The sequence below is a fragment of the Quercus robur genome, chromosome 1, assembly GCF_932294415.1.
Source record: "Quercus robur chromosome 1, dhQueRobu3.1, whole genome shotgun sequence".
NCBI classification, from domain to species: Eukaryota; Viridiplantae; Streptophyta; class Magnoliopsida; order Fagales; family Fagaceae; genus Quercus; species Quercus robur.
The window spans coordinates 25,866,206-25,938,294 of NC_065534.1; the positions used below are offsets into that span (position 1 = coordinate 25,866,206).

Sequence of the window (72,089 nt, forward strand, 5' to 3'; positions counted from 1 at the left end):
ATTCTGTTGAAATTGTGAGTGTTGATATAAAAATCTTCTATTCCATGTAAATATAACAAATTTCCTAATACAAGGTCATAATATATCTTATTCTTGTAACTTGTGTTTTAGTTGGGAGGTCGTTCCTTTCGCTACAAAGTATTATTAGGCAGAAGAGACGCAAGAAATGCAAGCAGGAACGACGCAAATACCAATCTTCCACCCCCATTTTTCAGCTTCTCTCAGCTTATCTCTAACTTTCAAGCTCATGGGCTAGACTTGAAAGACCTTGTTGTCCTCTCAGGGGGCCACAGCATAGGACTTGCTAGGTGCACCACTTTCCGTGCTAGGATTTACAATGATACCAACATTGTCAAAAGCTTTGCAGCCTCCATGCAACAAGGGTGCCCTGTAAATGGAGGAGATAACAACACAGAGCCACTGGATGCAACTACAACGAAATTTGATACAGTGTACTACAAGGCTTTGCTGAAAAATAAGGGCCTCCTTCATTCTGATCAGGAGCTCTTCAAGAATAACGGTAGTGACAGTGATAAGCTAGTGCAGTACTACAGTAACCACCCTCGCGGCTTTGCTAAAGACTTTGGTGTTTCCATGATCAAGATGGGTAATATGAAACCTCTCACTGGCAATTTAGGAGAGATCAGGTTGAACTGCAGAAGAGCCAACTAAAACAGAAGAATGAACTTTATTCCAGCATATTCAATCCTCTTTGAATAAAGTGGCAACTATAAAATTTGCCCACCAGATTTTAACAATCATTTGCTGGTTTTTTTTTTTTTTTTTTTTAACTATCAATGTTAATGGCATATCAAGTGTGTACTATTTTTGTTATGTAATTGAAAAATAATGACTATTTATTTCTAAGTTGATGCTTACAAAGTTAAAATTAGCATACAGTTTGCAGACCTTTTGGTCAACTTTAGGTTTATATAAAATCATGAGAATACCGAAAGTTTTATACAAAATCATAATCATAAGAATACCATAACTTTCGGGAATCATAGTTTTGTATAAAATCTAATTGTGCTGTTATAATATCACAGTAGTTACAAAACATAGAACTTTTTAGAACTGACTATTGAAGATGTAACTATTTAAGTCTTTGATCGATTTTTCTCAAAAAAAAGTCTTTATACCATAGACATAGGTTATACTTTGGGCCTATGCTATCATGGTCTATTCACAAAACATAATAAATTTGATTGGTGCTATTTCAGTAAATTCAGTTTGAAACTATTGTTAATCTATATATATATATAGAAAAAATTTAAAGAAAATTCAATTAGATTCTATAATTGAAATCCAATTTTGCGTCATCTGTCCTAAATTATTTATTTTTAGAGAGAGTTTTACTTCTTAATTTTTGAGTAAAATGTGAGACCATATCATAAATATTTATCCAAGTGAATTATTGCGTACAAAACCAAAGAGTTTAGAATTAATGAGCATTAAAAAAAAAATTAAATGGACAATTTACATTTTCTACTTAATAATATTCTTACAAGAATTTTTAAAGAGTTAATATATATATATATATATATATATATAAATGAGTATCAATAATATGCATGGAGTTACAAGCTAATATATCTTAATGTAAAAATGATTATCTTAATGTAAAAATCCAATTAAATTTTAAATTGGAGTATAATTTTGCGCTACGTGTTTCTTCTAATTTTTAAATTTGTGTGTTAAGTGAATTATTAGGTATAAAAATCAAAGAGTCTAAATTTAATTAGATTCTAAATTGAATTTTAATTGAAGTTCAATTTTGTGCCATGTATCTCCTTTTTTTAAAAATTTTTGTGGCAAGTAAATTATTAGATGCAAAAATAAAAAAATCTAGATCCAATTAGATTCTAAATCTCATATATATGTGTGTGTGTGTGTAATTATGATTGTTTTTAAATGTACATGTAATTGTGCATATGCACGGGGTTATATATTAATTTTATTATAAAACTAAGAGCCTTGTAGCTCAATGATATTTCGAATTCTTGATGTCTCTAATTAAGGTGATAGTATCTCCTGTGTCAGTTTCATGAGATCGGGGCATACAAGATTTTCTCCTAATTAAGGCATTCAACATTCAAATCCCCCTACCCAATTATCCATTTATCAAGAAATAAATTATTACAAATAATTTATAAACCAAGATAAAAATAAATGTGATTGACATTATATCAGTAACATAATAAATTCCTGAAAAAAACAACATAATAATTTTTTTATATATATTTTGTTAAAAACTTTCACATCATTTTATAAGATATTACATATGTAGTAAAATTTAGAGTCCCTAAATCACCCTCAACAACGTTAATCCATTCATCTTCTTTCTTATAGTCTCTTTGACATGTAGAAGTACTAGAAGTTATTTGCCACCTACCATATTCTTGAAACCAGCATTATACAAGATCCTTTGGGAAAATAGTAGTTTAAAGAAAAGGGAAAGGATTAATTAGTCCCAACTAAGTTAAAGATCAGCAGGTTCAGCTCCTGTACATGTGGGCTTGTATTAGTTTTTTTTTTTTTTTTTTTTTTTTTTTTTTTTTTTTTTAATATTAAAATTTGTTAATTGTTGCAAGTGGATAAAATTACAATTATTCTTAATTTAAAAAAAATAATACTTAAATAAATAACCTATAAGTAGGTTTAAAAAGCTTATCCATACGCAAGTCTCCTGAATTAATTTGTAAGCAAACAATATTGGAACCTGGATTAATTTCTTCCGCGACATCTGAGTTTGTGCTGCCTATCGTGCCATAAACAATCCAAAAAAGTTCAGAAAACAAATTCTAGATATAATTGAAGAATGAATGAGTACTATAAGATGAACATAAAATAGCTTATCTTTTCGCACTACACGTTAGATATAATCATGTTTGGTACCTCTACCTTCACAACGTGCTTCCCTTTTCTTTGGTATTAAACTCTCCGTTTGAGAAGACGCCCACCGCCCGGGGGGGGAGGAGAATTTTATAAATTTATTTTGTATTATGTGTAAGTATTGACACTTTAAATATTTAGCTACAAAAATAGAAGTTGGCTCCCCAAATGTTTGAGTTAGTCCAATAATGCTCTTAAAAACTAATAGAATTTGTCAATTGGTCTAGTAGTTATAGAGATAATGTAGTTTTTTTTTTTCTTCTCTAATTCGTTTTTTGTACATGTTTAATATCAAACTAAACAACTTTTATATACTCATTGGAATTTAAAAGATGATAAGTTTTCTTAAAAATTATCTTGCAAATATATATATATATATTTTAAAGTTGTTAATTTTATATACAATATTTATAAATTATGATCTACTCTAATATCAAAAGTTAAAATATTAATGTTTATATTTGTGCACGTATGTTTACGCGTGTACGATAATTTATTTTGACTTGAAACTAATATATTAATATCAAAATTTAATCTCCGAAACAAAAAATCCTAGTCCTGCCCCAGTGTGAAGGCAGATGAAACGTCCAAGGTTCCCTTAATATTAGCTCTGCACTGCCGGAATTCGTTTTGCAAGTTCTGGGATGTGTGTGGTACATGCATGTTTTGAGTTGACCTTTCCACCGATTTAATGACTTTTGTTTGTCCCATAGCTCTGCAGTGTTTATTATACACATTGCGTGGATCTACATGCCGACTCAAAAAAAAAAAAAAAAAAGAGTCACAAAGATAGTTTATTTTGGACAATACGTGGATCCACACGTGTGTAACATGTATGAAACACGTTTCTCCCTTAATATTAGCTGTGACCTGCCTTTTCGATGAAGTTTGTGATTATTTTTTCAGGTTGGGTTTTTTAAATTAAATTAGGACTAGTTGGATAGATAGAGGTGGTGAAATCAAACCTTTGCTATATTTGAAAGGCTGTATACACTGCACACACTTTGACATAGCAGAAAATGTGAGATTTAATTTGGGTCTATGATCCGGCAAGTTCTTTTAGAATGCGTCAAACTAATAATATAATATAAAAGCTACTTGGAAAAGTAAACACTTTTTTTTTTATCATTTTGTGAAGTTGGGTTGGTAGAAAAAACCCGTTATAGAAATTGGATGGAGATAAGGATGGAATACTTAAAGTATTGCACCTGATACAAAAGTAATGAATGATTGAAATTGAAAGTTGAAAAAAATAACTTTCAATATTAATCTCGGGGATGGATAGAAACTCTAGGTGCAGTCGTGCAGGTATATTTGTTTATTTATGTTATTGCTTTGTCAAACAAAACTAGTCATTTGAATGAGATGGGTTCAAGTAATATTTAGTGTAATTTTATTGAATGTTATATCATCTAATGATTAGAAAATCCACTGTCAAATTACATGTTCTTAAAATGCATACCAAATTTCATGTCAATCGAATTTTACTTACTATTTAATCCATAAACTCATCCTTGAAACATAATTTTAAACCATAAAAAAATGTGAATTTTAAACATTTGATTAATGATATAGTTATTGATTTTTTATTGTCTTGAAATTTTGCGAGTATGAAGAATATATAACATAATGTAATTAAATAGTATATCATCTATTAAATGTTTAAATTTAAATTTTTTATATTTTAAAACAATGAATTAACGACAATTCATAGATCAAACGGTAAATAATATCTTATCGATACAAAATTTAACATGCATGTGAAGAACATAGAAACATGTAATCTAATTATGCAATTTTCAAAATATCAATTCAAAAAAAATTTATATTTAGTGTAACTTGATAGATAGATATATATATATATATATATATATATATATATATATATATATATATATATATATATCTTCCCGAGATTTGAGCGGTCGGTATGATAATAGAAATATCGTTACATCTAATTTGTACTAATATATTTGAGCTAGTCTAGGATCGATGAGGTGAAACCCGAAAACAGATTATTTTATCGGGTCAATGGAACTGATTTGATCTACATATTATACAAAAATGAGGCTTTCTCAGCAGTACCAACGGAATCAAATAACTTATTTGCAATGTAGATGGTTTATAGGGACGTGTGATTTTTTATATAGACAATGTTTAGTTACAAATTTAGTTGTAACTTTACACTGTAACCTTACTATATCAACAACATTATTACATATTTCAAAAATCTAATCGTTAGATTATATGTTTTGTACATTTTTAATATACATATCAAATTTTATGTTGATCAGATATTATTTACTATAAGATCTATAAGATTATATTTTATGCATAATTTTAAACTACAAAACCTTGCAATTTTGACAACTCCACTGGTGGAGTTGTCAAAATTCATCTCCAATAAAAAATATATTAACTAAGGTTGTAGACTTAGATTACAACTAATTTTGTAACTAAAATTTTTCATTTTTATATTTACTAGTATGTAACTTGTGCTTATACACGAGAATGATAAATTGTAGTGATGCTATTGATGTTAATTTGGGTTATTAAACATATAGGACATAGTATGACCATAATATTTGGAGGTATTAAAATAGTTTTTCCTTGTAATTTTCATGATATTGATTACGTTAAGTTTCTCATTACATTGCTATTACGTATATAATTTTAAAAATCACTATTAGATACTACATATACAATATCGATTTACAATTATTGTTTGTGAAATTCTACTAAATACAACAAAAAATAAAATAATAAATTGGTCAAACTAGATCTCTTAAATTAAATGGGGATACATGCATGGGATCGTTCAGTTCAATTATAGTTTATTACATTCAATATTTTCGCATACAAAATATCTGAATAGAAATAATATAAAAAAAGAAAAGAAAAAAATAACAGTAAAAATTTAAACAGTTTAATTTGTATGGAAAGCTAACAAAAGCAAAATCCAATTTTGATTCTAATTGAATTTTCTCTAAACTTTGGTTTTATATATATATATATATATATATATATATATATATATTACCTAGTTAATAATAAACCATACATAGTCATAGTATATTACATAAATGGCTTATAAATTTGAATTATTTTTAGCTATACCAAAAAAAAAAAAAAAAGGCTCATAAATATAAAATCATTTAAACTCTCTCTTTCTCTAATTTTCTATATAGAGTTATATATATGATTAGGTTTTTAATGGTTTATTTATATTGGACTCCTCTTGTTTACACTAAATTAATTCATTTGGCATAAAAATTTAAAAACTTAGATTAGATAGGATACATGGCGTAAAATTAAACTCTAATTAAAATCCAATTTTTACATTTAATTAACTCACTTAACACAAAAATTTAAAATTTAGATTAGATGGGATATGTGGCACAAAATTAGACTCTAATTGAATTCTAATTTGAAATCTAATTGAATTTTCTCTCAACTTTCCCTATATATATATATATATATTAGTAATGCTAAGGACACAACAAAATGTTACAACAATTTCATTGCATTCCTGCTTATTAGAAAAAATATATATTCATTACATTCCTAAACTAGTGTACTGGTATTCCCGCGTGGGCATGCAAACAAGGTTATGGCATGCACATATGCACACTGCCTAGGCCATGTCATGGCTTGTGGGTGGGTTACCGAGGCCATGACATGCCTTGGGGACCCCTCGAAGGCAATGACAGCACTTGGGGGGCACGCTGCTGCCAAGGCTAGATATCCTCTTTGGAGACTTTCTGCTCTACAACCCCCCCCCCCCCCCCCCCCTCCCTCTTCTCAAAGAACACTTAGGAACAAATCCTAAACATTGATTTGTTGAGAAAACATAAGACCCTCTTTTGAGGCAATTATTGGAAATCTTGTCTAGATTTTTTGCACACATGCTAAGAAAAACCAAACTTTGAACCTATAAAAATTTCAAGGCCAGATTCCACATATAATGTTTTTTTTATGATTTTCTGAAGCCAAAAAATAGGAAAAATCATAAAAATTTGAAAAATGATTGGAATGTTGAACCAATTGTTGGAAACCCTTTCTAAAATCATGGAATGAATTTAGAGAGGCAATACATGGACCCATCACAATCTCCAATTAAAATTTTTTTTTGATATACTAATTTCAGAATATCGTGAAATTATGGCTAATTTTTATTGTCCATGGCATTAGTTGAAAATTTATTCGTTTATCTAAATGGTTTTACATTATTAATTATTTTTTTGGGTTGAAATCACAAATGACGTTGGAGACGGATAAAAGGCCAATCTGGTTTGATAGGGAAAAAGAAAGAAAGAAAGTACTTAGTGGTAGGTGCATAAAACAGGGAGGAAGTCAAACGCTTTTGCCTAGGCGAATATATTTATAAAGGGTGCATACTACTTTGACGTAGAATGCGAGATGAATTAGAGGTCACACAATCTATATTCAATTTTTCTAGCAAGTTGCTTTCCAAATTTTGTCAGCTATGAATTAGAGGCATGTGTTCATTGTGTTGACTTCGAAATTATCAAGCATATCTTAGAACTAGAAATGAAATGACTAAAAGGATTCAAGTGTGCAAGGTAGCTTAACTCATTATTCTGTATGTAGTAGATGCCACATTAAGCAAGTTGATCTAGGAGATGGTCCTACCCTACAAACTCAATTTAATGGACAATCTTAGATTTCTAAGTAGTTGTCAATTTAAAATTTACATGTCACTTATAAAATGGTCCAATGGGATGTTGATTAGGCAAATGAAAATATGCAATGTGCTGTATGTTCTTTAAAATATGTCACAATAAGGAAAATCATATAATGCTTCATCTTAGAAATTTTTAAGTTGACACACATGGATTCGTTAAAAAATTTCTATAGGTCACGTGTCATTACCCTATTTTGACATTCCTGAGATTTTTCAAAATTATTTTTTTACAGCCTAGGGCACCCAAAAACCTAACCCAACTCACTTATATTTAATATATATTATGTTAAACTATGTGCAAGTCAAGAATGGAAGGGAACTGCCTAAGCTACAAGTAGTTTGGAATAGATATGCTTAAACTGCAAGTAGTTTGTATATAGAATTAGTTAGATTTCTGTTTTGACAGATGTCAGTTTTGTATTGGCTAGATTAGAAGTTAGTTACTACTGTTAGCGTTTTCCCACCTCTGATCCTAATATATAAAGGCAGAGCTTAGATATTTATCAATATATGCATATACAGTTTTCTCATCTCTCTCTCTTGGTTTGCTTGATTTCCTCCATTGATGAAGATTGTATGTGTGCTTGAATTCTAACATGGTATCAAAGTAGAGCTAGTTCGGAATCTTCATTGTTGGTACTCTTTGAAATTGATAGTTCAATTCTTTGTTTTTCCTGTGCTTAGTTTCAGATCAAGTAGAAAATTTTCCTTTACATTTTCTCTTGATTCTCGCACATTTTCTTTCCTCTCTGTTTTGCTTTCTTTTGCAATCCTTAGCAAATTGAATTCAAAACTTAGGGTTTTAGTAATTGAATTTCATTTGGATCTTAATTTAATCATTGAAAATTCAATTTTCATTTCTTGTGAAAGAACCGTAGGGTTTTTGCAGTTGAATTCATCATCTAAATCTTCACTTGTTCAGTGGATTTAGATTCAATTCCTGTTCTTATTGAATTCTGGTTTAATTCTCGTTCTGAGAATCTTGAAGCTTTTGTTGCTGTTCTTGTTGAATTTTGGTTTAGAGTTCATCAATCTTGGTTGTAGTATATCAGTTCTTGATCTCTGATTTGAAGAAATGAGTGACAGTACATCAAGTACCTTTGTTCCAACCATTCAACCATGGGAAAATTCTTCTAATCCATATTTCTTGTCTAACAGTGACAATCCTAGTGTGTCACTTGTTATTCAGCACCTCACTGAAGAGAACTACAACACTTGGAGTAGAGCTGTTCTCATTGGCTTGGATGCTAAATCCAAAATAGGCTTCATTGATGGTTCCTTACTGAAGCCTCAATCAGTTGATCATCCTCTCTACACTACTTGGTGCAAATATAACAGCACTGTCCTAGCTTGGTTGTTCAATTCCATCTCAAAGGATCTTCAACCTAGTGTGGTCTACTTCAAGACAACTAGGGAGGTTTGGTTGGATTTACAACATAGATTTTCTCAAGGCAATGGGCCACGTATTTTTGAGTTGAGGAAGGAAATTTGCTCTTTAGCACAAGAGGATCTGAGCATCAGTAGCTATTACACCAAATTTAATTCATTGTGGCAAGAACTTTTAGATTATAGGATTTGTTCTTGTGGTCATCAGGTAGAAGACTGTGTCATGTCTTTTCTGATGGGCCTCAATGAAACCTATACCACAATTAGGGGGCAAATTCTGTTAATGGACTTTATTCCTTCTTTGGGTAAGGTGTTTTCTCTTTTGCTTCAAGATGAGAAGCAAAGGAAGGTTGGAAAGAAGAATACCATTAAGCCTTTTACTCTGGCAGTCAAGACTAATGGTTTTGGTAAATCCTTCAACAAGGCCAAATTTGGGAGACCTCAATGTACTCATTGTGGAGTTTTGGGACATGTAGCTGATAAATGCTATAAGCTACATGGGTACCCTCCTAGTTATAAGTTCAAGACCAAGGGTTCACAAGCTGGTTCCGTTGCTAATAATGTTATGGCAACTAACAATTCTCCTGATGAAAGTGTGAACTTGACCAATTCAAAATATCAACAATTACTTAGTTTGTTGAATTCTCACAACCACTTTGGTACTCAAGCACCACAAGAAGGTGGTTCTGACACACACCAAGTTGTCAATATCATCACTTAGCCTACCATTGGTCTTCAAGAACATGAGGTTTCAGGTATTTGGTTAATTCCTTCCTTAGAATATTCTGTCTTCTCTTCTAGTGCTGTCACAACTCATATTAGTTCCACTGATTAGATTCTGGATAGTGGTGCCACATACCATATGGTACATTCAGTTCAATTCTTTACTTCTATAACTTCCATAGTTCAAATCTCTATTAGGTTGCCTAATGGTGATATGGCTAACATCACACATGTTGGGACTATGCAAGTTTCTCTTACATTGCTCTTAGAAAATGTGTTTTGCATTCCTAGTTTCTCCTTCAATTTGATCTCTATCAATAAACTAACTCAAACTTCATCTTGTTGTTGTATTTTTCTTTCACAATTTTGTCTCATTTAGGAATTATTGCTTTGGAAGATGATTGGGTTGGATAAGAAGAAAGTAGGCCTCTATACACTGCAAAGCAACTCTCCCATTTCACTGTGAGCATCTTTTTCTAATGTCCTTGCTAAGTTGTCTAGGTTTTCTTCTTTCTGTTTCAACTCTTGTATTTCTGAAGTTGATAAAACTAGCTTATGGCATTGTAGGTTAGGTCATCCTTCCCCACAAAGATTAGTCTTGTTGCAATCTCTTGTACCAAATGTCATTACATGCAATATTAATAAAAGTTTTTATTGTTCTGTTTGTCCTCTTGCCATTCAAAAAAGGTTGCCTTTTCCTTCTTCTATTTCTTCTTCATCTTCTTGTTTTGACTTGGTTCATGCTGATATTTGGGGGCCTTATTCTACTCCTTCATTGAATGGATCTAAGTACTTTCTTGCTTTAGTGGATGATTATAGTAGATGTACTTGGGTCTACCTAATGAAACACAAATTTGAAACTTCCTACTTAATTCAATCATTTTATAATTTGATTTTCACACAATTCCTATCAAGATCCTTAGATCTGATAATGGACCTGAGTTTGTCTTAAACTCCTTTTATGCTTTTAAAGGTATCATACATTAGCTTAGTTGTGTAGAAACGCCACAACAAAATTCAGTGGTTGAAAGGAAGCATCAACATCTTCTTGCTGTTGCTAGAGCATTGAGGTTTCAAGCCAATCTTCCTTTAAAGTTTTGGGGTGATTGTGTTCTCATTGCCACTTATCTCATTAATAGAATACCTAGTCCCCTTTTGCATGATATTACTCCTTTCCAAATGTTATTGGGTCATCCTCCTTCCTATAGTCATCTTAGATCATTTGGTTGCCTTTGTTATGCTTCAACCTTGGCAAGAGACAAGTCCAAATTTGATCCTAGGGCCAAGGCATGTATTTTCCTTGGTTATCCATTTGGTACAAAAGGTTACAAACTTTATAATTTAGCTTCTAAAACCTGTTTTGTTTCTAGGGATGTTATGTTTAAAGAGTCATGTTTCCCTTTTAAACACTGGACTGCAAAATCCACTTGCATTCCTTCTTTCCCAACTTCTCATTCAATGTTTCCAAACCAACTTGTTCTACTTGAGTCTTGTCCATCACCTGTTTCTACAAAGCTTCCTACACCTCCTACTTTTGCAAGATTCTACTTTGACTACAAATATTGTAGCCCCTCCTGATGAGTTTCCTGATCTTGTGCCTCTTCATTTTGAACTAGAGCAGTCTAAATCAGCTCCTACTGCTCTTATCCCTCCTGTTACTTCCACTCCTGTTTCTCCACCAATGCCTCAACCTCAAAGAAAATCCTCTACACCTCACAAGGCACCTTCTTATCTTCATGATTACCACTACAACCTTGCTTCTGCTCAGGTGTTAGCTTCAACTTCCCTTACTCAGCCACATGATTCCATTGCTTCCAATGATTTAGGTATTCTCTATCTCATATCATCTACCTTGTCTTATAATAACCTTTCCACTGATCATAGGGCTTTTGCTATTTCTCTTCTGGTTCTAAGGAGCCTGATTCTTATGCTAAAGCCATCTTGGATCCTAGATGGCAAGAAGCAATGCAAGCTGAGATTAATGCTCTTAAGACTAACAACACTTGGCTTATGTGTCCACTTCCTCCTAGCAAGGTTCCTATAGGGTGCAAGTGGGTATACAAAGTGAAATTGAAAGCTGATGGTTCTGTAGAAAGGTATAAAGCTTGTTTGGTGGCTAAGGGGTTTACACAAATTGAGGGAATTGACTTTTATTAAACATTTACTCCTGTGGTCAAGTTTGTAATAGTCAGGACTTTGCTTGCTCTTGCTGTTGTTTCTGGTTAGCATTTGACACAACTTGATGTCAATAATGCTTTTCTCCATGGTGATCTCCATGAAGAAGTCTACATGCTTCCACCTCCTGGGTTTGGCAGCAAGGGGGAGGTTTGTAGATTGCTCTTTGTATAGACCTAACAAGCTAGCAGACAATGGTTTACAAAACTGTCTTCCACAATTGTCAGTCATGGGTTTGTTCAATCCAAATCTGATTACTCAGTCTTCACCAAAATTAAAGGAGGTTCCATTATTATCATTTTGGTGTATGTTGATGACATATTAATTGCAAGCAATGATGTGGATGCAATGAACTCTTTCAAGCAATTTTTGGATAGTAAATTCAACTTAAGGACCTTAGCACATTGAACTACTTTCTTAAACATAAGGCAGTTAGAACTACAAAAGGTATCTCCTTATGTCAAAGGAAGTATACCTTGGATATTCTTGCTGATACAGGTTTGTTGGCTAGTAAACCTGCAAGCATACCTATGGAGCAATCTGCAAAATTCAGTAACTATATTGGTGAACCAGTTTCAGATTCTTCACAATATAAAAGACTAATTAGCAAGCTCCTTTACTTAACCTTGACCAGGACTGATATATGCTATTCAGTACATAAATTGAGCCAATTTATGATTTCCCCTAAAGTTCCTCGCTTACGAGCAGCTTATAGAATCATTAAGCACTTGAAGAAGACACCAGGATACACTACAAAAAAAACTAGACTATTGCGATGGGCCAAAACCATCGCAAAAGCCCAAAAAACTACTGCTAAAGGTCCATTTGGCCTATTGCGGCAGGGGCTATTGTGGCAATTATACCCGCTAGCATTGCAGTGCCGCAATAGCTCTATTGTGGTGGTAACAAAAAATGCCGCTATAAATGTACCATTTAGTGGCGTTTTTGGTTTTTTGCAGCGGGTAGAAAAATGCTACCGTATGAGACCAAAATTTGTGTCAATTGACTTTTAGCAACGGGTTATGCCCGCCTCTATTGGTGTCCACCTTTAGCGATGGGAAAAATGCGCCATTATAGGGAACTAATTAAAACGGACTCATTGCACTTTTAGCGGTAGGGAGAAACGCCGCTATATGTGTAAACCTTTTAGCGGCAGGCAAAAATGCCGCTATAGGCTTCATTTAAATCATAATATATGCACCTTTAGCGGCGCTTTTTGACCGCCACTATAGGTTCTTTTTTTTTTTTTTTTTAATTAGGTTTTAAAACCACTATATATATATATATATTTTTTTAACAGACCTGTTACAAAAAACCTGTAATAGTTTTAGCTCTACTAACACAATACCATAAATGTAACTAATTAACAACACCACAAATGTCTCCAAACTAACGTAATATTAATATAGAAATAAATTATCAAATACATAACAAAAGAAAAGATGTGGTCCTTTGTACACAACATTATATTAACTACATAACATTGTCTATATCCATCATTATAAAATTAACAAAAGAAAAGATGTGGTCCTTTGTACACAGAAAGTCCTTCAACACTTAAATTAAACTAATACCATAATCAAAGTTTCAAAATATTTTTCAACACTTGCAAAAAATGTGTTTGTTCAGATGTGGTTCTTTGTACACAAAATGTCCTCAAACACCAACATAAAATTTATAAGCTGCTTAGTTGATGGGATGTAGCTGGTGATTTTTAGAGAGTTGGGGATTGTAGGATCGGAGGAACGTCATACATACCAAAAAAAAAAAAAGGTGTTTATTAGGACACAACGATACCAAATATTGGAATCCAAAATTTCTTAATACATGAGCATTACAAGGGAAATTTGGGGTTTCAAAGGCTACAACTACAATATGGAAGTCACAATACAACTATCAAACACCTTAAAGTATAAACTCAATTTCTATAAGGAAGAAATGAATCTTGTTCATGTGGAATATTAATCAAGTTAAATTTAATTTAGGTTGTGAAAAACCACATCCCCTTGAACATGTGTTGATCACCTTAAAAATTCATATAGGAGTACCGCTATGTTCCCAATCAACATAAAACCCACTAACTGCGGTAACATCAATGGAAAATAAGGAAGCTGCACTTAGGCTTTGTCATACCAAACCATAGTCCAACAAAAACCACAAACTTAGAACATAAATAAGCAAAACTCAGATTTTGAAAATAGTATGCAACCTAAAGAACAAACCCTGCTTAAATTATAACCATGCATCCATAAACTGAATGCGAATGCAAGTGGATTGCATGATGTCCAAAGCTTGAAAGGTTGCCCTTGAGCAATGCCTTTAGAGAATTTGGGATCCTCCAATTCATATTGATCTATAACATATACTAGAACTTAAAAACGTTTGCAATGCAAGATTAATTCAAAATATCGGTAAGAATCTGCAAATCATGATGTCAAGATTATAAGCATTTATAGTGAAGCATACTATGAGTAAAAGACCATTCTTGGGTACAACCTTATTGAATTCTATGTTTATACTTTACTTAGGGATGTATATTTTATAAATTTATTTTTGGTAAATGAAAAATGAAACAACAAAATGTCTACAGTGGCAGATACTTAAATAAAGAAGAGAAGGCAAAAGCCAGAGGCCGACATTCCCATCATCTCATAAAAAAGGTTTTCTAAAACATAGGCCTAATACAATCAACTCATGTCCCAACAATTCAACAACTCGATCCTCTTAGTTTCAACTAGAAAAATTTTGCACTTGACAAAGCTAAGCTTCCTTTCCAGTTGATATGCTTCTTTAAATCAAAGTAAATGGTTGCCTAGCTAATGTAGATAAAGAACTAGCTGCTTATCAACCATTTAAGATGTTATTCAATATAATCCTTAATCCATAATCCAACAAAAGTGATTTTTTTATTGCCAATTACACAGCATCCCATTGGTTGACCTCATCCTCCACCTTTACTTAACTCAATTAACTCAACATTAGAATATAGAAGAATTTCAATACTAATGGCATATACAAGAACCCAATTGTATAAATTATTTGAGGGATGTAATTTCTACCAATGACATTAGAAACCAAGATCTGCTAGAAATGGTCTTGTATAGCAAGTATGCCAATAAAATCAACACTAGCAATGGCACAACCTCAGCTATAAATGCCCAAGAAGTAAGTCCTGAGGCAATACTAATGACTATCCAATATCTAATGCTAATCAAAGTGCTAATCAACCCAAGTGCTAATCAACATTATCAGACTCCAAGTGCAAATCAAAGTGCTAATCAGCCCAAAGGATCAAACCCCTTTAATTACACACTTTTGATATTTTTCAACAGCCCAAACTGCTAATCAATCCAAAATCTTCACTAAGTTATATATTACCTTAAAATTGGCAAGTATAAATCATGTAACTTAGAAAGAATGCTCAAAAAACACAACACAAATCTTATTACTATATGAATACAAATTAACCCAAAAACACAAATTAACCATTAGAAACCCCAAAATCAAAATCATTAATGCCAACCTAACTGCATTATGAAGTTATTTGTTGCACTTGTTGAAGCATGTGAGCCATTCTTTGCTCCATCTCTTCGAATTGGCTAAGTCTTTCCTTCATTTCATCAAAATAGGACAATTTCTCCTACATCTCAACCAAGGAAGCCTTCAATTGTGCAACTTCGTCGTCCCTTGATTGACTTGATCATATTTGAAGGTCCATGAGAGCACTCTTGCTACTTTGGCCACTTGGGCTAGGACCAAATCCTACCCCATGAATATGACCTTTGCGCTCCTTACCCATCACTTTGGCAAACACATCGTCCGATGCCCATGCAATACTACCACTTGTGTCAAATGATTGCAATTGATTCGAAGGCTAACAACTCCTTCATTTTATCTTGATATTTGGGTTTGAACAAAACAAAATAATTAGAAATTAGCAACATCATTTGATTGAAGACAACAAAAATTATATTGAGAAGCACACACAATATAATGAATACAATAAGATGCAACCAAAGTCTGACCTCTCTATAGCAATACAAGATACTAATAATAAAAATGAGAGAGGAACTAAATTAATACTTGATGTCCTCTCTATAGAATTTCATTTCATCTGTCATTGATGAAATGAAATTCTCTTATATACCATATATGGATTGAAAGAATACAGGAAGCTATGGTAAAGTTTGTGGAGATGAAAGCTTAGTTAAAACTATATGTGCTGATATTAGTGATAGAATCTGCTTATGTCTAGTCTTTAGTAATATTGTAAAGTTCTTAGAGTGTTTATAAAAGCTAATTGGGTTCATTATTTCACAATAACCAACTTCAGTAGTTTCTTTACATTTTGAAGCAACAATACATATCCTTAACTATGGTCATTCACAGGCATTTACTCCATAGAATTAGAACTACAACAAGCATGTTAAACAGTATGGTTATTGTGAAACCACTCTATTGAAGCAAATGCAATGATTGACAATGAAAATGAAACCACAAATGGATTACTCACCATTTTTGCTTGCACTACAAGATTAACTGCAGATCCATTTTTACAAGTATGTAGTATTGAATATAATGTTGCACGCTTTACAGGACATCCATCCACTTTTGCCTGCAATATAAATGGCATATTTATGTAGTGATTAATATTGGTTCTACATAAACTTAAAATAAGTCAAATCATTTAAAAATTAGTCATAATAGTTATTACCTTCTTTGCAGTGTGCACAGCAAAGCTGCATAAACCAACAGTATGTAAGTCCTCTTGTTTAGAACGACAGTCCCTATTCTTCTCTAACTCTATCTACAAAATTATGGAGGCGAAGAATTCCATCAGAAGAGCAAGAAAAAATCTTTGATAAGCCTAAAAAGGCAAGACAAAATTATCTTTCTGATTGGGAAAATAAAAACTAACATAAAAGGAAAAGGAAAACACTTGTTATATATGGGTAACTAGAACTCACACACCTACATGGGATTCAACCCATAAGCTATCCTCCACCTCTTATTTAGGTAGGAAGCATCAAAAGCAGCAACAACAACATAATAAATTAGAAAACACCAACAAAAAAAACACCTTAATTAGAAATTTCTAACTCCTTTGTGTCTTAGTTGGCAGAAATTTCTCTTCAAGACTGAATGGAATGGTAGATTGATCTAGGGGGTTCTTAGATTAAGGAAAGTCCTCCTTTTTTAGTTTCCACTTTTTGTTCTTTGCTTTATTTCTTTTGAGTGAAATCTATTTCATCATATATATGCTCACACTAACACACAACTAGTTGTATGAGGGCTTAGTTGGGTTGGAGTTTATTTTTCAAAACAAAACATAAAAGAAGGTAAAATTATAATCATGGACAGCTGAGAAACAAGAAAATATTCATGTATCAACAAAAAAAACATGACAATCAGTTCATAGATATAAGAATTTAAAGTCAAAAGATTTAATGAATTAATACATACACATCATGGATTTCAATTTTGAGGATTTTATTTTAACAAAAACACTTATCATGCACCTAATCATGTATCAAAAGAACTAAAAATCTACCCATAGCAAAAGCAATAGCAACAGCATTATATAAGACTATCTCAGCCATTGGTTAATACATGACTTAACTTAGATCACCAACTTTGTTGAGTCACAACTTTCAAGCAACAATTAGTAAAGTAAAACATGTTCTTTGGTCAGAAATAACCATTACATTTACAACATGGCAATAATGAAAACCAAAAACACAAATTAAGCACATCTTAAAAAAAAATTTAAAAATTAAAAAGAACATACCATTGCATCCTCAATATACCAATGGTTAACAAGAACATCACAATCTTCTGGTATGCATCCCTTGGGTCGGTTGCTCTTCATCCGTGCTTTGTTTCTTGGATGCGGTATGTAATGAGCCATTTTCAGCCTACACTTGTAATCCCTCCAACCCTTCCCAATTTTTTGTAAGGTAAATTTCTTCAAACCCGCATATGTTGTAGGATTAGTAGAGACGACATATTTTCGCTACAATCAAATAGTTGAGTTAGCAAATTACAATCAAATAGTTGAGTTAGAATTAGAACTGCAACAAGCATGCTAAAATGTCATAATTACAAATATTATAAGTTCCTGGTTTACCTCTATAAGACACCAACACTCTTCTTTAAGTTCTTCTGGCATGTCCCTCCAATTCAGATATCTTATTGGGCACATGTGGGGTTTCTGCGCAATCGTCCCCAAGAAACCAGTGAAAGCCCTCGCCCCTTCATCAACTGGCTGATGCACACTATTTAGCGGCAACTCAATTACTTGGTCATCGGGAAGATCCCAAACATCCAAGTACTTGCTTGGCCCACGAGTGGCACGTACAGGTGGCTGTACATCTAAAATTTAAAGGAGACTTTATCGTTAAAGTAAGTAAATATATATGAAATTAAATAAAAATTAAAAAAAAAAAAAAAGAAGAGGAAAGTGAGGTGGCAAACGAAATAATATATTATAAGTTGTATTTTGCTAAGAGATAGCATTTAATATTATGCTAGAATTTTTACTAGAAAAAGTAAGAGTGTTAAATGAATTTTTTTTTGGTTGTGTCACTAGTTTTTGGCATTAGCATGATAATTTATTTTTAAAATATTATACTGTAAATAATTTTAAGTAAAAAAGTTGCACACAAAATATACAATTTATGTAGATGATATAATTAGAAAATCAGATTATCTTAAAACTTAAAAGCTCAGATAATTAGATTTTAAAATGACTTTTTTTTTTCAAATAAAAAAAAACTATTTTTTAAAAATTAGCTTGTTTTTAATGAAATAATTCAATATTAAAAAAAAAAATGGGTAGCAACAATTTCTCTATACTTTTTTGCACATTTTAACCAACATTTCAACTGTTTCCCCAAATTCTATACAATTTTCCAAAATTTAATTTTTGGTTATGATGCATAGCTTGCAATGACAACCCATGCTTATATATATATATATTAATATAAAATTTAAGCAAATTAATAGCAAATTTGATATCAAGTTGTAAGCTCATACCTTGCGTAGAAGTTTCGTGCATTTCTTGGTTCATTTCTTGATCCACATGTTCTATAGAAGCTCCTTCCACGATTACGCTCTTGGAACACGTGCGCAAATTTGCTTTTTGCCATGCCATTTCAACTATCAAAGTGTAAAATAAAAACAAGTATCATCATAACTATTAACCAAGCTAATCAAATTCAAAACTCAAATCTCATTTTAGTCCTTTAAGATAAAACCAAAAGAATTTAATAATAATAAAATAAAATAAAAACTATCAAACACCAAATCTGTTTTGTAAAGAAAATATATAGTGAAACAAATAGTTCAAGGAAAAATATTTGTTACCTTGTAGTGGTGGGGGTAAGTCGAGCAACTGTGAGGAATTGGCTACCTGGTTAAAGCTGAAGAAAGTGAAGAAAAGGAAATGCAAAGAAATGAGGGTGAAAATTTTGGTGATATAGACAGATTAATAGAAATAAAGTATCCCTAATAAAATATGTATTATGAAGATGCTTAAGAATTGCCAGCAGTGAACATGATATCTCCAACAGAATATTATAAAATGGATGGATAGTTAGAAGTGCAGAGTTGAAAAAATCCTTTCCCAATAAGTGATGATTTTACTGAAATTAAATAGATTCAACCTAATTATACATAAAGAACTAAAGCAAGAGCCATACCTCCAATTAACAAGATATACACCCCAACCCAAGCACTCAAATCTTTCAAAAAAGGAGATAGAAGAACCATTATCCTTTTTGAAAACAATTTGAATTCCTTACAACTTGCACCACTTAACATAGGGTACTATCTTGTTAACAACTTTATTTAAAGAACTTTTCTTGCTTTAAAACATTGCAAATTCTGTCCTCCAAAGATTTGTTTAAAAGCAAACCCAAAAATACTTTAAGCTTCAATCTACTACCTATGCTGCTTCTATATTTCAGAAAATGGTTTAAACATGCTTACACCAATAGATTGCTAGGACCATAGTTATCAATGTTTGCTACAATCAATGAATCAATTTATTTTCCTTTCAGGAATAGCTTAAATATTTAGGGACCATGTTTTCTACTAATTGGATAGCCATCTCTATGAAAATAGACAACTAATGGTGAATATGTTAATGGCATAGATCTCTACAATAAATTTAAAACACAATGCCCAAGCCAGATTGTAGAATACTATAGAGCAGTAACAAGTGACCCATAATAGAATTTGCAGCTAAAAAAACCCCTATAATTTGATGATAAATTTGCTATAATGCTCTAAGTTGAAGGAGAGTGCTTCCACCTTTTGAATGTCATATCAGTTTGAGAAGATTATAAGCACATTCACTCCCAATTCATCTCAAATTATGTGATTGATTCAATATAGTCTAAACATTATGATAATCTCACAATTTCCCCAGAGAGAGAGAGAAATTGAACAGGTTTGGCTCAAATTGCATTTCCTTTTCTTCACACAATCAACCCAATAAACAAGCCCAACATCAATAACCCATTTCAAAAATTAAAGAATCAAAGAATTCAGAGGAATAATTTGGTTTTCGACTAGAAAACATCCTAATATATTACCAAACAAACAACAACAAAAACAAATAACACATCAGATAAAAAAAAAAAAAAAAAAAAAATACTCACAAGGTGGATTGAAATGAGGTGGCAGCGACGAGGTGGATTGGGGTTGCTAGGTGGCGGCCACTGAGTCAACGTGGTTTTGTGGTGGTGGTGGGGTTGTTGAGAAGGTGGTGGTGGTGGTGGTGGTGGGATTTTGGGTCTACAAGGGAGAGTGAGAGAAAGAAAGAGAGAGCTGGGATTTTGGGTCTCTGAAGTGAATGAGATAGAGAGATATAGTGTTTTTGGCAAAAATGAAAAGCCAAAAAAAACAAAGGGATGATTTGGGGAGAGGTGGGGACATAGAAGTTCTATAGCAGTGGGTTGGACCACCGCTATAACTAAGAAAAACCGCCGCGAAAAGGAGTCCCTATTGCGGTGGTCATACAAATGCCGTATAGCTCACATATTGCGGCGTTTTTCTCTACCATTGCTATAGTATCTATGCAAAATGATGTATTTATTGTGGTGGGTCTCAAAAGCGCCATTATATCTAAGTTACTGCAGCTAAAACATATATATTGCAGCGGTTTTATGTTTTGCCGATGTAGGATACCACAAAAGACTATACCTATAGCGATAGTCCCAAAAAACGCCGCAATAGACCCTATGTACAGCGGCGGTTTTTACACCCTCCGCAAAAAAACTACCACAATAGTACAAATTTCTTGTAGTGATAGGATTTGTTCCTTTCTGCAGATTCAAGTTTACAATTGAAAGCTTATTGTGATGCTAACTGGGCAGCTTGCATTGATACAAGGAGATCTGTTTCAGGTTTCTGTGTATTTCTAGGGGATTCTCTAATTGCCTGGAAATGTAAAAACCAGCAAGTTGTTTCAAGATCCTTAGCTAAATCTGAGTATAGGGCTATGGCCATAGTGACTAGTGAAATTGTGTGGTTAATTGCTTTGTTCAAGACTTTTGGGGTGCACCATACACAACCTACCTACTTGTATTGTGACAGTAAAGCTGCTTTGTACATTACTGCCAATCCTGTGTATAATGAAAGAACAAAACATGTTGAAGTGGATTGCCATTTCAATAGAGAGAAAATTCAAGATGGTGTTATCAAGACTTTCCACATTCCAACAAGGCATCAAATAACAGATTTCTTCACTAAAGCTCTTGGACAAAAGTAGTTCTTTGATCTTCTTTCCAAGATGAACTTGATAAATATATACAGTTCATCTTGAGAAGGAGTGTTAAACTGTGTACAAGTCAAGAATGGAAGAGAACTACCTAAGCTACAAGTAGTTTAGAATAGATATGCTTAAACTGCAAGTAGTTTGTATATAGAATTAGTTAGATTTCTGTTTTGACAGTTGTCAATTTTGTATTGGCTAGATTAGAAGTTAGTTACTATTGTTAGTGTTTTCCCACCTCTGATCCTAATATACAAAGGTAGAGCTCAGATATTTATCAATATATGCATATACAGTTTTCTCATCTCTCTCTCATGGTTTGCTTGATTTCCTCCATCGATGAAGATTGTATGTGTGCTTGAATTCTAACATATTATATAATTTTATTATTTACTCTTTTTTTTATTAACTGAGTTGAGATAGAACTATATGATATCCTAATAACTTTGAAGCACTAATAAAATAGTTTGTATTAGGTTGGTACTATGCTCAAGTTTATTAGATTACAAATTTGCTCTTATTTGTATTGGTGTTCTAATACTCAATTAAAAAAATTAAAATTATCCAACTCATGGGTCCAATGACTCCAACCTGATCCAACGCAATCCAAATGGGTTGGGTTGGGTTGGATTTTTTTCAAACCCAACCCATGCACACCCCTAATTCAAAGTAGCGTACACCTTCTATCAAAAAATAAAAATAAAAATAAATAGCGTACACCTAACTTATTAAGCATATGGTTTGTCATTGATTAGTATCTTGAATACAAGACTAGAGCTGTGCCTGTGAAGACTATATTTACTGAGTGCAAAACCAAGGCTAGTATGTCTTCCTTAGATCCATAAACACTTGAAGGACATTAAGTTTGAGCAACAATACAAAACTTTCTGTTTTGACTTGAATGTTGAATTTGCAATTGTACTTATGAGTTACTCTGTATCTAAAATAGATAAACAGGTACTATTTATTTATAACTTTCTTTTTTCAGAATTGAAAAAAAAACTTCATGTTTTACAATTCATACAAACTTTTTTCAAGAACAGAAACTATAAAATCAAATTACATTAACAGAATTCATTTAACATGTTTTGATCTCCACTTTATTATAGCGATTGGTTGAATCAAAACACGGAAAACCACATATTCTATATAAATTAACAACTTAGTTCAGTTGTAAGGTTCAATTGATTTTCCCGCAATTAGTACGAATTTCGCCATTGCTTCCTGTGAGAGGGCTAAGGTTCCCCATTTTCACCATGGCATTGGCGAAATCAGTGAAGAAAGTTGAAAAGCCTGAGCTATAGGTGGTGACCTGAGAGTCTGTGGAGCCGCCACTGAAGAGCTGTTGGTCCGAATGTAACAGGCCCTTGCTATTCACCAAATTCCTGAAATAAGCATTATCAAAGATAACAGGACTGGTGGCGTCTATTGGAGAAAGGCTGCTATCTCCCCCTGTGATTGGACAGTTTGATTGTGTTGATTTTGTAAATTCTGAATCTATGGTGGTCTCGTTATAGATACGTCCACGAAACATCAAGCACCTAGCTTGGCCTATTGTATGAGATCCTATTTGTGAACAATTCAAAGAAGGAAAACGTATAAGAATTAGTTGATTCAACTTCCAAGAAGCTCAGGACTAAATTTTTATTGATGTGACTCCACTGTTCTGTTATTTGATTCAAGAATGACTTAATGCTTATGATGACAAAATGCAAATTTCAGATATAGTTAGAAAATAGTCAAAGTAATATGCTTATTTTCAGCATATGTCACCATCCTAAAAGCACTCTAATTCAACTGGTAGGACTATGGACAGTACAGTACTATTTTCACAAGAAAACAAAGAGTCATTAAATTGTATGCAACAAACTAACTAGATGGTTAGGCTTCATAAACTCATTGCAATAAAAGAAATCTCATTAAAAAAATTTACTATGTTTTACCTGAGAGGGCTACCATTTCTTTTGTACTAAACCCTTTGTTCGAGAAGGTAGATATAAGGTCTTTCAGGTCCATTGCAGGAGATGGGAGGTCGCTATTTGCAGCTGATAAACTTGCTGTGGTCGAGTCTCTTCTGCCCAACTGAACTGTCCATGAAGGCCCAGCTAACTGTTTAAAGGGATAGTGAGATTATTACACTAACAATAAGATAAGTTTCTTAGTTTAAAAAGGTTGTATGCACTGGGATACCAATTGTATCAAAACGGTGTTAATCCTTAATTCTCACGATTAATAATCATCCCCCTATTTATTTTTAATACTATTACTTACGGCGGCAACAGAATCACGAGCTGCAACAGCTAGGATATCTGCACAAGAAACAACTCCAGGGCAAGCACTCTCCAGTGAAGTCTTAATGGTATCAATTACTTCAAAACCCCTCAAAGAATCGACGTTTGGGCCGGCTGTCTTCTCCCCAGTAAAACTTGAAGTGTCATCTAATAAAACTGATGCATCACATCCCTGCTTAATCCACAAAATTAATTCATCAATAGTAGTAAATAGTGAGACAAGATCAACTGAAAAAAAAAAATATATATATATATATATATATATATAAGCAGGAGTAGTGTTATTATTCCCTATTCCCCCAAGATTTTTTTTTTTTTAAATGCTATATGCATTTCTCCTTAATACGGTACATGCATTATGCATGCAAGCTTTGAATATGGTCCGCATATATATAAACTATCATGGAATATGATGTGTCCGATTATATAAGGTTGTATTTGTATGCACGCATTTATATCTTTAGTGCATGCATGATATATTAAGGTTGCTGCAGATAATATTTTCTTTTTCTTTTTCTTTCTTTTGTTAAGTAATTAGAGGAATGAGAGGAGTATAAGAGACTCATTTAGCTGCAGTCTTTTACTTGAATAACAAAAAGTATTTGATACATACCTAAACTAACCGTGGACGTTCCTCAATGTTATGACTGATAAGGTAATTAAGTTGCATGTATATTTGTTATTGATCATTAAGCTAATCATAAATTATGCTACGCCTTTTTCTTTTAACACTTAAAAACAATCTTAAGAGTATATAATTTCACATATGCTACTAGAGATGATGATAACTGCGTATGCTCATACAAATGTATGTTGTACTACGTACGTAGTGCTCGTGTGTGTGCATGTGCATGTATGGTCAGTGTGTATATTTTTGTAGATATAGAGAGATAGAGGGGAGAAAGAACATGCATTGACAAAGCAATCATGGAAATGGAGACGGAGCAAAGAGGCCCCCATGCGATGCTCCTTAACAACTGCGTTATTCACTGCAGTTTGAATGGTAGAGAGGGCTCTTGGGCAAGTCTTTGCATAGTAAAATGGGGATAATTGCGCAGAGGCATCTCCAAATATTAACAAAATTGCAAAGAAGCAGAACATGCTAGAGTGTGAGTATAAGGCCATGTTTCAAAGAAGAGAGACCACAAAGAAGTAGAGAATTGTGATTCGTCTTTCGTTGTGGGAAATGTATAATGCGTGTAGCTGTATTTATAGAGGAGCCAGCACTTTGTTACGTTGGACCTTGCAATTTGCTTGTGTCCTATGTCAAAGGTAAATAAAAAATTAGAAAATGAAAATTCTACAAAGGGGAAGAGGTATACTATCCTACGCAGCCATTCAAAGAAACAAGATTTTTTAAAATGTCATCCAAATTCCACTCCTGACATACATGCCTTGGCTTGATAATTATTTTATAATTGGTCAGCTAAAATCCGTTGGTCAAAATTCAAAGAGATAAAATGAAAGTTAAAAACAAAAACTATGCCTGCCCCTAACCCCACCTCAATCGGCCAACTCTCCACAAGCATTACATGGGTTAAGGCCTAACTAGGTACCTTTTTCTTTTTCTTTTTAATGAAAAAATAGGATCTCCAATGTATACTCATCGTAGGTCAAGTTTTGAAGCATATGAGGATTAAAAGTTAATAAAATGACTAGTCAAGTAAGTTATCATATTTCTATTACGTTAATTATTGTTATACATTCTGATTTATACATTGTCGAATAAACTTTAGCTAAAAACACGATTTCAATTATAATTGTAAAATGATAAAATCATGTTTTAAAATCACAAGTTTAACTGAAATTATGTTAAAAACACGATTTTAGTTATCTCATACACACAATTTTTAATTATCACCACTTTTTGCTATTCTTCCACAAGATTAACCAAGTTGTAATTAAGACTCTTTGTAATCGATAGCTCACATTGACCAAATAAACACCCAATATTAGACTAAACTCTACAAGATTAATCTAAGTTATAATTAAGACTCTTTGTGATCTGTTGAATAGCTCACATCGACCAAATAAACACTTAGGATTTGTTTGGAATCTGCTTATTTTGCTGAAACTGAAAATTTTTTGCTAAAAATATTGTAGATAAAGGTAAAAGTCAGCTAAAATAGTACAGTGGGACTTATGAATAGTATCAAAAAGTACAGTGGAACTCATGAATAATAGCAAAAATAAGTTAAATAGTAAAATAAGCTGGCTTTTTAATTTGGAGTCAAACACACACTTAATATTAGACTGAACTTAGTACACATCTGCGCAACAATTCACAATCCAAATCCATACTCAAATTTTGATCATCCAAACAACCCAATGTATCATAGTTTAGCAATAGTGTGTTATCATAAATAAGGTGAACAAGGTCTTTTTTCTTTTTTTGAGAGAAACAAGGTCTTATTTTGGGATGGTGGCAAAATGAATTTGTAATGATTTTTCTACATGAATCTCATAATTAATACACATATAGTTAAATTCGAAATATAATATATATATATATATATATATATATATATATATATCACATAATTCCATTATATATAAATAATTAATACATCACATTTTAATAATTGAGACAAAGAAATAAATTCATGTATCCCATTAAATACATGGCAATTAATTAATACACTAGTATAAATGCTCTTGAGTGGAATGCTAAATGAAAATGGGAAAATTTTAGGTACAGTTCTATAGGTGTTATACATTAGGTTTCTTAATTAGGTACAATTCATCTTTTTATTTTATTTTATTAAGATTTCATCTAATAATGACACATAAGCTTTTGAAAACTTGCAGTTTTTCAAGTCATTAGTCTAATATATATATATATATATATATATATATATAATTGACTTTAAATTCTATCAAGATTCCTTATATAATGCCAAGAGTCTTATATTTTAATTGATAGTTTGATATTTTCTAGTATTTTTAATAGAAATGCCTATAGTTCAAATTCCTCTTCTTGTTGTTATAACTATCAAATTATCAACAACAAAAATAATCTTTAAATTTACTTCTTTTTTATCCTCTATTAGAATATTGCAAGTTTGCAACATCATACTTATTTAAGAGTAATGCTACAGATACAAATTATTTTATAATATTTTTACAAATTGCTAATGTGATTTTAGTATTTTCCAAATAGTTATTGCAAGTAAAAATATGAGATTAGTGATGGACCCATATTAGAACTAGTAAAAATTTGTCACATTAGCAGTTTGTAAAAATTTTATAAAATAGTTTGTGTCTGTAGTATTACTCCTTATTTAAATAGTAGAATAAATAATTTCATATACACACAATTATAATAAATGCCTATTGATAACTACTTCAAATTCTTTTTTTTAATAAAAAAAATATTGATGTTTTCTTATTAAAAAAAAAGGAATATCACATTTTAAATAACTATTCCATTCATGGTACAAGTTACTTTATATATATATATATATATATAAAAGCCTAAAATTAGATATTAACTTTATATATATATATATATATATATAAAAGCCTAAAATTAGATATTGATATAGATGGGATATGAGAAATTTTATTATCTATACTACTATTTAAGGAAATTCCTTATTTGGATTCCTCATATATATATATATATATATATATATATATTTTTTTTTTTTTTTTTTGTTCAAAAATACTCATACACCCCTATGTTTAAGTAGACACAAAACTAAAGGACAATCCGGTAAAAATATACTTCTAACTCCCACTAAAATATTGCCTAAAAAATAGGGTCATTCTTCTATTGTTTTTTTTTTTTTTTGAAAACTTCTCTTATTGATTTTCAAATTGTTTTATCCACTTACAAATTAGATTCTTAAAATAAAAATTATATATATAAAATAAAAACACTTTTTTTTCTATGAAAAAAGCATCATTATACAGACAAAGTGCGTGTGATGAGGTTATAACAATAACGAACATTTTCGTCTTTTATATATATTTTTATATATATAAAAGCCTAAAAGTAGATATTGATATAGATGAAATGTGAGAATTTTAATAAAATAATGATGAATGTTAAATTCATGAGACTTCGAGAGAAAGGAATACTACTTTTGAAGTGCGGAATAATTACTCTCTATTCTGATGTTATCAAGGGGGAACTAGAAAAATAGAAATGAAAAAACCAAGGCATAGAGCAGCTGCTTTCACAAATCTTGGGGTAGTTGTGAAGAGTGTGAACATATTTTCCTTAGGAATCTAATTAGTCAACTAAACCAAAGGTTTATACCCTTTCATTGCTTTAACCTTTGCAACATTCTGTATTTGGAATCCATATTTTGCAAATCCGCCAAACTTAAGAACTTTCCAACTACCCATAGGATTAAAATATTCAATAGCTTCAAAATTCTGCTTAAACAAATAATAACGTCTGGAAAAGTAAACGTTTACAAAGTCTAAAAGGTTCATATTAGCCTTTGCTTGAATGGATTTGTTAAAGCTTTTTCTTCCTTTGAGAGCTCATGTTTGACAATTGGGCATTATCAAAAGTAAAATTAAGAAACATAAGCGTGATTAGTATAAGTTCGATCTTGGACGTCATGCTCGATCAACTATGAGAAATAAAATCCGAGTTGTCCTTTATCCATTATATATGCCTCTCTCTCTCTCTGATGTGACTGATTGCTAACTTCTCTTTACTTTCAAATGCTGAATGGCATCTTTTTATTTTTACTTTTTGGGTATGTTAACACCAACTCTTAAAGTGGTGTTTGGTTTGGTCATGTGTAAACATGTTAAATGCATGTCCATCAACATACAGATATCAATAAAATTGTAATGCGGGAAAATCTAAATGATTGAAATTAAATATAATGAAATTATAGTTATATTTTTTTTATTAGAAATTTGGCCAAATTCCATAAATGAATAGTTTTATGTTTGTTTTATTCTTATTTTATGAAAAATCTAATTAAAGTAATTTGGGAATTTGGATGCCTATTTATTTTTCAGATTATAAAATAGGAATATTCAAAAATCCTGCTGCCTACATTAATTCACGAGGAGGCCACTTTATATATATATATATATATATATATGGTAAATGACAATATTTGAAAGTTATTTCTGGGAAATAGCCTGTTTTGAATCAAGTCATCCTATAAAGAGACGAGATAAATGTTTTTGTGAAATTCGCCTCTTCAAGAAACGAGTTTGAACTTATCTCTTCAAGAATTGGAAAAGTTATACCCCATATACCGTTAAAACAGATAAAAACATATATAATTTGTAAAAATATTGCCATTAAGAAAAATTGGCCTTCCCAAGCATCTTGAACCTAGACTCAAATAAAACATACAACGATGTCCAAATACGTATTGTCAACACTGCCACATCAATAAAATTCGTTATTAACAAAGGGTCTGGTTAATGTATGCTCTTAAGGCACACATTAATCATCTATTTTAGAAAAAAAAATTATGAAAAATTGAAAAAGTTGTCAAACAAGTTAGTAATTTTTTTATCATTCCATGAAAAATTTCCTAAAATGGTTTACTAATGTAAACCTTAAGGGTATACATTAGTAAAACCAATTAGCAAAACCCTATTCATGCCTTGGTTTCATAAGATGGTTTTGTCGTTCATCACTTCATCGGTTCATCCTGTCAATCTACATGCAATCATGACATTGACACTAAACAAGAAAAAAAGAAGGAAGAAAAGGAAAGGATAAGTCTGATTGATCCAACCCATAGTATATTTTTGACACTTAAAGTTATGATTGTTTTCATTTTAATCATTTGCGTTTCACTATTTTCATTTTGACCATTTATATTTAATTTTGTTATCATATTGTCATATTGAAATTGCTATTTATTTTCGCAATTAATCTGATGAAGCTTGGTTTTATATAGGTGACGTGACTAGATTGGACGTCACTTATTTGGCACTTAACATTCAAGCCACTAACAGAAGAAAAAAAAAAGAAAAAAGAAAAAAAAAAAAAGACATAGCTTATATAAAATCAAAATCAAATTATGAATAGCCAAAATGAAATTTTAAAATATAAAGGCCTAAAATAAAAATAACTTCAAATTTTACGTATTAAAAGTATATTTTAATCTAAGAGAGAATAGTCAAGCCCTTCTAAGGTTTCGCTTGGGAGGAGGGAATGGAATGGAATAGAAATGTATAAAAAGAATCATTTTAAAATATTCTTCATTTCCCTTGTTTGGGAGTTTTAATGGAAAGAATGGAATAGGTAGGAGGGAACATTCATTCCTCTCTATTCCCTTAAAACCTCAAATTTTCATTCCCACCGAAATTAGGAGGAATTGGAGAAAATGGAATTAGATTTAATGATTTTTTTACTAAAACTCCCAAAATACTCCTGTATATTCAACTCTTTATTTAAAAATAAGGGTCTAATAGTAATATTGTCATAAAATGATTCCGTTCCATTCCCTCCATGTTGCTCGCAAACAAGATTACTTACATTCCATTCATTTTCATTCCTTTATTTTAAAACATCCAATCAAGATTACTTAATTCCATTCCATTTCATTCTTTTTCATTCCTTTCCCTTACTTAAATACTTTCCATTCCTTTCCATTCCCTTATTATTATTCCATTCCATTCCATTCCATTCCATTCCATTCTCTTCCCTTATTATTATTCAATTCTATTCCATTTCCTTCCCTTATGAACTCCCAAGCGAAGCCTAAGGGACCAGAATATTCAGGTCCAATATGTTGTTGTAGTTTTGTGAATATTTCTCTTTTTAACCACACAATTACTAATACGCCTATTTTGATTCCTAATATAAGAATCAAAATAAGAAAAGCATCAATATAATTCCATAGACCCCTTTTAAAGATTCCACTTTGTAAGAAATATTGATATCTTGTACTTCCCTTGTATCAATTATCATTTTAACGATTGATTTCTTCTATCTATGCTACCTAGTATTATCATAATATCAGCCAAAAACTCGATTACCCCGATCCCTTAAGACCTAAAGTCTCAAGACCCAATTTATTTCAACACTAAAAGCCTATTCCAATTTATTCCCTAAAACGCAGTTCAGCCCATGGCTTGAAGCCTAGCCTAACTCTAAACTAAAAACCCAAGTCCCAAGCCTATGTATGGTCCCAAAATAAGCTCTGTCTGTTTAGTTGATTTCAAACCCGGTTTGATTAAAGCCCAATCTGATCCAATGCTACCGCAAATCCATATCTGCCCACACTTAAACCCATCAAACCGAAGACACTTTAAGAGTAAACCCAATCCAAACAAGGCCAAGCCCATTTCATACATTTAGGCTTAAAAAAAAAAGGAGCTAAATTACAAATTTCCCCCTTTAAATTTGCTTAAAATACAATTTAGTCTTTTGACTTCATTTTCATTCAATTAAGTCCTCCAACTTTCAATTTTGTTAATGATCATTCCATAGTCTTTAACTATTGAGGACCCCACAAAATGATGTAGTTTTGTATTAAACAAAATTAAAACTTAATGGTGCAATTCTAATAAAGACTAACTGGAAAATTGAATTGAATAAAATTATAATTTAAGACTGAAAAAACTAAAATAAAAGTTAAAGTACTAAATTAAATTTTAAGCAAAATTAAATAATGCAAATTTTAATTTAGCCAAAAAAAAAAAAAAAACCCCCAGAAGTTTGTAGTTTTTGTGTAAAACATTTGAGTAATATTACACGTACAAACTATTTCACAATATTTTTACAAGCTATTATTGTAGTCAATTCTTACTAATTCTCATTTAGGTTAACCACTAAATCAATTTTCATTTATCAATAACTACTCATTACATTAGTAATCTATAAAGAAATTTATATTTTTAAAATATTTGGAGACTTAAATTTCTACCCTTATACCAATATCTCGCAAACAATTATATTTATGGGGGTAGCTAATGCGCCTCTCACCTTTAAAATTGCCGTCTTAGTTGCACCAAATGTTAAATTTTCTCTCACTGTATTATCCTCCTAATAAACACCCAAGTCTCAACACTCATCAGTGTCTGGTCTCACATGGCCCTCTCTTCCCTTCGTTTCCCGCTCTCCCCAAACCTCCTGAAAACCCCAACCTTCAGTTTCGCACTTCTCAGAATCCCAATATTACCCCTAACAACACCATACTGCTCAACCTCAACCTCAACACCATTGAAAAAATGGGAACCTTTCCGCAAAAAGAAAGTCGTCCTGCGAATCGGCTATGTCGGAACCGATTACAGAGGTAGGTCACCTTTTTCTTTTCCTTTTACAATTCTATTATATATCCCATTTCATTTTCATCTTTTTTCTTCTACTTCTACTATATATACATATTTCTTTCACCTTCAGGTCTACAAAAGCAAATAGAGGAACACGCATTATCCAGTAACATTCTTCCTTTCTTTTTTAATTCATTCCTCTATATACTTCTTCTTCTTTTTTGGGTACTTTTTATTAAGTTATTTTTATTTTTATTTTGGCCTTTCATGTTTGATTTCGTTTTCATATTGGCATTTTTTTTTTTTTTAATGAAATAGCACTTAACGGTTAGATTACTGACGAAAATGGAAATTAGGGTTGATATGAAAATGGAATAAAATATGAAGGGCTAAAATGAAAACAACCTCAAACTTTAAGGACAAATAGTGTGTAATGTACTACCTTAATCGGCATGGATGGTGTGTGGAGGGGTTCTTGCTAAAAGCGTTACAATTTTGATTATGTAGCTATTGAAAATGAATTGGAGACCGCCATCTTTAAGGCCGGTGGTATCCGTGATAGTAATTTTGGGAATCTCAACAAAATTGCTTGGGGCAGAAGTAGCCGTACTGATAAAGGAGTAACTTATGAACTCAGTTTCTGTTTGATTAGTTTGTTTGATAGATATTGAGCTTTTGATGACATGAAGTTGCTGAATTATTTGATATTTTGGGGTCATTGATATGTTTTTAGGTGCATTCCTTGGCAACGACGATATCATTAAAAATGGAAATCCCTGATAATGCATGGAAAGATGACCCTCATGGCCTGGATCTTGCGAATCACATTAACTCTTATCTTCCTGAAAATATTAAAGTCTTTTGCGTTTTACCATCACAGAGGTGAGACCTTGCCGTTTTTCTTCGTAAGAGAAAATCCCATGAACTTTAATGTTAAGAATGGATAATGTCTGATATCTTGATGATGAAGTAGCAACATAAGTATGTGCTCCATTTACTTGGGGGAAAAATGCTACTTTATTTGACTTATTGCATACATGAATTGGGTTAAGATTATTTCATTAAGTAATTAATTGTATTTGCTTCCTAAATTACTTTGGCTCAATCTTCCCGTTTGTCACAATTTTGCCTTTAAATTATGGTTCATGGAGTCATACTTCAGCAGAAAGAGAGATCATTTAGTATAAACAAAATTTCTCAAATGTTATTATACTACATGATTAGATGAAGGTCAGATTGTTGACTTATGATTGTTAAGCTCTTGAAGTGTTTGCTTTATTGTCAGAATTGCATTTGCTCATGGTTTGAGAAAAGAATACAGAAGAGGTTAACTGTTTTAATTTACTTAAAAGTCTGTAACTTGTAGACTGGCTCTTGTTATGAAGTTCTGATTCCACAAGTCTATGCTGCTCTCCCATTATTTAATAATTTTTTTATTTAGATATGCTTTTATGTTTTAGGAGCTTTGATCCTAGAAGGGAGTGTAATCTTCGGAAGTATTCTTATCTCCTTCCTGCTGAAATTATTGGAATCAAAAGTTACTTTGGCGGAGCTGAAGCTGATTATCATATATCGGACTTCAAGGATATATTAAATTCCTTTGAGGTATGGGGAACTTGTCTTTCTTTTTCACCTTAAGCAATGTAAAAATTATCTTCTAGTAATGTAAAATATTATCAAGGATACATACTAATGAAATTTTCAATATTGCATGAACTAAAGTTGTTTTCAGCAGTTTTCAGCCGTTAAAGTTGTTTTCTGCAGTTTTACGTGCACATAGCTCATAAGTAAATAAATCGAAAATTTGTTCTCTACATTTTGGCTTTCTTGTGGGGGAATGCTCAATTTTGCATTACCTCATATCGACACAATCCTGGATCAGCCTCTCGAGTTAGTTTCTTCACCCTACATTTTTCTCATAAGCATGCTGGCATGCTTTTGGTGTAGTTTGACATCTTCTCATATGATTGATATGGTGTTTACACTTTTTGATGCAAAAAAGAAGCTATGATGAATTGGGAGGAATAATATATAATTGCTTTCTCTTCTTTATTATTGGGTTTTGGTTGATCTAGGACTTGCTTAAACCTTCTTTTAGAACCCCTTACAGAAGGCTAGTTCTCTATCTTTTTTCTTTTTTTTTTTTTTTTTTTTTGCTTTGTTGCCCTGGCCTTTATGGAGAATAGTTTCTTCTACTTATGGTCCATAAATACTGTCCATTTCATTATTCTAGAGGTCACTTGTAGACTGAAATTTATATTTTTGGGTATTTTTTTTATAGGGAGAACATCCTTTCCACAATTATACAATACGGTCCAAGTACAGGAAGCAGTTTCCTGCAAAACGATCACTTGGAAATGGCAGTGTTCCTAGTAGAGCAAAGTCATCTGGTGAGGCATCAGCCTCTGAGTTTGAGGAAAGTGATGGAGAAGAAGATGTTGTAGTTGATGGGGCAATTGCATTAGATGTTGAGAAGATGAGCGAAAATTCTTCAGAATCTAGTATTTCTCAGGAAAATCTAGCTGACACTTGCGATAAGAATAAGAATGGTCACAATACCAATTTAGTTCGTGCTAGGTGGCTCCATGAACCTGATGATATGGACAGGATAAGTGCTTCCCACTTCAGAAAGATCTCTTGCTGTTCTTGTGGAAAGCTGGAGAAATCACTTGGATTTGCTTACATTGAGGTTTCCATATGGGGAGAGTCTTTCATGTTACATCAAGTAAGTTTTCCAATATAACTGATGGAAAATATTTAATTTGTTTTCTATGCCATTTTTTTCTACATGATACACTTAAAGAATTTAGATATGGAAGCACAAACAAATGTAGACATAATTCTTTCTTTAGTTACATTTGGGTGCAATTTAGGGTCATAGTAACTTATTGTTATTGTTGTTGTAGTTTTTATTGAGAATACAATAATAATAAGTGAGTTTTTGCCCCAAGGGGAGGGGAAGAGGAAATTCGAACTAGTGACCTCTGCTTCATGAGGCATGGCCCCTAGTTGATTATGCTACCCTTGGGGTTTGTGATAGTAACTTCTATAGGGAGGATTTGCCCATTTCTAAGGACAAGAGTTTTTCAGTAATTAATTTACATGCAGTACCTTAAAGTCAAAATTTCTCTCATACGTGGAGAATTCATTGTTTTCCTACTCAAATCATTCCATTGGGGAGAGCCCAAAAGATTTATACCACTTAAATAGAAATCTGAATTAAACTGATACCTAAGCAACAGCTACTATCTTCTTTTTGCTGAGCAACATTCACCATCTACTTTTTAGAAGATTTGATAAGCTTTGGCTCAATGAAGCTCTATAGTAGGTTCTATCATTTCAATTGCTATTTGTTAAGAAAGATATGGCTAGAGATGTTATGAGCCAAGTCCGAGCTTTATTTCAAGTTCCATTTTGTAGATGAGCCAAGCTCATGCAGTTTTTTTCCCCAGTTTATAAACAAGTTCATGAACATAAGCTTGAAGATAAATGATTCAAGCTTAAGCTTTATTGATATAAACTTGCTAGTTATGCTTGCCAAGGACTTGGAATGAGCTTGAAAAAAACACACAAGATTTTTCAACATGTGATCCTTGTTTACTTACTATTTTCTTCATCTAATGGATTATATCTCTTTTGTTTGTCCTCTAAAGAATATGGATAATGGATTGTTTGTTAGGCTCAATATTCTCTCTCTGTTGCTTTTCATCAGATATAAGTGACTAGATTTGATTCTCTCTCTCTCTCTCTCTCTCTCTCTCTCTCTCTATATATATATATATATATATATATTCCTTTTCTCATTCTAGGGATTCAGCCTTTTGCTTCCTTGACTTATTCGTCTATCTTGTCTCTGTAGCCTGCCAATGGGCTCTAGGTCAAATGACACTTCCTCTCCTTTTAGTTGCAAGGTAAATGGCAAGGGTATGGGTTCAATATTGACTAGGTGAGTGTAACTTACCAATAATGGGGGGAAAAAAAAAGAACAGATTATTTCTTTTAACCTCCACCACTATTAACAACACTGCTGATGACTCCATGTGTTGACTGATCCATCATGAGGAGATCTAGAGGTAAGAGACAGAGCCTTTGAGCCTCCTTTTAGCATCTCCATTGCATTACTATTCGACTGGGCAAGCCCAAGCCCACTGCTCTTCCCACTGATTTGCCATCTATGATTCTATAATCTACAATTTTCAGCTCTTTCCTCAATTTGGTTATTATGAAAGTGTATGAAAATAGAATAAATAATGTTATGTTGAAATTCTCATTACTTAAATATTTGTGTTTTTCTTTCTTTGTATCTATCTAGACATAATATAGCTCTCTCTCTCACAGACACACACGTACGTGCGCGCACACACACACACATGAGTGAGCTTGATATGTACTGTACTGAATCATTCTGTTCTGTAAATTACCATTCTAGAAATATGTAATGCGTGGTTTCTCTGGCCTAAGTGATATCCCAGCATCCAGTAATTGTTAGATATTGCGTAAAAACCTTCCCTATCCTATTTACATGTTTGAGGACTGTATGTTTCAGATTCTTTTTCCTCTGCTTGTTTTATTCAGTTGATTGTACTTTAGTTCAGACAGGATTCGAAGTTCTGAGTATTCATGAGGCCTTTAGAGTATGTTAATAGCTATGATTTGGTTCTCTTGTACCCAGTGAAGAAATTTACAATAAAGAAGGCTTATGTGATCCCATTATTTTTACTAATTCATTCCAGTCTTTTAATATTATTTATTATCCATTTTAATAGATCCGCAAAATGATTGGCACAGCAGTTGCAGTAAAGCGCAACTTACTCCCCAGAGATATTCTAACATTGTCACTTACTAAGTTCTCACGTATTGTTCTACCACTTGCCCCATCTGAAGTTTTGATTTTGAGGGGAAACAGTTTCACTCTGAGAAACAAACCGGGAGATGTGAAGAGGCCTGAAATGCTAACAATGGTTGAATCAGAAGAAATTTTGAAGGTGGTTGATGAGTTCTACACATCTGTAATGTTGCCTGAAGTTTCAAAGTTCTTGGACCCTACGGGTTCTCCTTGGAAGGATTGGGTTGAAAAATTGGATGAACATACAAGCATTCCAGATGTACAAATAAATGACGTCAGGAAAGCTTGGAAATTATGGAAGGAAAAGTTTCAGAGTAGTGGCAATGTTGCATCAGTGATAAATCAATGAGACAAAGGTAAATTGCTAATAAGACTTGATTGTCAAATTAGTTTTACTAGAATTTTGTTACCTGGTTTATTTATAAATGATTTTGGCTAAAACGTTTTAGCAGTTAGCATCCTCGTTATATATACATATGTACACGTTATGTCTTGAACGTTGCCACATCAATTCTTGAAGACTGTTTCTGTCATTTGTCAAAACTCAATGATCGGCAGAATGCTGATGTGCCCTTAATGTTTGACTAAATGAGGAAAGTGCCTTCATAACATGATCTGTTGCTGTATTATCAGTCAAAGGACCAAGGCAATTTTCTCTCAGACCTGCATGAGAAGAAACACTATCACTAATGATTTTTTTTTTTTTTTTTTTTTGGAGCTAAAAAGGATAACTAGCACTAATGATTGAATATTTGATACCATGTATCAATTTTATTGGCTGATTGGATTTATCTGGAGCTTGGAAGTATTAGGATAAAGAAGGTACATGGAAGTAATGGCAATAAATAGCTGAGTAGTGAGTAGGGTTGTCTGGCAAATTATGGCATATAAAAGAACTTGAACAAAGTTTGAGAGAATATCATCCTTCAGTCATCAGTCTTGTCTTACAGATGAACTTGTGACAGTGCCCACTACATGTATAAAAACTCAGATTGTGAAAAAAAAAAAAAAAAAAAATTTCTGGGTTCAACTTTTTTCTCGGATATTCCTTGACAGGATCCTTTTCTTTTTGTCATTCAGTTATGATGATTTTTCTATAATTATTATTATTATTATGTTGGTTTAGTGTTGATGCTATGTGATTACTAAAGCATAATTTGTCTTCCGAGTTCTTACCAGGGATTTAGATAAGGTGTAATACCCTAGATGTTGCACTTGATGCAATATTAATACACGGTTGAGATTGAAAGTTTAAAAAAGAAACTTTTAATCTCAACCATTGCATAAAAAAAAGTTAAAAAGAAGTTTAAAAGGTTAAAGTTAAAAAATAAAAGTGGTAAAATTTAATGTGACTGGATGTAGTGTAATTGCACCCGATGCAATACCTAGCTGTGATTACTAAAACATAATTTGTCTTCCTAGTTCTTACCAGGGATTCAGATCAGGTGCAATACCCTAGGTGTTGCATCTAATGCAATAATAATACATGGTAGAGATTGAAAGTTTAAAAAAGAAACTTTCAATCTCAACCATTGCATAAAAAAAAAAAAAAAGTTAAAAAGAAGTTTAAAAAGTTAAAAAGATAAAGTTAAAAAATAAAAGTGGTAAAAATTAATGTGAGTGGATGTAGTGTAATTGCACCCGGTGCAATACCTAGTTGTGATTACTAAAGCATAATTTGTCTTCCTAGTTCGGTAGTTCCTACTAGGGATTCAAATTAGGTGTAATACCCTAAGTGTTGCACCTGATGCAATAGTAATACACAGTTGAGATTGAAAGTTTAAAAAAGAAACTTTCAATCTCAACCATTGCATAAAAAAAAGTTTAAAAGAAGTTTAAAAAGTTAAAAAGTTAAAGTTAAAAAATAAAAGTGGTAAAAATTAATGTGAGTGGATGTAGTGTAATTACACCTAGTGCAATACCTAGCTATGATTACTAAAGCATAATTTGTCTTCCTAGTTCCTACCAGGGATTCAGATTAGGTGCAATATCCTAGGTGTTGCACTTGATGGGATATTGCACTTGATGCAATAGTAATACACAGTTGAGCTTGGAAGTTTAAAAAAGAAACTTTCAATCTCAACCATTGCATAAAAAAAAGTTTAAAAGAATTTTAAAATGTTAAAAAGTTAAAGTTAAAAAATAAAAGTAGTAAAAATTAATGAGTAAATGTAGTGTAATTACACTCGATGCAATACCCTAGGTATTGCACTTGATCTAAATCCTTCCTACTAGGGTTTCCACTTTCAGGATTGGTTAAAGTTGGAGGTACATAACTTTTTTTTCCCCAGTTACTTTCAGTCATTGATTTGCGAGAAATTATAGAGTTTTTTGGTGGATTATGTCACTTGTTCACCATTTCACTAAAATACTTCCACTTGTTTAAAATTGCTGAGTCAGTAATTAATTTCTGTTTAAAAAAAAAAAAATTCTAATTAACAATTTTAAACAAATGGAAGTTTTTTAGTGGAATAGTGGACCACATCACTTATCCACTAGGGAATCTTATAATTTCTCCTGATCTGCTTCAGCTAGTGTTCAGTTGGGCTTTAATACTGTGGCCTTGTCAGACCTACTATTTGGAGCTTGACTGGCAGTAGGTTTGAACTAATGGCCTGTGGCTTTGGAGCGTTTGCTCAGTGGCTCGTGTGCGAATATTGCATCTCTAAGCTGTTGCAGAATGACCACTGTCAGAAATATTTGTTCCAGTATATGAAATTAGATTAACATGGAATTTCACCAATGTGAACAACAGAACAAGCTAAAGAACTAATTGAAATGCTCTCTGAAAATTCTTTAGGTGTGGAGAATTAGATCTGCTCTCAAACATTCAAATCATGTGCAAAATTTTACAATTTGAATCAACTCCAACAAGACTGCATAGTACCCGACACTAGTTAACAACAGAGATAATGGAGAATACCAAATCAGCAATCAATAATGTTCAATCCATGAGGGGAAGTTTGAAGCTACATTATATTTAAATAAAACTACAAGGAAGGATACAACGTTACATACATTAATTTCTTTATATATGAGGGTTTTAAGATGGGAGAAATAGTGCAAAAACAAGGAGGGTTAAGTTTTTGGGATTTAGAAGCATTCAACATGGCTTTATTTGCAAAACAAGGGTGGAGGCTACGTACTAAAGACATTAGCATATTCAGTTATCAAGGCAGAGATGTTTCAGCATTTTTCATTCATGGATGCTAAGTTGAAATCAAATGAGTCCTACACTTGGAGAATCATTTTAGAGGTGGAGAATAGGGAGAGGAAATGAAGTAATGGTGAGGGGGGATAGACGGTTACAAACTCCAAGCTCCAAGCACATATAAAGTCATAACCCCAAATTATTGGGAGTGGATGAGCCAACTAATCGAAAGGGAGAGAAGAATGAAGATGTTGGGACCAAGAGAAGTTAAAAGAGTTTAGTATGGGAGGTCTGTGAAGCCATAGTAAGAATACCATTGAGTGCATTTGAATCGGCAGAGACAAATGGATTTGGAATGGAACAGGTAATTGGGGTAATGGTAGTTTTAGTGTGAAGAGTGCACATTGGGTAACTTTGTCCTTGAATTTGAAAGAGATTAGTGAGGGCAAAGCTCAAATGGTGACAATACAAGGAAGGTTTGGTTGTCCATATGGGGGTGCTAAGCTAAGATCCCAAATAAAGACAAAATCTTCACTTGGTGTGCATGTCAGGAAATCCTTCCCACGGGAGCAAATTTGATGCGTTGATGCGTAGAAATATAACGACGGATTCATGATGCCAAAGATGCCGTTTGTAGGATCAGTGTATTGTTCATGCTCTTTGGAATAGTGAGGAAGCACAAAGAACTTGGGAACGGTACACTGTTCGAGTCAATTTGACAACTATGGTGCATTTAATACATTGAATGGAGATTACGTTAATAATAATAATCTTTGTTAGTGGAAATAAAAAATATTGTAATGGAATAGCTATTATTATTCATAAGTTTGGTTATTACACATGAAAAGTTTGAAAAAGATGATGTATAAGGAAAATTTATACTTTTGGAAATATATTAATTTTAAGACTTATTATATGCATTAAGAAATAGCTATTACATCTATTTTAAAGAGGAATAACTATTTTTTTTTTTAATACAAGATAAAAATTCTACTATATCCTAATTTAAATGTATATGTGTGTGAAATTCAGTCTTAGAGACTTGAACCCCGATCCTTGCTTTCCATACCCCACAAGCACTTATACTTGTGAAGTAACCATCGTGCCAAGAGTGCGCAATGGTGAAAAATAGCTATTCTTCAATTTAAAGAATATTTATTTCTTTGTAATAACTAATATATGTAATAAAGATGCAACCAAACGACTAAAACTATTCCATTATAGGAGTTATTACACCATACCAAACATACCCCTAGTATTGTAGAGTTGGTTAAGACATATCCTCAGTTGGCTTGAGTTTGTATGGGAATATAGTAGATAAAGGTGAAGCAAAGATAGCAGAATTCTCTTCTGACCACCCATTTTTTCCTCTGTTTTCTACCCTTAATAAACCAGGCAGAATGCCACTTTTCTTCCCACTTTTCCCTCCCCACTTTCCATCCACCTAGTTTTCACCCCAACCAAAAACTATCTAGGCGTGAATCCAATATGGCAACTCATATCTTAACTAGACACACAAAAAATTGATGATTTTGTTACATGGATAAAGGAAGCTCCAAGCTTCCTACTTGGGAAAATAAAAAATGTTGACGTTTGGGAACAACTCATCTAGCTTTTGTTGAAATTTTTTTGATAAAAGTGTGTTAAAGTATACTTATATCTTGAAAAAATTTGAAAAAGTGAGAAAAAAGGGGGAAAATTGAAATTTTAAAAAACTGTATATAAAAATTAAAAGCTTAAAACTAAAATAAATAGTGAAACTTGTCAATAGTTTTTTACCTCAATGGAATGGTCTAATCTTCCTTACGAGGAGAATTAAGATTCAAACCTCGATTCTCCCACTTACTGCAACAAGTTTTTTTTTTTTTTTTTTTTTTTTTTTTTTTTTTTTTCTTTTTTGAATTTATAGAAATTTTTGGTAATAAATTGTTAATCAAGGTACTACTTTAAATTTTTCTATATACCTATTAATAGAGTTATACCAAAAGTAAAATTTTTAAAAAATAATAATAATTTTAATATGCTTATAGTGAGGAACATAGAGGTCAAGGCTTAATGTGATGACAAGTGTTTTTCGTCAAAAATTGACAAACCATGAGTATGAGAATCAACATAAGTAGGAGTTTTATGCCTTGGGTATAAATTATGTTAATATAAAAAAAATTTGTAATTAAAAACATGGCAGATACACATGACGTGACATGATTACAATGAGTTATATGACCTAAGCATAATGTTTAAGACCAAAAATTGTAATAGATGATTAAGAGAATTTAAAATAAATAATAAGACTTAAAAAAATTGAAATTATTTAGTTATCAAAGTTTAATTTAAACTTCTTGAAATTTTGATAGTTGCCTATTTCTTAAAGCAAATGACCTTAGTAATTTTTTTTTTTTGGTTGAGAAAAATGACCTTAGTATTTGAAAGCATTTATAATGACTCACGTGAAGAAAAGAAAAGAAAAGAAACAATGTATGACCTTGACATAACAAACATACGTTAATTATATAACGAAATGGTGGTCTAAGACCATACTAACCCAAGTGTTGACATGAGTTCTATTAATAATTATGGTCATTTGTTGATCTCTATTTTCATAAATGTATTTCATAAGAGAAATGCTATATCCACAACATTTTCACGTCAAATCTTTTATAGTGGGTTGTTAGTGGTTGTTATAGATGGGCAAGAAAGTAATTTAAATTGTAGATTCAAATTAGAACCAATAACAATTTACCATTTATAATTTGTTGTGAAAATTTTTGTAGATCTATAGCACTCTTCATTTCATAATCAAGTCCAAATATCATAAGAAGTGATCTAACATTCATGCTCATATAGGTGAAATCTGTCAAGGTTTTTTGATAGTTTTGACTATCTCATTGATAAGAGCTACAAATTTCATTAAGATTTTTTTAAACATACCCAATCTCCCAAAAATTGCATGATAAACGCACCCACACCATAGTATAAAATTACAAAAAATATAGTGCATTTTTTTACAGCCACCTTATAATTCATTATTTTCATTAAACATAGTTCTTACAATATTTGGTCCCTAGGAACAGCCTTGATGATTGAGAGGAAGTGATTGTATTGGTGGTGGTGGCACCTTGCATCTAGGGATGGAACCAGGATTCAAACTTTGGGGGGCCAAAGTTCTTTGTTCAAGAATTTTAAAAAGTTGAAATATTAATACTAGAAGTTGATAACGATGCATTATTAGCATTAATTTATTTATTTATTTTTTTGTATTTTTTCTTTATTTTTAAAAAATCAATAATAGATATTTATAATCAAAAGTTTTGTAAGTTAATTGGCACGTCTTGATATTTTTAAGGTTTGACTGAGATTAGACCAACTATTTATTCTATCCACATTATAAAAAAAATTTAAAATCTATTTATTCTACCTAATAACTTCATAATGCTATATATAAAAGTTTCTTAAAAAAATACCAAAACTATGGTTAAAAGTTCAAATCCATGTCTAGTATTACATTAATAAAACTACTAAAATAATGGTTAATCAATGTCATGCACTAATATTCAGTGACAAAGGGTGAGACAATTATTGGTGTCTTGGTTAAGGATTTTTTTTTAAAAATAATTACTTAGTTAAGATTGAGGTAGCATAAAGATGTGAGATTTTTTCCTTTAAAAAATTGTCATTTTGAAAAAGTAGTAAAAAAAGAAAAGAAAAAAAAAGGCCTGTTAAACAATCACATGATAATGAATGGTAACTTTGAGTTTTCAACTATGTAAATAATAAAGTTTTTCCCATCGCTACATTAATTTAGCTAAGGCACATAGTTTATTACCAATAGACTAATCACATACATGCTCTGGTGGTAATTTAGGTAAGACACAAAATAGTAGATTGTTGTTGTTTTACATGTGTATTACATTTATGCATGCATGTCAAGTGTGTCCCAAAGTTAATAAAACATTAAAAATTAATAAAATCCTATCATTCAAAAAATAAATAAAAATTTTTGACAGGTTGTGTCAAAGAGCAGCAGCTCTTCAAAAAAACAAAATTTTTTTCATGGATTGAGTTAAAAACACCAACTGATCCAAGTTGCTAGTGACACTAATTGGTGTGTGGATGGAGTGATTGGTAGCATAGGAGTTGTCTCTGTAACTATGGAGTGAAGTTATTTGAGAGAGACAAAGAGCTCTCAAATGAGAGGGAGAAATTGGGTAAAAATTATTAGGTTTTTGTGATTTGTTTTGCTAGGATTTATAATTGATTTGTTATATATATATATATATATATATATATTTTTTTTTTTTTAACTTAGACTGTGTCCAAAGATTTTTTTTTAATTATTGAATATATGAATTGTTTTGTAGATTTTCCTTATTGTCTGGATTTGTAAATTGTCCAAATGTTTAGCTAAATATTTCTCTTGATATTTTTGGGACAGTTAGACAAGGGATGATTTGATAATTTTTTTCATTTTTGGTTTCATGGGTCAGTTTGTAAATTGTTTGGGAGAGGAGGGCCAAGTATATTAATTTTAGAGCCAAATGTATATTTTTAATGCTAATATATATACTAGGGAATTTTTTTTCAAAGGCTTTGGGGGGGGGGGGGGGGGGGGGGGGGTGCATGGCCCCCCTCAGCCCTAAGGTAGTTCCATCCCTGCTTGCATCCATGCCAACTACACAAAGCCGAGGGCATGAGGAAGGCATGCCATGGGCTGTGCCAGTTTTCATGAGGTAGCAACAGTTTGTGCTGCCTCATTGTGATGTTTAACTACACGAATGGACTTAAAAGGCAGCTGGATGTGGAGGTTTTGTGAGGGATGAGCATGGCAATTGGGTTGGGGGTTTTACTAGACATATTGGCTCAACCAATAGTTTCATTGCAGAGCTATGGGAGCTTAGAGAGGGGCTGCTGCTCTGCTGAAACTTAAACATTGATTCCCTTGTTGTTGAATTGGATGCTCAAGCTGTGGTGGAGGTTTTTAAGAATGTTGCTTATGTAAACAATGTCATTTCTCCTCTTTTGGATGATTGTAGGCGCTTGGCAGCTCGCTTTCAACAAATTCGGTTTAACCATTGCTACCGCCAAGCCAATCGATGTGCTGATTTGCTGGCTAGGATGGGTGCTAATGTGCTATCCAGGTTTCAGATTTTCTTTCCTTTAGTAGTCCACCTGTGGACATTTGTAATGCCTTTGAGGATGACTGTAATGGTGTGTTGTTCAACAGGATGTGTCCTGTTCTAGATGTAATTGTTTAGCCGTTTTTAATGCATCGTCTTTTACCAAAGAAAAAAAAGGTCTTTGGTTATAGTTTTGTAGGTTGCAAACCATGCATGTGCTGTGGGCAGCAATTAAGTGTAATGGAATTAAGCTATGGCAATCTTGTATGGGCTAGCCTATGAGCAAGTTATTAAGAAGTGGATAGGTTGTGTGTAGGCAAGGTGTTACCTGAATACATAGTATGTTGAGTTGTGTGAGAAAAACGTGATATAGATTGTCGATGGCATGGTCGAATGTTCCTACAAGTGCTACAGGTTTGAGCCTATATCGGCTTGGGCCAATATATAACTTTGACATTAACACATTAAAAAATATATATTCATTTAAAGTCACTAAACCTCAAGACTCTTGGCATTAGTTTATCTTATCTAATGATCATAGCTTAGCAAAAAATGAATATAAAGATCTTTCTTAATAAACTTATATAGGTTGTTATATGTTTATGAAATTTGTAAGTGTTGTGCTAATTAGTATGTTTGTGAGGTTTGATTAAGAGTAATTGTAATCCATATCATTAATATTTTGATTTTGTTTAACATTGTTGTACATGTAGATATGGAGTTAGCTGTAAATCATGTTAAACTTTTGTCAGTGTATGTTTTCCCTTCTTCTTTTTTTGTGTGAATATGTTTTTGTTAGTTTTAAATCCCAACATTTTCAATATTCCAATGCATGTATTATGTATAAATTTCTTATATTTCTTTTAATCAACGCAAGAATTACTTACACTATTGTTGCTCTTAAAAAAATAAAAATTATAAGGCTCAAAATAGTGATTTTCAATTGGAAATTTACTTCTATTTAAAAAAAAAAAAAAAAAAAAAAATTCTAGTTAAAGGGAAATTTTTTATTTTCCTTCTTTTTTCCTTTTTTATTTTTTTTTTGGATGAATTTTTCCTAGCTAATTCATAAACCACTACTATATTAATATACATAGTGATTCTTAGATATCTATATATATATATATATATATATATATAGTTAAAGTCAAAGTTTAGAGAAAGTCCAATTAGATTTTAAATTATAGCTCAATTTTGCGCCATGTGTCGCATCTAATTTTTTTGTCAAGTAATTATTAGGTGTAAAAACCAAAGTGTCTAAATCTAATTGAATTCTAAATTAGATTTCAATTGGGATTCAATTTTGCACCGTGTGTCCTACCTAATTTTTAAAATTTTGTGACAAGTAAATTATTGAATGCAAAATCCGAAGTGTTCAAATCTAATTAAATTATAAATTATATATTTGTATATAAAATGAGAAACCATTACATTTTTTTTGAAATTCATGGCTTTGAAAAGATGTAAGTTATAACTTTAATACAAAGGATAATTTGAACTCATATATATATGTATATATAATTGTGATTGTTTTTAAATATATCCATGTATATGCACGAGATTATACACTAGTATTAAATGATGTTTAAAAAACTTTGGCTCACAAAATTTAAAATCATAATAATATCTGTGCTTCTATAATATATAAATGAGACCTCCATGCTAATTAATAACTCCAACTAAATCATAAATCACTCCGAAAAACTCTAGTTACCATTTTAGTTTTGAAATTAATAAGTATCCATGCTAACATCAAATCCATCAATAAGAAAACATTTAATTCTCTACCTTTTAGTGGAGTCATACCATTCAAGTAGAATTTGCACTAGGCATCATAGTGCTTCCGTTTATTGAAACATGATACCATCGATCTCTAAGCAATTTGAAGTTGTCCCTTAAAAGAATTCCATCATAGAAGGTTCTTTGATCTTATATCTTTTCTTCCAAAATGAATTACTAAATTAGCTATCATATGAGAAAAGAAATATTGGGAATAAAGTGGAAAGTAACCATAATGTGTTTATTTCTTAAAACATTTCTTCCTGTTATTGTTTCCCATAGCACATGAAAACAAACGCACTCACATGTCAACATGATCGATATTGTATGTAGTGTTTGGAACTCTCTGGACCATACTTTCACAAGTATTAACCATTATATGAAAGAGTAACCTACACTAGACAGCTTCATCTAGCTAGCTTGCTAGTTAAAACATGAAACTAAAAAGTTGCTTTTATAATTATTTCTCGCTAATTTCGCTCCAATTTTTAATAGCTTCCAAAACTGCTTCTGTCACCACTTGAGCATCAACCTCATCATCTCCTTCATTAACCTGGTACATCATCAAATGTGCATTATATATGTATGTCCTTTTACATTGAAAAAAAAGAAGAAAGATATATGTACGTCTTTTGAGTGTGTGAGTTTTGTGTGTTGAGAGAGAGAGAGAGAGAGAGAGAGAAAGAGAAAGCACGTGTTAATATGACATCAAGGACTTTCATCCATTTTCTTTCTTACTTTTGCTCCCATGGCTTCTAAATGAAAGTTGTCAGAGCAAGAAACCCTAGCCTGGAGCACATCAAGGCCTAGCTCTTCAAAGGCTTCCAATATGAAAACAAGCAAACCACAGCAACTTCTTTTGTTGAAAACCTCAATCAGGAAACCCTTTTCTTGGGCCTCTACTTTAATCTGCGGAAATATAGATGAGATACATATAATTAATTAATGATATCCCATGCAATTATAATTGATCAAAGGATGCAATTATGTCTTAGATTCTACCTGAGGCAGTGAAGCTTGGGCATCGGAGTCCTGTGCCACGGCAATTTTTTGATTCATTACATCTATCTTTCGCTTTAGATCTTCTATGTACTTTGATGCATCTAATATAATCGAGGTTTTACTGTGCTGCACAGATAAAGACAAAATATATATATATAAAAAATAAGAAGAAGAAGAAGGATTTAAGAAATTTGATGCCAGTCAGTCAAAAGATTTTACCATCCTTAAAGATGGTATTAGAAGTTTTAAGGAAAAGATACATGAAAGGATGCTTAGGAACAAACAAGGCTTGCGTGTGATATTAAAATATTGTTAGGCCAGTATCTCTTAAATAGTATCATACTTATTAAGAAGTTGATGGGTATATTTGAAAAAGGAGATGTGATAAATTAATCAAGATGAACTGCAGACTAACAAATATTTATATATAAGACCAATAACACTAAATCAATGTTTCCAGCATGCCTTAAATGGATACGGATGAGAAAAAATTAGAGCTAAAAGAGAAGAAAATTGAAAAGCTGGTGATGATGATGATGATGATGATGATGATGAAAATGATGAACTATGTTACAAGGCTGTCAGTTTTGTCCAAATAATTCTCCATTTAGACTATGTAATATAGTAAGAGTTAGAGAATTAAGACAATGAAATAAACTGAACGAACTGATGTTATAGGAAATTAGAGAATTACCGCATGGGAATTAGTGATGGATCGAAGCAGTTGCAGATTCTTATACATGACTGTTCTCTTGTGCTTCCTAGAAACCATGACTCTCTCTCTCTCTCTCTCTCTCTCTCTCTGAATATTAGGTTGCCTGGTATTTAAAAAGGGACGAGAACTCAATTTTGAGCATTATGTGATTCCAAAAATTACCAAAACACCACTTCATTTTTCAAAAGTTAAAAGGAAATATTGTTTTATCCTTTTGGGTTTATTTTTGCAAGGTTTAGCTAGCCGTCCCATCACCCATGACCCTTAACCTAAATGAAATATTTGATTCAACCATTTAAACACCTTCATCACCATGGCCAGCATCTTTAGTTCTAATAATGGATGCAGATCAGTAAAATTTATTTAAAGATTTTCATTTTTTTGGGTCCATGTACAACCAACAAGAATAAAGTTGTCCTATCAAAAAAATAAAAATAAAAAACAAGAATAAAGTTACAATGTCCTATCATGTATGAGTAATTATATAATATTATGGGAATACAATAATGAGATTTTCCCCCCTAGCTCTCACATAATAGTAAATAATTAAATTTATTATGAAACCTATTATATATGTGAGATGGAGTATACCATTATTATACTTCCAAAGTATTTCATGTAGAACAGAGCGTCATGATCTTTTTGGACTCCCACGCACACTTGAAATCATTGCATAAGGCAAAAAAACACTAGTAGAAATCATGGGCCTTGGAGTTAGAATTGTATGAAATTTGGCAAGTTGAAGCGAAACGGCCTTTTAAGTAATAGTCGTCACTTTGCCATAAGGTATCCCCTGAAATTGACGAATTCCTCCATTTAGGTCTTGAAAACTGTGATTTTGCCATTTATAATAATTTTTGTTTTCTTAATAACTTTTTACTTAAAAGTCAGAATAAGGTCTCATTTGTTTTATGATAACCGTTAAAGTCAGTAGTTTATGATTTTCATTTAACTCAATTTTCCACTTTTGGTAAATTTTGGTATTTTGTCACCTAATCACATAATTAGTGCGAATTAGTTTTAGGATGACCATTAAAGTCAGTAGTTTATGGTTTTCATTTAACTCAATTTTGCCACTTTTGGTAAATTTTGGTATTTTGTCACCTAATCACATAATTAGTGCGAATTAGGGTTCAAACGTTTCTTAATCATCCTAAGGTTTTACTTTCTTAGTATTTATATGTTTTGTAGTCATTAAAGGCAAATCAGATTATTATTAATAAAATATAGATTTTTTTCAAATTTTTTCTCTGGTGGATTCCAATTTATTACCTTGTGGATTCAAGGAACCCATCGTGAAAAGTTTTACTACCCATAAACTAACATTTTAGGTTTTGTCTATCAAAGAAAGTATCGTGTGTGCTTTTTTTAGGCTTCTGCGACATCAGTATTGCATAATTTTATAATTTTCTATCATATAGAAGAGGGTTGAAAAGAAAGGTGTTGACTTTTGATGCCGCATTAAAGTATAAAATAATTCTAGTTTAATTTATCATAATTTAAAATTGAATTATCTTATTTATCTATTATAAGCGTATATTTACATTAATATATAACATCATAACAAATTATCTATTCAAAATTTTATCACAAATTTAAATTAAATAAAATTATTCATTTATTTAACATAAAAATATTTAAAATTTTAACAAGGATTTATCTAATAACATTACTAATGTGCTTGATATGACATCGATACTATTAGAAATAAATTTATTCATTGCTATTTTTTGAAAAAATTAACTCATTAATTTATAAATTTTATGTGGTAAAAGTTGTACTCTTAGGATCACTCTTTATTATTAGGGACATGGCATCCGGCATAAATGCCATCCATCAATCTTTCAGTGGATGGGTTTTCATGGATTTGAACTCTCTGAATTTTATTACTTATATATCAGAAAAATATTAATTCAATGAGTGACTGTGATTATAAAAGTATATATAAATGGACTCATCCTAAGTGCCATATTATCATGCTTCATGCATGATCATACAGTTAATCCAACTGTGAATTTTCAAATCAATCTCGTTTTAAGTGTAAAATTATGGCCATATTCGATTTTATAATTACGATTATTATGTTTTACACCTAATAATATGTGAGAGGATCTCATCCTCGTGGGTCCTATCAGTTTCCACATCAATGTCATAAAAGAGTACAAGAATAATATTGCACTGTGGAGATGGAAAAAGCCACTAAATATGAAGAAGAAATTATAGGACGCTGAAGAGAGGTGTGTGGGGACATTTTGGACATGGAGAAAATAACGAAACAGACATTTTTTTTGCATGGGAAGAGAGTGAAGGTGGTGGTGGGGTTAACGTGAGAGAAGGAATCTACTCGTGATTGGGAAACCATCAAAAGAAGTAAAGGAAGTGTCAAAGCATTATCAGTTTGTGTTTTTATGAATGCTTCCAAGCCTTCCTCACGGGAAGGAATTAAAACACACTCGTACACACGCACTCTCTCTCCCCCACCCTTGTTTTCCTATCATATAAGAAAGAGCCAACTGGTTAAATTGGGCTTAAATAATTGGCAAATTGGAAATGCTTTTTATTCCTCATAGTGGTAACAGCAAAATTTTTGACAGATGTGTCGTATTGTTTTTGTTTCGTCCTTCTCACATGACATATGGGAAATCGAAAATAAGAAACCTGCAGGGTAGAGAATAAACTACGTACAGTGTTTAGAGTAATTTTGAAGAATAAGTTATTAACTCATAAATTTTGTTGACATTCTTTCAATAACTTTCAAGAAGCCCTACCAAATTGAGAGAACAATATTGTTATATATGCTATAAGCCAACATGTCCATTCCAATCCACGTAGTTCCACAAGTAGCCATACAATAATGGTTTTGCTTTCCAATAGCTTTTTCCAAACATGCATGTTTTATTGGTGTTGGGTTCTGTGTCAAACCCACCCGCCCGACAAAATCAACCCAACTCGATAAAATCTAACACCTCGAGTTGGTTTTTATGGGTTGGTGGGTTTGGTTAGAGTTTTATTTTTGAGTCATAGGTAGAGTCAGGTTTGGATTGATATATTGTTTTTTTAACTCATCTAGCCCAACTCGACCTATCATGTATATAAGTTTATCTTATTATCTTTATTTTAATTTTTTAGTTTAATTTGATTTTTGTTGATATTTTCAAAACAAGTTTTGATGAATCTAAAAATTTGGACTATAATTGATGAAATCCTCTTTTTTTTTTTTTTTTTTTTTTTTTTTTTTTTTTTTTTTTTTTTTTTTAAGGTATAAAACATGTATGCAAAACTGATTTGACCAACCCAACCCATGTGGGTTGGGTTGAGTTTTACACATGATGAATTGGGTTGGGTTAATATCTAAACCCAACAAGGATTGAAAAAGCCTTCCAACCCAACTCATACACACCTCTATTGGTGTGTCTTAGAACCCGACCCAAATTAATTACTAAGACCTCATTTGTAATTTGACATGATTCATGGACGATCTTGTCCAAGTTAATTATAAACTGACTATAGTTGTTAATAGATAAAGAAAATCTTTGTGATATTGGGTGTAAATTAGGGTTTGAATTCTAAGAGACAACATTGAGCATGTATTGTAATTTATTTTATTTTATTTCACAATGCAAGTATTACCCATCTTTAATATTGGCCAAAGGCAAAACCTCGTAATCGAAAAAGATCTAGGATTTTGTAGCAATAAAACTTAATTTTTGTGAACAAGATCTAGGATTTTGTAGCAATAAAACTTAATTTTTGTGAACAAGATCTAGGATTTTGTAGCAATAAAACTTAATTTTTGTGCACAATGTATAGATATTTCCTTGTCCAACAAGTTTAGGAAAAATTATAGTCATTTCAATTTTTTTTTTTTTAATTACAATAAGATGAGAATTGAGAATTTAAATCCAAGTCTCACTTTGTAGGAGAATTAAAAAAAAAAAAAAAATACTACTGAACTACAAAGCTTTTGAATATTGTCGTGGTTAGGTAAATAGGTTGTGTAGAAGGCTTTTACAAGAACATTTTCCCAATTAATTAAATCAACTGAAAACTTATACTTGCGAAAACAAATTGCACGTTCACCCAATTGAATGCTGCCAAAGCAAATGGCAATTTTATATTCGCTGAAATGCTCCAAGCGGAAGAAGAGTTATATTGCTAGCTAAGCTTGTCCATAGCAAATGCCGTCAACAGGTTTTTAAGTAGTATGTCGCATTAGACAACAGGGAAAAACTTATTGTCTAATGCTGAATATATGAAGTATCTTTGATCTCTAAAGAACAAGAAATTGGAGATATTATATATGGTTTTGCCAATTTTCAAATTATATTAAATATCATGGAAAGCAAGTTTATCAGTACTTATAAACCTTATCCTATATATATACTTGGGGCGATTACTTGAATCCTATTATACCATAACCCATTGCATTAGAGGATTCCTTTTTCTTTCTTTTGTTCCTTTTCATAGGTTATAACTTATAAGTATCTTTCGATCTGGCAATTAATAACATTTTCAACTTGAATCAAATGACCCTCTATATATCTTGTGGGAGCAAGTTTCAATATTTAGATAATCTAGAACTAATAAACACACTAAACAAGTTGATATAATCACCTAAAACACATTCTAAGCGGTTCTATTTTGTACGCAGTTTTGTTGGTGGTTCATAGTGACAACGGGAGTGGGCTTGCTTTGAAAGTTGTCTGCATTCAGACATGGACAAATCAAGTTACCATCGGTTCACATGAGTGCTCGTTAATCATCACAACCAAACAATATAACCCCATAAGTATTTTCCTGCTATCACCTTGTCCCTTTCCATCCTTGACATACTACTATTTTCAGAGATTTTAGGTCTACATTTTAGTCTTAATTTGTCAACTATACAAATGATCAATTTCTATCTTGAATGTTATTAGACTACTCTATCATAAATAGTTAGACTTTTAAAATACATATATATATATATATATATATATATATATATATATATTGTGTGGCTGTTATCTAGTTTGTCACCTAAACTAGCTAATTATAGGGTCTCAGATTGTGATCCATAACGAAACAGTGTGAAGGGGAAGCATTTAACTATATCATTGTTCTCCAATAGAATTAAGTTATGAAGTTTTTCAATATAATTTTGAATCGTGTTGAACAAATTTGAAATTTGATTGTTCTTTCGTATTTAAACAAGATAAATTTTACAATACCAATATCTTTTTACTAATGACTCCATTAATTAACAAACTAACCCAACATTTAGTTCTGATAAAACTGTTTTCCAGTGAATTCTGAAACACCCAAAAGTTTCGGACCTAAAGAAAGAAACACCCAAAACTTTCATTATTACTTACTCTCATAATTCATATCAACATCAAAAAATTCCAAGACAACCATGTGACAAATAGAAACAGGTGTGACACTTCTAAGTCAAGCAGAATGCGTGGTCTCTATGAAAACCTATATATTGTCAAAAAAAATTGAAAATCGTCTACTTTGTAATCAATTGTGCATTGAAGGTGCCTTGATGCTTATCAAGCGTGAGAAAAAGTTTAACATTAAAACCAGATTTTGCTTGCATTTGAAGTTTAGTTACCATTCATCAGCTGAATTCTTAAATTACATTGCTTGCATTTGAAGCAGCAGTGGAAGCACTTTTCTGCTTTCAAAAGACAGGAGCTACAACAATGTCTTCATTTGTTCGATCAAGATTGTTTTCACACCAGATTTTTGAAGTTTATGTGATGTTAACATAAGTAGGGTTCTTTAGAAAACTTTCTCATCTTTGTTAGTATAACATTCTATAATAATCTGGATGATAATTTTACTTGGTAATCTGGATGAAAGTAGATCCACCACGTTTGTATAAAACAAAGAGAAGCACGTGAACTGGGGTACAGTCGCTACTGTCTGTTTTAGGGCATTATATGTTGTATAATTTATTCCCACAAGCGAAAATCCAGAGCAAACGTGGGGTCTCAAACCACTCAAGCATTTCATTATTATAATATTGTCATAAAATAGCAAACGAATGAGTTGAAAACATACGGAAAACTTTCTTACCTAAGCTTCATTAGTTAATTAAAATTAATAGGTACGTTATATAAAAGAATTGTTAGCTGCACCCCAATAGGATATGATCTGTAATGGGGTCGAGTCAGTTGTTATCACTCACGTGATTCATAAGGATCTGATACCGTTCACTTGAAAATGTGTACACTGTACAAAGAGATGCTTGAAAAGATTAAACCCAAGCCGCCTCTTACTGTAAGCCCTAGTTGTCTGTAATTTTCTAACTAAACTTTGAAAAGATTAAATAAAAAATCTCAAAGTTTTGCTCTAATTTCAAATTAAATCCCGACTTTTAATTTTATCAACTAAAACCTCACAGCTTTACCCTATTATTATTATTATTATAAAGCTCATAGATATATCATCATTTCATATTAGTAATGGACCCTATTTTAAATTTAAATAATAGGAGTGACCTATATTATTATATGAGAGGAGAGATCCTTATCCCCAAAGTACTACTTGCAGTGCACTGGTAGTGATAGCTGAGCACTCTCTTGAGAGCATCCAAAGAATTTGCATGGATAAAATAATGAGAAATATTAATGAATGTCCTAAAAGCATTTGTTAGTGAACTATTTTAAAAAAACTTTTTATTGGAAAAGAAAAGAAAAATTAATATTTTGACAGTTTTTTCAATTTTCTATAAAAGTACTATAAAAACATTCCTAAATTAGTTTATGAGTCCTACTAACGAGTGCCCTTAGGGAATTAGTTAACAATCCATTTTGGAAAAGTTTTAACATCACTTTCATGAGAAATGAAAAAAATTGTCAAAACATTAATTACTTTTTTTTCTTACCATAAAAACTTTCTTTAAATAGATTATTAACCAATGTCCTAAGAACATTCGTTAACATTTCTCTTAATTTATTAACAACCCCTAAGAGCACCTATATATTAACATGACCCTAAGATAAAAGCCCAATGACAAAATTTTTGATTCGTAACCTATCTATAGATTCCTATGGAAGTAGTACAGCATGCGCTGGGTAGTTGTGTAAAAACTAATTATTGGACATTTCATCTACAAGCAAGCATCAAGTATAAGTCAAAAAATATATTGTTTTCGGAAAAAAACATGGACTCTCTGTATAACAAGTTGAACTCAAAGGTCATTTTCACTTGTTCTATGTCTTACATTTCTCTCTTGTAACATCAGCCTATAGCTTTCAAATTAAAACCTTAGAGTCTATCCACTATGTAAAGTAGCCCCAGAAGCTTCCTGTCTTCTTCAAGTTGTAAAGTTTCAATTTTCAAATTAGTTATTAATTACAACAAACAAAATCATAGTATAAAATTACTAATTGAATACTGACCTATATATGTATGCAATAATTTAAATTCTTCTTAAGAAGAGGTCAATTAAAAATGATGGGTGTACGTGAATAGAAGCGCCTTACATCCATTTATTCATATATATTCTGGGGGGTCATCAATGAAATATAAAATAGCATCTAATAATGAAGGTGGAATCTTATGAAAATTGAGAAATTTGTACTTATATATTTTTTTTTCCAGGCTGTAAACACCCGAAAACTAAGGACCCTTGAATTTTTATAAAATATAGAAGAATTTGTCATGTCAAATTATAACTGGGAAAAAGGACAAACTATTCTAATTAAGAGTACTCATGATAGAACATGACAATTGACATGTATATGACGATATCTGTTAATGTCAGAGAGAGTCATATAAGCCTTATAAGGATCAATCAACGAAAGATTAATTACATTTAGAGTTTCTTGTATTTGTTTAGTCCAAATGTGAAAATCTTCTTTAAACTCTTATGCAATTTGTGAATACAAATCCTCTATTCCAAATTTTGTATTCCACATCCACCAACCATGACATGCACCATGTGTTTGATTTTATTTTATTTTCATTTTTAATTTTGGTTATTTTATAATTAAGGAAAGTCAAACAAATGCATAATAAGTTGTAATCGATGGAGCATAAAATAAAATACGAAAAGTGTGATAGTGAGTTTGTATTCATGATTTGTTTAATGGAACTATAGGATTAATTGTTTAAGCACACAAGATATTTATTAATTCACACAAATATATAGTTCACCATAGTTCAGCAAATACCAAATCTTAAAGTATGATATATAAAAGAAATAAAACACAAGACAAAAGATTTGGTAACCAAACAGAAAACTAAATAATAACCTCTTTAATGGAAAAAACCACTCTAGGAGACAAACAATCTCATAGAAAATTTACTTAAGCAAAATAGTTACAACAATCTACTTACAAGACTCTTATAAAACTAAACTGTCAAATGCCTTGTTTACCTTCCTACCATAGTATCCTAAGAACCTTTGGAATATGTCTTCCTCAACAAACTTCCTCGTCCATATGAACCAAAACTTTTGGCACTTCAAGGAACCTCCTCAAAGATTTGAAAATAGTAAACCACAATAGAAAGGGATTTTATGTGGTTTTAAACAATTTATCATCCACTCACTTTAGAATCACAAGTAGTGTGGGTAGAAACTAAGGTTTTGCAACATGGATCAATGAAGAAGAGGTATAAGATTTTCACTCAATAGTTCTGGGTGTGGCAGCCTCTAACTCTCAGGAAAATCGTGCAAAAAACACTTTATAGAGGAACACAAAGTAAGGTTGAAGAGGCGAGTGAAAACTTGGTTAAAGTTGAAATTTGGAAAACTGTTTTACATAGAGTTCTGTGCCTGTGCGGCATACTGTTACATTACTTGGGGTTGGGTTCCTTGTTGCATGCTTGTAATGGATATTCGTGCAACTTATTATGAGAGTTATGTAGTTTTACAACATACTAATTTGAAAAGATTGATGCTGCATCATTCTAATTACAATTGTTGCATTGCATTATCACAATCATGTGTTTATGATAGAGCTTTGAAACTCTCAGGCTATAACATGTTTCTCTAGTAATCATTATTATATATGAAACTTTGCATTTCCCCTACTCTCATTAGACAACAACCCATTTACTTGAATTTCCTGACTAGCAGTAGTTAGGATACTCACTAGAGGCTGGGCTTTCTGGAGTTTGAAGATTTTAGGGTTAGACCCAGAACTTGCTGCTGGGGTTGCACATTTAAGGGGAGATTTTACACGGTACTTTCATAACTGATTTTAGTGGTGACTTATATCTCATTTTGAAATCAGTTAATAATTTGTGATTAATATACAAACCTCCATTCTAGTCGTTGTATTTGATTATCTAGTTGTGACTAATATTTGGAAATATGTTAGTGGAGCAATGTACAATATAATTTATATGGATTAAATTGTATACTTGATGAATGGGATTAATGTTTTCATACTTAATTAGTTTTCCTTTTGCAAGTGGGTGATCTTTTAAACTGAAAATGTTTTGAAAAATAGATGCATGTGCAGGGCGAATCTAGGATTTTTGTCCAGGAGGGTCAATAAGAAACATAAATTATATAAAATATAAAACAAAAGAGACTTGAATATATCAATATCATAAAAATATATATATTTATATATGAAATTCTACAATTATCTTCTATGAGGTTTCATATTTTGAAACCTTTGCATGATAGATTAATTATCAATCCTGCGAACTATATCTTTTACAATATACACAGTCAAATAATCATTCATCCACTGATCCCCCATTCGATTACGCAGTTCATTCTTGATATATTTCATTGTTGAAAAACTTATTTCCACTATTGTAGTCGCAACAAGAAGAGTCAAAACTAATTTCACAAGCAAATATACTAATGAATAAATAACATCCATATTTGTCACCACCATCTTTCTAGCAAGGTCCCCAATTCCTTTAAGCTCTAAAAACTTGTCATTGGAGTGCATATCAACAATATAAGTCTAAAACTGATTATCAATTGCCAATACATTTGTCTCAGAAAAATCAGATGGATAAAACTTTGCAAGACGGGTTAATTTTTTTATATCGAAAGCCAAAAATGAATCACTTGGATTCAAGCAAACCATACAAAGTAGCAACTCAATAGTCACCTCTAAAAAACAATTGTTAAGCTCTTGGAGTTGCAAATCTATGACTTCAAAGAATAGATCAACACGATAGTGATGTAAATATGTAATTTGTGGAGCATTGCTTAGACACTCTGACAAGTGTCATAACATTTATAATATCTTGATTTTTCTTTTGCAATGCTATTGACAACTCATTTATAATCTCCAAAATATTTTTCATCAAGTGTAAAGCAAAGGAAATTAAAAAGATAGAATTAACCTCAAAATAGATCAAACTTCAACTCTAGGCTCAAAGAGTATGCTATCCTTTTGAATAATCTCAAGTACATCAACTGTGGAAGAGAACATCAAAATCAAGTTGAGGATTCTCCTATAATGTGATCCCCAATGTGTATCACTAGCACGGTTTAGACTTGTCTCTTGGTTCTAACCTTGCCCACTTTCAAGTTCACCCAAGTTCAATGCTTTTTTAATTTTGGCAAATTGTGCATTTCATAAAAATTCTCGTCTTTTACAAGAGGCTCCAACAATAGTTACTATTTTACTAATCAAGCTAAAAAGTTCAGCAATATCAGTATGCTTGTTAGCAATAGCTACAAGAGTCAAATGAAGTTGATGAGCAAATCAATGGACATAAAATGCTGATTTATTCTCCTTCAAAATTGAAATTTTAAGACCATTGGATTCACCTTGCATCTTACTAGTGCCATCATAACCTTGCCCACATAGTCTTGATAAACTTAATGCATATTTACAGAATAAAAATTCAATTGCAACTTTTAGAGATAAAGCAAAGGTATCTGCTACATGTACAATACCAATAAATTGCTCTGTAACAATTCCCTTTTTGTCCACATAATACCAAACAATAGCCATTTGGCCTTTTATTAAGATATCACAAGACTCATCAACTAAAATTGAAAAGAACTCACTGTCAAGATCTTCGATGATTGCATTGGTAGTTTTATATGCAACTGCATTCACAATGTCTTTTTGAATATTAGGACGGGTTAGCTAGTTGTTTTTTGGAGTTTTCTGCAACACTTCATTAATTACATCATTATAATCATTAATAACATCAAGAAAATTTCCTTTATCACTTGAATCACTAAATTCATCATGACCACGAAAAGCTAATCCCCGATGCAAAAGGAATCTTATGCAATCAACTATTGCATATAATTGAGTCCGATATTCAATCTTATCTTGATTTGACTGCTTAACGAAAACACTTTAAATGTGTTGATTTTGCTGCATTAGATTTTCACCATTCTTAAGAGCTTGGTTATGGGCACTATTAACACCTCCCACATGTAGGTCTAGCTTTTCTTTCTTATTCCAACTATTGAATCCCTTTGTCACAAAACTGTCACCTCCAAATTGCATACCAACATCTTGTCTAAATAGATAACAATATAAACTATCACACCCCAAACCCCAGAGGGTCCAAAGCATGAGAAAGATGTCTCAAAGTACCTGTAGATTTTTCCTTTTTGACAATCCAATCCACAAAAATAATATCAAGTACCAATATCAAGAATTATCATAATAATTCCATTGAATATACTCTCAGAGTAAGTCACAGATTTAAGCAATAATTACAAGGACCAATGCTTAATAGTTCAAGCTCTATGCTTATTGTGATAGATTTACTTGATATTGTTTAGGTTCTAGCTAATCTCCTTGGAGCTTGGAGAATTAGGATTTTGCGGTTGCGAGGTAAGTAGCTTTTTAATGGGATTTTTGAAAAATAATCATATTGTATAAATGTTGTTTTTGGGTTAGACACATTTTTGGAAACTACCTATGGAAACTATATTTTCCTAAAAACTGTTGTGTCGTAACCTTAATATATATTTATATATATATATATATGATTATAATATGAAAATGCATCATATTTGGTATTGCATTTGGGGAAATGCATGAATTGTTGATATGGAAAAATGAGCATCTTTTATTTAATCTTTGATAAGGAAAAATCTACAGGTATCTTTGCAATGTATTTCTCATGCTTTGGACCTTTTGGGTTTGGGGCGTAACATAAACAATATGCAGCATCCCTTTCAATACTATATTCCAACCAACTTCCATACTCTTTAAACCATTTAGGATTAAATCGATGCATAAGTTCACCAATTTTTTGTTTGAGGAAAATTGTGTTCATGAGGTTGACAAGGTTTTTTTTATAAATAATATCTTCTTATTTCATGTCGATCATTAAGATGATAAAATGAAATCTTTTTTCATTGCCCAGGGTCTGAAGGAAGATTGTTCACATCAACACAATCATGCTTAGAAGATGAATCTTGAGTAGAAGATAAATCTTGAGTAAGAGATGAATCTTGCAACCTATGGGGTTTTCTTATTATAAATTTGTCCATAGTACTACGAAAAAAATTAAAAAAAAAAATAAAAAAATAAAAAAAAAAAGCTATAAGTTCATTTGACATTTACAATAAATATATTAATTATTGTTGTTAAGTGATTTTTTTTTTTTTTGCAATTCTTTAATTTATAAATTTACAATTGTTTAAATGTTTTATTTTTTTTTATCATCCTTTAGTATTAATGTATTAACCCACTCACATAGCCAACAACCACTCACAAGTTACAAATTCAGTCAAATAGTCAAAGTGCAAAAGACAAACTCATAACTCAAAACTTTATATTGAAACAATACAAACACTTACACATAGAAAAAAAGCTATTGCCAATGACTCAAAACTCAATTAAAAAGTCAAAACACTATAACCCCTTAACCCCCCCCCCCCCCCAAGGCCCACTATCACATGGTCATATATATGGCAAGACACGTGAGTGAGAGATGGAAATTCGAAGAAGACACATGAACAGAGAGACAAAGACAAAGCAAAAATAAGAACACAGAGAGAGAGAGAGAGAGAGAGAGAGAGAGATGAAGGCGGCGATTAAGAATACAGAGAGTTAAAATACTATAAACACACACTCTCACGGTGAAAGAAAGAGAGAAAGAGAGAGTTGAAAAACTAGATCAAGCAACCGGCGATTAAGTGGCGGCAATGGTAGATTAGGGGCAGTCCAAGCGGCAGCAGATCATGGGGCTATACAATGGCGATTAAGTGGCAGCGGCGGCAGATTACTGAGATTAGGGACAGTCCAAACGGTGGTAGATCATGGGGCTACATAGTGGCAAATTTTGTGTGTGTGAAGCAGAGAGGCAACCTTTTTCCTTTGGGTTTGGAGAGTGAAGAAGGATAGTGGGAGATTTTGGAGGTTACGCAGTAGCAAATTCTTAGGTTTTATTTGGCCTTTTTATTTATTTATGATTTATCAAAATTTGATTTATGGGCTCTTTATTTCTGAGATTAAAGACCAAAATTTTTTGTTGGACTTCTTTATTTTTTTGGAGTTTAAGCTGGGCTTTAAAAACAAATGGACAAGTTCGAAGGTGAGGGTATGCAAATTTGTATCACAAGGGGTTGAAAACAATTTTTTTATAAAAATATTATATATATATATATATTAAAAAAAATTTCGGGTCAGGGGGTTTATTTGAACACCCTAACTACAACATAGTGTCGCCCCTGTGCATGTGCTTTTAGTTTTGGTTTGTGTTCTCCTCATGCATAACCTTTTAGTGGGTTTAGATGTGACTCTCTCTCTCTCTCTCTCTCTCTCTCTCTCTCTCTCTCTCTCTCTCTCTCTCTCTCTCTCTCTCTCTCTCTCTCTCTCTCTCTACTTAATGGTCTGTTTGAATTGAATGAGAGGGAGGGAGAGTAGAGTAAAGTAGAGTAGATAAGAATTGGGACAAAATTAGTCTATTTTCAGCTAACTCTACTCTACTCTCCCCCCCTCCCCCCAACGAAAAAAAGAATAAAAAAGAAAAAAAATTGACTAGTCCAATAATTATAGGCATGAGTTACTTTTTTTAATAATAAAGTTTGCTCTTTTATCGGTTAAAGGTTTAGATCATTCATATTTTTCATAGACTTTATTTATTGGTTCTCTTAGAATTTGTTTTATACACTTTAATCCATAATTTGGTAATTTATATAGCAAATTAAATTTTGATGAATTTACTATTGAGATTATTTATAATAGATGAGATTTAACCTATTAAAGATCGTCGTTTTTGGAGAGAGAGAGAGAGAGAAAGAGAGAGAATTCCAAGGTCCACCCAAATACTTCCTACCCCTTTAGTTTTTTTTTTTGTTTTTTTCCTTGTAATTTTTTTTTATATCTCTTTTTATGTGTCAAACCTTATTAAAAAATGGAAAGAAAGACTTTCTTATTTTATCAATATTTTTTTTAAGGTTTAAAAGTTATATAAAAAAAAAAAGGATAAACAAAAACAAAGAAGTTGTAATTGCAGGGATAGAAAAAATATATATATATCAAAAGTATAAGAGCTCAATTCCTTTATGTGCTCATTTATTATTTTCAGAAAAATTAGCATTGTACTAAATTTGAGAATAATATAGTGTAAGGACTCAATTTGTAATAATCCCAAATTGGTATTGGGTTCGAACATTAAAGGCCCAAACAATAAATTTGTAAAGCGTGGATATTAAAGAACTAGGTTAACTCCAAAAGAAAAACGATTTTTCTTCACGTTTATAGATGGATTAGCCCTAATATTACGATCAATTTCTCTTTGAAACGAGTTTAGTTCTTTTTTTTTTTATACGGTTTTCTTCTCAGTATTCTTTGTTTAGAAGTTCCGATTCTTTCCCTCAATGCCTTCTTTCATGTTATATACTGCTCTCTTGATATCATCTTCACCACACACGTGTAGGTTGGGTTCCAGGGATATCTTCCTGTCCCATCTAACACCTTCTGGAACCTCCAACCAGCAGCTGTAAGGCTGCTTCATCACTGTTTAGGCATCACCTCCACATTAATGCGGCCAGAGAGTTGGTTGAGAGGCAATTAATGCAGAGGCAACTGTTGTTAAAGGTATTTGTTTACCTTTTCTTTCTTACCCTTGGTTCCATATCCCACCTTTAGTGGTAATGTAGCTCTGAAGTGTGCTTGCAACAACTCGACATTCAAGTCATTCTCGGATATATATTGCCGAGAAGGATTTTGTCCTCGGATGAACACTGAACTTATCTTCCAGGATATCTACTCTTCTTTTCATTTGGTTACCCTTATAATTTGATATGGGCCTCCTCGGACAGTTTTACGCCCTCGGATGGGCCATAGGCCCAATTGACACGGTTTCAATAATTACTGATCAACCGGCCCCCACAATAGCCCCTCAAAATCTTGGTTTTCGACTCCTCGGGAGAAAAAATTGATTTTGATGTCACTTGCCCATACCCTTTTATGTTTTGGGCATTCTCCTGACGCTTCAGCTTCCCGAGTGTGGCAACATTAAATTTTGGCGACGCCCCTGTCTCCCACGTTCAACGGTGAGATGTAAATCGAACGGTAGGGGGTCTATCTCATTTCGCGAGCGGTAACTTTTCCGCTCATAACTTCTGCACGACTATAAAGGGATTCTCAAATCAATTCTCTCTCTTATCTTCAGCAATCACACAATTCTAGAGCTCATACATTGAACCTGTCTTTCTCCTTTTTCGTCGTTTCCCTGGGCGTCTACAAATACTTAAGTTTTGTCCGAGGACCCTCTTTCAAACTTGTAAGTTTTCTCAAAACCTTTACAGCTTTCATCTTAAGCTTGTCAATTTCTCTACTAAACCCTTTAGGAAAATGGGGAAAAAGGAGGGTAAGTTTCGATGTCTGGTTGAGTCCGAGGAGGGTATGAGGAATTTCCGCGAAAAGTATAGGATCGCCTCAACAATTGGTATGAAGTACGCAGCCCAAGGGGAATGGGCCGGCGCTAGAAGAACAAGGGAGATGGTTATTCCCATGATCGCCTTTATAGAAGGTGGGATGACCATCCCCATGGGAACTATTACTAGGAACTATCTTAGATTTTTTAGGCTATTCCCCACTCAGTGTGCCCCAAATATGTTTAGAGTCCTAGGAAGTATAGAGGCTTTGAATGAGAGAATGGACCTAAACCTGACCCATCATGACGTGAACTGGGTATACAACCTCCACCATTTGTCAGGGCAGGGATATTATCTCAAGTCGAGGTATCCCGCGGTGAGACTAATTCAATGCCTTCCCACTTCAAACAAGAACCTAAAAGAGGATTTCCTTATCTTCTCTGGGGAATGGCATGACGATCTGCCATGCCCCGTGGAGGAAGGAGTTTCAGGTGGGAAAGTAGTCATAGATTCATAACATTTAGTTTACACATACATGTCTTTGCCCTTTTTCTCTTTTTTGTTTTGGAGTTTGAGTACTCTTAGCCCTAATGATGTTTCCTTTTGATTCAATGCTTTTGCAGATAAATGCTCTACTAAGCCCAAACTTGGTTTAGTCAACAAGGCAAGTTTAGATAGAGTATTGAGAGCGGAGATATATGTGAACGAAGCCGACGGTCAACTCTGGGTAGCCCATTTGATTCTCGGCTACACCCCCATCTCGTTTGCTTTCCAAGCGTCGAAGTACGTGATCAGAACCGGCGATCCTTGGCTTCAACGAGTTAGTGTGGCCTACAAGGGGTTCATCGTTCCAGAAGGTATTCCTCTTCCTGAGGATGAAACCCGCACTAAGCCCCTTTTTGTAGCTGCTGTCTCAACAGGAGCCACCTCATCCCAGCCTGCCCTAAGGGAAGAAGAGGAAGGAGAAGAGGAAGAAGAAGAAGTTGTGCAACTCTTAGACTCCTCGGAAGACTTTGGAGTTTTCAATCAACCTATACAATCCGAGGAAGACTTTGAAGAGATGGGAATACAAAGGAAACCTCAAAGAAGCTTGATGGAGTTGATTGAGAATCAACCCGGGAAGAATGCGCCGGCCAAATTAACACAGTCCCAGATTCCATCTCTTCCCACCAGGTCTCCTCCTCCTGCTCCTCACCAACCTTCTCATCAACCTCCCCAACCAGTTCGACCTGATGCTGCTGAGTTAAAAAGGCGCAGGGAGCAGAAGGGTAAAGATGTGGTAGACGTTGGTAAGTCTCGTCCTACTCGCGAGGAGGATGTCTAGCGAGCTGCAAAGCAGCAAAAAACCAGACACCAAGCTTAGCGAGGCCAGGAAAGGTCTGATACCCAACTTTCTGAGCCACAAGCATGGTTGCCAGCACCCATGCATGGCGGGGAGCCCTTACGAGATGATGCATCTATCAAGGACTTCAACGGCGACATTGGATGCCACATAGCCTCGGCTATAAAGGAGGCCTTGTTGCTCCTAAGAGACATGGTCGAAATAAAGAATGCGAGGAAGAATGAATTCATCCTCAACAATAAAAGATACTTGGGCATGATAAGGAGCTGACTCTTTTTTTTTTTTTTTTTTTTATTATTGCTCACTTATGCATATTTTTTACTAACTATAATGTTAATTTCTTTCTTTTAGGTCATCCAAAACACTTTTAAACTGGATGAGATGCTTGATCGCTGCTATAGTCAGCTTGACGATGAAAGGAAGCAACGGGCATCAGCAGTGCAGTCTCTGACACAATCTGAGCAGGACTTGGCTGCAATGAGGAAAAAGTTATTTGCCGAGGAGCAAGCTCGCAAGAGCGCTGACTCGGCCTTGGAAGGCTTTCAAAAGCAAGCCGAGGACCAGGGAAAGCGTTTGCGTGAAGCAAATGCTGAACTAAAATCTGCTCGGGAACAAATCGCTGCTATTAAAAAGCATTTGGAGGAGACTCAAAAGTTGAGGGAGCAAGCCAAGAAGTCCAAGGAGGAAGCTGAGAGAACAAAGACCGAGGCCGAGCAGGCAACGAATGAGGCCGAACAGAAGGGCTATGAGAGCGGGGTAACTGAGACAGAGGAGACTCTTAGGGCCAAGGTGCCAATGGTGTGCCGCATTTACTGCGCCCAAACTTGGGATGAAGCCCTTAACCAAGCTGGGGTTGAAGCTTCATCTGAGTTAAGGGGGCCAGAGAGCGTATTCTACCCTGAAGCAATCCGCCCCTCAACTCATCCATCCAATCAGGCTGAAGACACTCCCTTAGCCATTAACCCTAATGAGGGGGTTCTGCCTCCAAGTCTTCCTCCTCCTGGGCAACCAGAGCCAGCTGAAAAGCATAATGCCCCTCCAGGAGCTTCCTTGGACAAGACTGCAACTGCTTCCGGGGCAGAGGTGGCCTCTCAAGGCTTTCAGTAAGATTTGGCTTCCACGGTCATGCCAGCTGGAGGAGCTATTAAGGATAAAGAGGGAGTCACCACCTCGGAAGAAAATAAATCTGCCAGCCAAGCTCCAAAGCTCCAAATCAAATTGAAAAAATAGGACTTATCTTGTAATTTGATTAGGACTTTTGTAAGGATATTTATGTTTATTTGTTTATTGTTGTTGCCGTTTTATCTTATTTTTGTACTTGCTTACTATGCTATCCTAATTTGAATGGATTCACTTTGACTATCTTTTGTTTGCAAAAGAAAAAATAACTTACAAACATCAATAATTGGCGATTAAAAATGGGTAATAAACATTAATACTATGAGATCTTAGGGAGACCCTTTGGATGCACACGTATTCTTTCTAATCAATTGGAACTTAAGGGAATATTCAAATGTTGAATAAAGTTAGGTCCTCAGTATTTCAATTGTACAATAGTTGATGCTCATACGCTTCTATTTAATACTTCAGTAGATGCTATAGGGCATTAATTTTCACTAAGTTTGTGGTCCGAGGACCTGATATAACTTAGTTTCTGTTTAATACTTCAATAGATGTCATAGGGTATTAATTTCCACTAAGTTTGTGGTCCGAGGACCTGACATAACTTAACTTCTGTTTAATACTTCAATAGATGTCATAGGGTATTAATTTCCACTAAGTTTGTGGTCCAAGGACCTAACATGACTTAGCTTCTGTTTAATACTTCAATAGATGTCATAGGGTATTAATTTCCACTAAGTTTGTGGTCCGAGGACCTGACATAATTTAGCTTCTGTTTAATACTTCAATAGATGTCATAGGGTATTAATTTACACTAAGTTTGTGGTCCGAGGACCTGACATAACTTAGCTTCTGTTTAATACTTCAATAGATATCATAGGGTATTAATTTCCACTAAGTTTGTGGTCTGAGGACCTGACATGACTTAACTTCTGTTTAATACTTCAATAGATGTCATTTGGTATGGAAACACAAGATGCATGATTAGCATAAATCAAAGGAAAAATCCAAACTAGACTACTTTTATTAATAATAATACCTCTTAAGATTATTTATATTCCAAGGATGAAGTACAGCTTTTTCATCTAGATCTTCTAGATAATAAGCTCCTATTCCAGCTACTGAAGTAATCCGGTAAGGCCCTTCCCAATTAGGCCCCAATTTTCCCCAAGCTGGATTCTTGGTGGTTCCCAGGACTTTCCTCAGCACCAGATCTCCTACGGCTAACAGTCTCTTCTTCACGTTAATATCATAGCCTTGCTTGAGCTTATGCTAGTAGTAAGCCAACTGGACCATTGCATTCTCCCTTCGCTCTTCGATCAAGTCTAAACTCTTTTCCAACATCCCATCGTTACTGTTCGAGGAAAATGTACTAGTCCTTAACGTTGGGAATCCAGTTTCTAGAGGGATGATGGCCTTGGCTCCATAGGTCATGGAAAAAGGGGTCTCTCCTGTTAATCGTCGAGGCGTTGTTCGATAGGTCCAAAGAACATGTGGCAATTCCTCCACCCATTTTCCCTTTGCATCGTCCAGCCTCTTCTTAAGCCCACTGACTATTACTTTATTAATAGCTTCTGCTTACCCATTCCTTTGAGAATAAGCCGGAGTGGAATATCTATTCTTTATACCTAAGTCTGAACAGTATTGCCTGAAGGCCTTACTATCAAACTGAAGGTCGTTATCCAAGACAAGAGTGTGTGAAGTTCCAAATCGCGTGACAATATTCTTCCAGATAAACCGCTTAACATCTATGTCTCTGATGTTAGCCAAATGTTCGGTTTCAACCCATTTAGTGAAATAATCTGTGCCAACTAGCAAATACTTTTTATTTCCTAAGGCTTTAGGAAAAGGGCTGACAATATCCAGCCCCCACTGAGCAAAAGGCCAAGGGCTGGACAGAGGGTTAAGAATTCCTCCAGACCGATGGATGTTTGGAGCAAACCTTTGACATTGGTTGCATTTTCTGACATACTCCTGCGCTTCCTTCTGTATATTTGGCCACCAATACTCTTGAGTAATGGCCCGGTGTGATAGGGACCTTCCCCTTGTATGACTTCCACAAATGCCTTCATGCAGCTCTTCTAGGAGTGACTCTGACATCTTGAGATGCACACAAAGTAGGTACGGCCCAGAAAAGGATTGTTTGTATAACTTTTTGTCCTCAAATAACCAAAACCGATGAGCTTTCCTCCGTATTTTCTCAGCTTCTACTTTCTCTTCAGGTAAGATGTCACTTTCGAGGTACTTCAATATGGGATCCATCCAACTCGGCGCTAGATTGACTTGATGAACCTGGCAAACATCAGTTTCTGGTGGGGGTAGGGGTACACAAATCTTCGACGATGATCACTCGAGGAAGACTCCGTGCTGAAGAGGTGGCAAGGGTTGCCAGGAAGTCGACATGAGTATTTTCACCTCGGGGGACATACAACAAGTCGAAAGATTCAAACTTCATTTGCTTACGCCTAACTTGACTTAAATACCCCTGCATTCTTGGATCTCGGGCTTCCAATTCTCCCTTCACCTGGCCGACTACCAATCTTGAATCCGAGAATAATTCTGCTACCTTTCCACCCATTTTCTGGACCATGCTCATTCCCATCAATAAAGCTTCGTATTCTGCTTCGTTGTTAGTAGCAGAGAATCACAACCTCAAGGACTTCTCAATGACGACATCCTTAGGGGATATCAAAACTAGCCCCAATCCTGCCCCCCGTCGGTTCGCTGCTCCATCCACATATACTTTCCAGGAGGGAGCGCATTGTGTGGAGATCAGACCAACCGATTTTTCATCCATGTCGTTTTGTTTCATGTTAGCTTCTTCTGGACATTCGACGAACTCAGCTACCAGTTCGGCAAGGACTTGGCCTTTCACAGAGGTGCGAGGCATATACTTGATGTCAAAAGCACCTAGGATTGTGCCCTACTTAGCAATTCTCCCAGTGTAGTTTGCACTTCTAAGTATGGATTTGAAGGTAACTAAGTCAAGATAACCACAGTATGGGCCTGAAAGTAATGCGGAAGTTTGCGTGTTGCATGGACCACCGCCAAGATGGCTTTCTCCAATGACAAGTATCTCACCTCGGCTTCATGAAGAGACTTGCTTACGTAATAAACTGGTCTTTAGACGCTGCTGCCCTCTCGTATTAAGACGAAACTAACTGCATAAGGGGCAACCGCCAGATAAGCAAACAACACCTCATCCACCTCAGGACTAGACATGATAGGCAGCCTGGACAGGTACTCCTTCAACTGCCGAAATGCCACAGCACACTCCTCGGTCCATTCAAATCCTTTCCACTTGTGCAGTAGAAGGAAAAAGGGCTGACACCTCTCGGTCGATATGGAGATAAATCGGTTCAAAGCAGCAGTCATTCCAGTCAATTTCTGCACCTCTTTTGGATTCTGAGGTGCTTGTAAGTCGTTGATGGCCTTAATCTGATCAGGATTCACTTCAATTCCTCTGTGAGTCACCATGTATCCTAAGAACCTTCCTGAACCTACCCCAAAGGAACACTTTGATGCATTCAGACGTAGCTTACGCTTTCTCAGTATTCCAAAGATGTTCATAAGATCTTCCACATGCTCGGACACCACTTTACTCTTCACTACCATGTCCTTGATGTAAACTTTAATGCTTCTACCCAGTTGTGGTTCGAACATTTTAGTCATCATCCGCTGGTAGGTAGATCCGGAATTTTTCAAACCAAAGGGCATCACTTTGTAATTATAGTTTCCAATGGGGGTGACAAAAGCAGTCTTCTTCTGATCGTCCAATGCTAGCGGTATTTGATGATATCCTTGGAAGGCACCCAAGAAACTCATCTTAGGATGACCAACGGTTGCATCCACCAACTGGTCTATCTTCGGCATGGGAAATGGATCCTTGGAACAAGCCTTATTAAGGTCTGTGAAGTCCACGCACACTCGCCACTTTCCTGTCTTCTTCTTTACCACCATCGTATTGGCTAACCATTGAGGATAAAAAACTTCCTTGATATCCCCAGCCTGCTTGAGCTTGGCCACCTCACTCCTGACGGTTTCGGCCTGCTCTTTCGATGGTCGCTGAGGTGGTTGTCTTTTAGGAATAGCGGAAGGATTCACGTTGAGTCGATGACAAATGAAATTCGGATCTACCATCGGGGCTTCATATGGGCTCCATGCAAACACATCTACATTTGCTCTGAGGAACTCCAGCAATCTCTCATTCTCTTGCAAAGGCAGCTTAGCCCAAACCTGGAAGAATTTTTTCAGATCACCAGCAACAATTACACTCTCCAAATCTTCACACTTTACCTCGTCGGCTAGTACATCCAAGGGTAATGCTGGGGGTTTTAATTGCTATAATTCATTATCAGCAGTAGCCGAGATCTCTACCTCTGGCCGATATTGTATAGCTGCTACTAGGCATTGCTGAGTTGCCACCTGACTTCCTACTATCTCCAATACTTGGCCTCCGGACGGGTACTTCACTTTTTGATGCAAAGTAGACGAGACTGCTCCCAGGGTATGAAGCCAAGGTTTGCCCATAATAGCCGTGTATGGAGAAAAAACATCTACAACAATGAAGTCCACCTCCACCATATCCATACCGGCTTGCACAGGTAGTCTGATCAGTCCTTTCGGAGCGACCATCCTTCCCTCAAAACTCACTAGAGGGGAGCTGTAGGCTACTAAGTCCTATGGTTTCAGACCTAACCCTTTATACAAATCTGGGTACATTATATCCACAGCACTACCTTGATCAATCATCACCCTTTTGACATCATACTCACCAATTCTCAGCGTGACCACCAGAGCATCATCATGGGGCTGTATGGTTCCAACCTTGTCCTCATCAGAAAAGCCCAGAATCAGGGGGACGTCCACCCTGGCTCTCTTCAACGCTTGGCAATGATCCTCGGCCGGAGGTCGGAACACCGACAGTACCCTAGAAGGGCAAGATCTAGTTCTCCCTAGGGCAGCAAAAATAACGTTGATCGTACCAAGGGGGAGTCTTGAAGAAGCGTCCCCACGCACTTCTGAGCCTGCTTGGCTTACCCTACCACTGGAATGATGCAAGAGCTGCTTCAATTTCCCCTCTCGGACCAA

At 33.3% G+C, this 72,089-nt stretch overlaps 6 protein-coding genes across 7 annotated transcripts in view; 2 read left to right on the top strand and 4 right to left on the bottom strand.

Moving 5' to 3' along the window:
* The window catches only part of LOC126727352 (peroxidase P7-like), a 9,115-nt gene extending 8,248 nt beyond the window's left edge, over positions 1-867 (top strand). For both annotated transcript variants that reach the window (XM_050432975.1, XM_050432960.1), the window contains exons 2-3: positions 1-14; positions 112-867. The exon at positions 1-14 is cut by the window's left edge and continues 181 nt beyond it. In XM_050432975.1, coding sequence (XP_050288932.1) covers positions 1-14; positions 112-672 — 575 coding nt within the window. In that variant the 3' untranslated portion in view covers positions 673-867. The remainder of the gene's footprint in view (positions 15-111) is intronic.
* Positions 868-16,307: 15,440 nt separating this feature from the next.
* LOC126692764 (uncharacterized) lies at positions 16,308-19,034 on the bottom strand. The gene is made up of 5 exons (XM_050388551.1): positions 18,917-19,034; positions 18,009-18,253; positions 17,670-17,894; positions 16,596-16,688; positions 16,308-16,496 (listed from the first exon to the last, which is right to left on the bottom strand). The coding sequence occupies exons 1-5, from the start codon at positions 19,032-19,034 to the stop codon at positions 16,308-16,310; spliced, it is 870 nt and encodes a 289-aa protein (XP_050244508.1).
* A 3,566-nt stretch (positions 19,035-22,600) lies between these two features.
* Positions 22,601-25,120, bottom strand: LOC126727365 (cationic peroxidase 1-like). Its single transcript, XM_050432981.1, has 4 exons — positions 24,863-25,120; positions 23,931-24,122; positions 23,603-23,768; positions 22,601-23,225 (listed from the first exon to the last, which is right to left on the bottom strand). Exons 1-4 carry the CDS (start codon positions 25,073-25,075, stop codon positions 22,840-22,842), a joined length of 957 nt encoding a protein of 318 aa, XP_050288938.1. The 5' UTR covers positions 25,076-25,120; the 3' UTR covers positions 22,601-22,839.
* A 6,785-nt stretch (positions 25,121-31,905) lies between these two features.
* On the top strand, positions 31,906-37,705 carry LOC126727376 (putative tRNA pseudouridine synthase). Its single transcript, XM_050432992.1, has 7 exons — positions 31,906-32,181; positions 32,289-32,324; positions 32,666-32,778; positions 32,892-33,040; positions 33,619-33,763; positions 34,440-34,883; positions 36,925-37,705. Exons 1-7 carry the CDS (start codon positions 31,977-31,979, stop codon positions 37,351-37,353), a joined length of 1,521 nt encoding a protein of 506 aa, XP_050288949.1. The 5' UTR covers positions 31,906-31,976; the 3' UTR covers positions 37,354-37,705.
* A 9,563-nt stretch (positions 37,706-47,268) lies between these two features.
* On the bottom strand, positions 47,269-48,945 carry LOC126727385 (uncharacterized). Its single transcript, XM_050433000.1, has 4 exons — positions 48,745-48,945; positions 48,051-48,176; positions 47,787-47,957; positions 47,269-47,601 (listed from the first exon to the last, which is right to left on the bottom strand). The coding sequence occupies exons 1-4, from the start codon at positions 48,820-48,822 to the stop codon at positions 47,509-47,511; spliced, it is 468 nt and encodes a 155-aa protein (XP_050288957.1). The 5' UTR covers positions 48,823-48,945; the 3' UTR covers positions 47,269-47,508.
* A 22,733-nt stretch (positions 48,946-71,678) lies between these two features.
* Positions 71,679-72,089, bottom strand: part of LOC126692918 (uncharacterized) — a 519-nt gene continuing 108 nt past the window's right edge. The window contains exon 1 of the mRNA XM_050388762.1: positions 71,679-72,089. This exon is cut by the window's right edge and continues 108 nt beyond it. Coding sequence (XP_050244719.1) covers positions 71,679-72,089 — 411 coding nt within the window.

Bases quoted from the DNA above. Each gene is read 5' to 3' on its own strand.
- LOC126692764 (XM_050388551.1), bottom strand. From the start codon at position 19,034: ATGGCATGGCAAAAAGCAAATTTGCGCACGTGTTCCAAGAGCGTAATC. The intron at 18,254-18,916 runs GTATGAGCTTAC...TTTAAATTTTAG, and splicing joins GCACGAAACTTCTACGCAAG to ATGTACAGCCACCTGTACGT. The intron at 16,497-16,595 runs GTAATAACTATT...TTTATATTGCAG, and splicing joins CTGTGCACACTGCAAAGAAG to GCAAAAGTGGATGGATGTCC.
- LOC126727365 (XM_050432981.1), bottom strand. From the start codon at position 25,075: ATGGCCTTATACTCACACTCTAGCATGTTCTGCTTCTTTGCAATTTTG. The intron at 24,123-24,862 runs GCATGTTCTTTC...TGGATTAAGCAG, and splicing joins TCCATGATTGCTTTGTCAAT to GGATGTGATGCATCAGTTTT. The intron at 23,769-23,930 runs GTAAGTAATAGT...CCCTTTAAACAG, and splicing joins CTCGTGATTCTGTTGCCGCC to TTAGCTGGGCCTTCATGGAC.
- LOC126727376 (XM_050432992.1), top strand. From the start codon at position 31,977: ATGGCCCTCTCTTCCCTTCGTTTCCCGCTCTCCCCAAACCTCCTGAAA. The intron at 32,325-32,665 runs GTAACATTCTTC...TTGATTATGTAG, and splicing joins AGAGGAACACGCATTATCCA to CTATTGAAAATGAATTGGAG. The intron at 33,764-34,439 runs GTATGGGGAACT...TTTTTTTTATAG, and splicing joins ATATATTAAATTCCTTTGAG to GGAGAACATCCTTTCCACAA.
- LOC126727385 (XM_050433000.1), bottom strand. From the start codon at position 48,822: ATGGTTTCTAGGAAGCACAAGAGAACAGTCATGTATAAGAATCTGCAA. The intron at 48,177-48,744 runs GTAATTCTCTAA...TTATCTGTGCAG, and splicing joins CCATCACTAATTCCCATGCG to CACAGTAAAACCTCGATTAT. The intron at 47,602-47,786 runs GTAAGAAAGAAA...ATGATGTACCAG, and splicing joins TAGAAGCCATGGGAGCAAAA to GTTAATGAAGGAGATGATGA.